The sequence below is a fragment of the Equus asinus genome, chromosome X (genome assembly GCF_041296235.1).
Source record: "Equus asinus isolate D_3611 breed Donkey chromosome X, EquAss-T2T_v2, whole genome shotgun sequence".
Lineage (NCBI taxonomy): Eukaryota > Metazoa > Chordata > Mammalia > Perissodactyla > Equidae > Equus > Equus asinus.
The window spans coordinates 32,490,240-32,562,328 of NC_091820.1; positions in this window are offsets into that span (position 1 = coordinate 32,490,240).

Genomic DNA, 72,089 nt, shown 5'->3' on the forward strand with positions numbered 1-72,089 from the left:
ATGACCAAAATGATAACTACTCTTTCTCCTATGAGGAGGAGTGAATGAGGGCATGATGTCCTGGAAGACTGATATTTCTGTTTTAAGGGCCTAGACAGGACGCTAGGAGAGGGAGAAATGGATTACCTCTTATACCTATGAATGATGTATTTTTATTTCCATTTTACAAATGAGGAAATTGAGGCTCAGAGGGGTGACATCACTTCTTGAAGTTTGCTGAATTTATAAGTAGTAGAGGTAGGATTAGGTTCTAGGTTATTCTGATTCCAAAGCTGCAATATTTCACATTGTACCTTGAGAGAAACTACATGGATTTACTTTAATATTTATATGATTAAGATACAGATTCAGCTGCATGTAAGAGAAAACTCAAAAGAATGGGCTCGAATAAGATAGAAGAAGTTTCTCTCACCGGTAAAGACTCCAAACCAATTCCAAACTGGAATGTGACTTTTCTCTGCAAAGATACCAGGGCCCCAGGCTTCTTTTATCTCTTAGCTCTGCTGTCATTTTGGTATTTTCTTTATCCCCATGGTCCAAAATAATGACATCCAAATTAAAGCTAGTGGGAAGAGGAAAAGAACAGAGCCAACACCTTCATCTTAAGAACATGACCCTGGAGTTACACACATCACTTTTGCTTCATATTGTATTGTCTAGAGCTTAGTCATGTAACCATGTAACTTCAAGGGAGTTTGGGAAACACAATCTTTTTTTTTTCTAAGTTACTATATACCTAGTTAAAATGTCTATTTTTATAAAAGGAGAGAGCAGTTATTGAGACACAAGAGCAGTGTTCTGTCACCTTTTGTAGAATCTGAATTTAGAGAAGCTGTAATTAATCATCCACTCTTTCAATAAACATCCGTTGAATACCTAACAGCTCACCACCTAGAGCGGATCAGGACCCCCAGGTCTACTCCTCTAGTTTCTAATACTTTTCCTTAATAATAATAATAATAATAATCAGTAAGTAACGATGTGTTCTTTAAGTTTGATTGAAGTCTCCCTCTCTCTCACAAGACTATAAACCCCATGAGGATAGAGACTGTCTATTTTGCTCATCATTTTATTTATAATGCCTGGCACATAATAGATGATTAACACATATTAGTTACATGAATAAATAAATGCCTTCCTACTTGAATACATGAATGCTATGTACCAAGACTGGCAGCTGTATGGTAAGGAAGGTAAAACATTAAGTACATGCTGAACAATGATGTCTTCCTATGCTTAGCAATACCTGACACTGGATCTAAGCTTCTGTAAGACTCAATATGATGATCTGAATATGTTTTTAAATGCTCAAAACAGGTTAAGTTTTACTTCCTCTAAATGGGAGCTGCACAAACCATGCACCAATTGAATATACAGCTTGGAGTTGCTGTAACGGCATCTTAAATCAGTACTCAAAAGTACAAACTACCAGAAATATTAAGGACAAGGTAAGAGCCAAGTGCAAAATTGTTTGTAACACTGTGTGGGTAATCTTAAATCTGATCTCACTATGGCTTCATATACTTCTGTTTTCAAAGAATAAGTAAATTTGTTTATGGCTCAGGTTAGTTTGTAATGGTTTAAGTTTTAAAAGAAGGCACATGTAAAGGTTAGGATGTTACCACCAGGAGAGTCCTGATGGCTACTGAGCCTTACCAGATGATGTTTACCTTGGTGAATTTATTTAGTATAAGATCTGACCCCAAGCCTGGTCAGCTCAGAAATATGTTTTTGCTGATTCCACTCAGACATTGACTCTCATTAGTCATGCTCACAAGAGGCTGTTTATACCTATCCATTTATCTATGAAAACTTCTGGGTGTTAGTTTATTAATTTATAATGATATATAAATTGCTAAACAGATCAGAGTACTGTATTCAACAGGAAGTACATTCTCTCATTTCAGTCGGATTTACTTGGAAAACAAAATTATAGTGCCAAAATTGCTTGCTCAGCCTGAAATTAGAACTTGGAGAGCTATTTGAATGAAGTGACTGATTAGTGGCTCCAGCACAGATTGTCTGATACATTCTTCTTTATAAGAGAGGTGAGTCAGTTAAGTCTCTGGGCCAGGGCATTTCCTTGCCTAGACTGTGTTAGACATTGTCTGTATTTGCTTTCTTGAGCTTTACTATGTCATAACCTGAGTTACCCACATCAGAGATGCTTTCTTTATGTACATATGTTCATAGTTTTAGTCAAGGCTTGCTGTGGCTTAGAAGTTACTGGATCTTTGAGGTGACTTTGCATAGCTCTGATGTGACCACTGTGTGTGAATTTCATAACTTTAACTCTCAAAAGACTCTCTTATTTCCTAATCTTATTTTTTTTGTTTAGGAGTGCAGTCTTTGCTATTTCTGTCTCTTTCCCCCCATTTCATGTATGATCTAAATCCCAGAGGCTACTTATTTGTCTTTTGATGCCAACGTGTAATGCTGGGCATGCGATTCTGCAGTTGTCAGGGTGCTGTGAATGCTTATGGCCAGATGAAAGTGTTTCTATCACTCAGAATAAAGGGTAGAATGACAAGAATTCATAGACTAGTTCACAGCATTTTCAAGCATTTGCCTGGTTTGCATTTACAAGGGATAACATTACATCCAATTGGGCAGGCAGGCTTGGTCCAGGTGGGCAAAAGATTTTATCAAGTAGGTAAGATTCTTCCAGCATAGTTTCTAAAGTTCAGGGTGAAGATGGATCTGGGGCAGAAAGAAAGAAAGGAAAGAAGGGAAGGAAGGAGGGAGGGAGAGGGAAAAGGAGGGAAGGAGGGGAAGAAAGAAGGAAATCAATGTATTTTGAGTTTGTATTATGTTCTAGGCACTGCTAAATGGTTTTAATACACTACTCCATTTAATTTCCACATCCATCGTCTGTGGTATTATTATCTCCTTTTTACAGGCAAGGAAATGGAGGCCTAGAGAGATTAAGTAAAATGCACAGTCATACAGTTAGCATTTACATGGTTAGGATTCAATTCCAAGCCTTTATGATCTCAGAATCCACAGACTTCATACTACACTTGGATATATTGTGTGGACTCTGAAGGTAAGGGAGGTGATGCCTGGATGCAAACTCAGAGTACACGACTCAAAGCTCCTTTCAGCCAGTAGCAGAGGCTGATTCATTGTGTGGCCTGACTCTGTATCCCTCGAGGTGAGTTTTTGGTTTAAGGGACTGGGTTATCCAGGATTGCACCAGTAATTTAATATTCTATGATTTAGAAGGAAACTTGGGCTGGGGAGTAGGACAATATGTGCCTTCTCAGAGTCAAATCTTGGTGTGGAGGAGACTTAGAACATTGTAACAAAATTAAACTCTACTCCCAAATCATCAAAATCTATATCTTCCATTACACAATTATCTTCTGATAGTAAAAATGGAAGGGTGTTATCTTTTGGGACCTAACAATTTGTTAGAAAACTACAAGTGTTTCACAGAATGATAAATATTCATGCTATAAGCGATCTTAGGGATGATCTAATCCAATTCCCCTACTTTACTGGGGAAAAAAAATAGTTCCCAAGAAGGTAAAATTTAAGCTAGTGCCAGAGTTGAGTCTAGAATCTAGCTTTCCCAACTCACCCAGAACAATCCTCACTTTCGATCACATTGCAAACCTTATTCATGGATTGAGCAGAAAGAATGTTGTCTAGTGTATAGAACAATGAAATGACTGTTAAACTGCTCTTCATTTGGAAACTCACATTCATACTTTTACAGGTGCAACTAATCCCTCCACACAGAATAACAGTGGAAAAATTAGAACTGTTAAAAAAGATAGAATGGGTTTCTTGTCATGTAGTATGAGTTCTATTATTAGAAATGTTCAAGAAGATATTTGATTACCAGCTGCTGGAAGGGATAAAGGAAATTCAAGAATCTACTTGGTTAGGCATATAAGAACCTATCATGACCTTCCCAATTCTTAATAAAATTTTTAATTTTTATTTTTTAGAGTAGTTTTAGCTTCACAGCAAAATTGAATGGAAAGTATAAGTTTTCCTATTCCCCCTACCTCCATACAACCTCCCCCACCATCAACATCTCACACCAGAGTGATTATTTGTTGGAACTGATGAACCAACACTGACTCATCATTATCACCGAAAGTCCACAGCTTACATTAGAGTTCATTCTTGGTGTTGTACATTCTGTGGGTTTGGACAAATGTATAATGACGTGTATCTACCATTCCACGATTATAGTATCATAGAACAGCTTCACTGCCCTAAAAGTCCTCTGTGCTTCACCTACTCATCCTTACCCCTTCCCAAATTCTTAGGAACTACCCATCATATTACTGTTTCCATAGTTTTATCTTTTCCAGAATGTCATAGAGTTGGAATAATGCAGCCTGTAGCCTTTTCAGATTGGCTTCTCTCGCTTAGTAATATGCATTTAAGTTTCCTCCATGTATTTTCGTAGCTCGATAGCTCATTTCTTTCTAACTTTCTCAATGTTGAGACAAGGATATTTAATAATTATATGATTCCCACAATCCAAATTTTCAGCCTCACTCTTTCCCCCAGCTCTAGTCCTACATATTAAATTGTTTGCAGAACATCTCCTGGAAGTACTAGTACCTCAAACTAAGATGTTCAAAACCAAACTCATAATCTTTTTTTTGTGTTTTTTATTTTTGTAAAGATTGGCACCTGAGCTAACATCTGTTGCCAATCTTCCTTTTTTCTTCTTCTTCTTCTCCTTCTCCTTCTCCCTGAAGCCTCCCAAATGTAGTTGTATACTTTAGCCGTAGGTCCTTCTGGTTGTGCTATGTGGGACACCGCCTCAGCACAGTTTGATGAGTGGTGCCACGTTCGCACCCAGGATCTGAACTGGCAAAACCCTGGGCCTGAGAAGCAGAGCACGTGAACTTAACCACTTAACCACAGGCCGGCCCTCCAAACTCATAATCTTTGTACTTTCACCTTCTTTCCCACCCTCAAGTCAGTATATTTCCCTTTCAACTTACTGATTGTGTTATGGACATAATTCTATCAAAGTTCTCTTTGGCTTTTCTTCTTCCCTTGCCATCTGCATCTAATAAGTCACCACTTTTTGCTGATTCTGTCTTGCAATGTCTCTCTTCCTTTTTCCTTTATTTTCATCATCATTGCCAATACTTCTAGTCCAGCGACTGTGACATGGACAATTACAACAGCACCATTACAAGTTTTCCTGCCTCCTGTTTCCACTTCCTCTAATCCATCCTCCAGTCTGCTCTGAGAATAATCTTCTTAAAATCCCACTACTACATGTGATCTTCAATAACTTCCCCTAGCAAATAAAGTCCAAATAACTTATCTTGGCCTTTGTAATTCTTATTACACAGAAGGCAATGTCCCAAAGATTAGGGCAAGAAGATTAACACAAATTACAACCAATATCATTTACAATTTAAACGCTTATTGCTTCTAATTAGTAACAGATGCTCATTCAGAGAGATTCATTTTGGCTACATGTGTTAACAGTCAAATCTCATATTTGAAGTGATGAACTAGAGGACCTACAGTATCAGCAGCTTTAAGTTTACCTGAGAGCCTTCCTTAGAAAAGTCTTGTCCTTTACTTATTACTTTCTACAACCTAGTTTCAGTTGTATGATGATTTTGGACTACTTTCACAACACATGCACAGGCTCAACACATAGGTAAGCCTCAGTAGTCTGATTATGGCCTTGTAATTTTCAAAAAGACCGTGGTGGGTACTGTGGATTGGCTTGCTTAATATCCATTCTAACTTCCTCTCTGTATAATACAGTGACTAGGAAGTTAATACTAACAATAGTAAAAATAACATTACATTTTCTATATTCCCTTGTAGTTAGGTTCAGTACCTGATTTAGATTTTACAAATCAGATAGATCTCTGTGAGGCTGATTGAGAAATGAGTCATGTCAGGGGAGGGGCATGGTGTGGGGAATTCATTTTACTAGTGCAAACTGTGGTGGAGGTGATATGGTTTTAGAACTTTCAACCATAAAGGCAGCTTCCAAATTTGGTATGCAGTCTCCTGAATTGTCAAGTTCATGCAATAGCAAGGGTAGCTTTCCTAAATTCAGCCAAGATTTCGTGCCTTAGTGGCTTGAATTTGTTCCTAGAAGCAAAGAAGCTTATAACCTACTCTTCCAGCCCTTCCAGTAAGCAAATAAGCATTTAATTTCCCTATGAAATTTCTTTCTGCCTAAACTAGCTAGCGTGGATACTTAGTTATCTTCAACTAAACACTGACCTACATAGAATTTCTGTAATAATATTTTCTTTCTTGCTAAAAATTTATAACAACAGAAAAGTACAAAAAAACCACAACAATCATGAACAGTTTGAAAGTTTTTTGGCTCTTTGAATACCTTCCTTCATTTTGTTAAATTATGTAAGTATCAGATAAATACATTGTCTTTTTAAAATTAGTATATTGCAGATAAAGCTAAAACTCCTCTTGACATCTACCTTCCTTGCTGATTTCCTCCCTTCCTCTGCCAGCCAGAGGTAAACACAATTATGAGTTTTGAGTTTTGGGAGTGTCATTCAAAATATTTTTCAACATCAATCAAATGTTACAGTGTCTATATCAATAGAAAACATATTATTGCTTCATGTGTTTTTATAGAATAGTATTTTCCTGTACATATCATTCTACTACTTGCTCATAATTCTTATTTTCAGCTCTATCTATGTTGATTTAATTCTTTTAACTGCTTTATAGTACTCCATTGGATATAGGTACCACATTTGTTTATCCATGTCCTAATTGATATATGATCTCTGATATTCTTCTATTTCTGTTCTAACTCTCCCTTGTTGAATTCAGTGGCTATATATATTATAATTAGGTAATCAAAATCTTGGGCCCTTTTTGTACCTTAGCAACATTCTTGTGCCTGGCACCCAGCTGGCAATAAAATTGTTCAAGTTAGGACTCTCCCTTTCCACAGATCAAGGAAACACTCAGGGAAGGAAGAAACCACCATCACTTAGTGTGGCCTGATCTTGGACCAATCTAATATTTTATTGTAGTAAAATATACAAAACATAATATTTATTTTAACCATTCATAAGTGTACAATTCAGTGGCATTAAATACATCCACAATGTTGTGTAATCATTACAACTATCTATATCCAAAATATTTTTTGTCATCCCCAACAAAAACCCTATACCCATTGAATAATAACTCCCTCTTCCCCTCTTTCTCCATCCCTGGTAACCTCTATTCTACTTTCTGTCTGTATGGATTTGCCTCTTCTGATTACCTCATATAAGTGGACTCATACAACATTTGTCCTCTAGTGTCTGGATTGTTTAGCATAATGTTTTCAAGGTCCATCCGTGTTGTAGCATATATCAAAATTTCATTTCTTTTCATCCCTGAATTCCATTGTATGTATATGACACATTTTGTTTATCCATTCATCTGTTGATGTACACTTGGGTTGTTTCTATATTTTGGCTATTGTTGATAATGCTGTTATCAACATTGTTGTACAGATATCCATTTGAGTCCCTTCTTTCAATACTTTTGGACGTATACCTAGGAGTGGAATTGCTGACTGATATGGAAGCTCCATTTAACCTTTTGAGAAACTAGCCAAACTATTTTCCACAATGGCTGCAACATTTTACTTTCCCACCAGGAATGCACAAGGGTTCTAATGTTTCTCCCCACACTTGTTATTTTCTGTTTTGTTTCTTTCTGAAATTATTATTATGAACATCCTAGTGGGCAGGAAGTGTTATCTCATTATGGTTTTGATTTGCCTTTCCCTAATGATTAATGATGTTGAACATCTTTTAATATGCTTGTCGAACATTTTAATATCTTCTTTAGAGAAATACCTATTCAAGGCCTTTGCCAATTTTTGAATTGAGTTGTTTGTTTTTTGCTGTTGAGTTATAGGAGTTCTTTATATATTCTCAATATTAATCCCTTATCAGATATGTGATTTGCAAATGTTTTTTCTCATTCAGTAGGTTATTTTTTCCTTCTTAATAGTGTCCTTTGATGCACAAAAGTTCTTAATTTTGATGAAGTTCAATTCATCTATTTTTTATCTTTTTTGTGTGTTTGGTATCATGAGTTAGTCTTTTTAAAAAATATATATTTTTATCATCATCTTCCTCGTGTATGTTTGAAATAGTTTAGTTTGGCTCCAGAGACCTAAGGAAGGATAAAAGCCATACCATATTATTGTATGTTGGAGTGGCACTTTCTGGAGTCAAAAAACACTGGAACTGAAAAAAAAAAAAAAACACTGGAACTAAAAATAGAGATGAAAGCCAATGAAAAGTAAAAGAGAAAGGCCAGAAACTTCAGCTCCAAGAGCTGGGACGGCCTTCAAGAGATCACTGGCTTAGCCTTCAGCCTCTGGCAGAGAAAACATCATTATCCCCATTTATAGATAAAATTACTAATGCCTAGAGAGGGTCATTTCAATTCAATAAACATCCTTTGAGTTTCACCTATTCTTATTTTACTGGGCAATGAGTTAAGTAAAAGCCATATGGCTATTATCCCAGAAGACCAGGAAATTGTTTGAAAACCCCTGACAATTTTCAGGAAAATTTTAGTAATAGACACTAGTATTATTCTAAGACATACGACATTTTAGTGAAATGAGATGTAATCCTCTTCTTGTTGATTCTTTAATTAAGTTTTAGAAGCTATTACCCATGAGTAAACTGGAGGAGATTTGATTTCTTTCATTAAAGACCTCACCTCAACATTCCACCTGAACGTTTTGTTATTATCACTCTAAACTACTCAATCTTAGAGACCTTAAATTGGAAATTCTCTCTCTATGACTGTAGACTCATATCCTTGCATAAAAACTACTCCAAAATTAGTGATGAAAACCAACCACCATTTCTCATATGTCTATGGGTTTTGTAGGTCTGGCATTAGAATAGAGTGGAATGGGAATGTTTTCTCTCTTCTCCAACATGTCTGGGGCCTCAGTGGGGAAGACTTGAATGGAATCAGGTTTCTTTGTTCACATGTCTGGTGCCTGGGCTAGGATAAATTTTTAAACATATTTTGTTGAATTAGAATTGGCATATAATGTTATGTGAGCTTTAGGTGTACAATGTAATGATTTGGTATTTGTATATATTGTGAAATGATCACCACAATGTCTGATTAACATCCATAATAAGTCTATTTAACATCTGTCACCATACATAGTTACAAAATCTTTTCTTGTGATGAGGACTTTTAAGATCTAATCTCTTAGTAACTTTCAAATATGCAACACAGTATTATCAACTATGGTCACCTATACATTACACACTATATATACACCTGTACATTACATCCCCATGAACAATTGTTATATCTTTTTGATAAATTCTTTATCATTATATAATTCCTTCTTTGTCTCTTGTTACAGTTTTTGTCTTAAAGTGTACTTTGCCTGATATAAGGATAGCCACCCCTGCTCTCTTTTGGTTACCAGTTGCATGGAATATCTTTCCCTCCCTTCAATTTCATTCTATGTGTGTCCTTAAATCTAAAGTAAATTTCTTGTATGCAGAATATTGTTGGATTTTGTTTCTGATTCAGCCACTCTATGTCTTTTGATTGGAGAGTTATCTGCCTAGGTTTTTTGTGAACTTAATCCATTTGTGTTTGAAGAAATTATTGATAGATAGGACTTACTATTGCCATATTGTTGTTTTCTGTTTTGCAATTCTTTTCTTTCCTTCCTCTCTTGTTTTCCTTTGTGATTTGATGACTTTTTTTGAGGTATGCTTTGATTCCTTTCTCTTTCTCTTTAGTGCATCCACTAGAGGCTTTTCTTTGTCATTACCATAAGGGCTTCCATAAAACATCATATAGTTATAACATCCTGTTTTAAACTAATAACAAACTTGATCGTGTACAAACACTTTAAACTTTTACTTTTCTACTTCCACATTTTGTGTTACTGTCACAATTTACATCTTTTTATACTGTATATTCATTGACAAATTAGTATAGCTATAGTTATTTTTAATACGTTTGTCTTTTAACTTTTATACTAGAGTTAAAAGTGATTTATGCACCATTATAACCTTAGACAATTCTGATTTTGACCATATATTTACCTCTACTGGCGAGTTTTATATATTTATATGTTTTCAATTAGTGTAATTTCATTTCCGCCAGAAGAACTCTTTTTAGTAAATTTTTGAAATTTCTTTTTTATTTGTTTCCATCTTTATTGAGGTATAATTGACAAATAAGATTGTAATATATTTAAAGTGTGAGACTTGATTTGATATACCTGTGCAATGTGGAAAGATTTTCAAAATGAAGTTAATTAACACATTCATCACCTCACATATTTACCTTTTTTTGCTTGTTTGGTGAGAACGTTTAAGATCTACTCTCTTATCAAATTTCAATTATGCAATATGGCACTATCAACATAATCACCATGCTATACATTAGATCTTCAGACCTTATTTGTCTTATAACTGAAAGTTTATACCCTTTTACCAACTCTCCCCATTCCTCCCTGGCCTGCCACTGGCAACCACCATTGTGCTCTCTGTTTCTATGAGTTTGACTTTTTTTAAAAAAACATTCCACATATAAGTGATAACTTTTAGTGTTTGTCTTTATCTCTATGGCTTATCTTACTTGGCATGATGCCCTCCAGGTTCATCCATGTGACAAATGGCAAGATTTCCTTCTTTCTCATGGCCAAATAATTTTTCATTTCATACATATTGATGTATATATATATATATAGATAGATAGATAGATAGATAGATAGATATTTAGATGTCACATTTTCTTTATCCATTTGTCCATCAATGGCCACTTAGGTTGTTCCATATCTTGGCTATTGTGAATAATCCTGCAATAAATGTGGGCATCCAGATATGTGTTCAAGATGATGAGTTTGTTTCCTTTGGATATGTACCCAGAAGTGGGATTGCTGGATCATATGTTAGTTCTATTTTTAATTTCTTGAGGAATCTCCATATTGTTTTTCATAGTAGCTGCACCAATTTACACTCCCACCAACAGTGCATAAGAGTTCCCCTTTCCCCATATCCTTGTCAACACTTCCTGTCTCTTGTCTTTTGGATAATAAGCATCCTAACATGTCTGAGGTGATATCACATTGTGGTTTTCATTTTCATTTCCCTGATTATTAGTGATGTTGAGCAATTTTCATGTATCTGTTGGCCTTTTGTATGTCTTTGGAAAAATGTTTATTTAGATTCTTTGCCCATTTTTTTATCATGTTATTTGTTTTTTTTTTGCTATTGAGTTGTGTGAATTCCTTGTATATTTTGGATATTAACCTCTTATCCAATATACTGTTTGAAAATATTTTCTTCCCTTTCATATGTTGCCTTTTCATTTTGTTGATGGTTTCCTTTACTGTGCAGATTTTTTCAATTTGATGTAGTGCCCCATGTTTAGTTTTGCTTTTTTCATCTTTGCTTTTGGGCCAAATCCAAAAAAAATCACTGCCAAAATTAATGTCAAATATTTTTTTTTCTTATTTCCCTTCTAGAAGTTTTACGGTTTTGGGTCTTGTGTTCAAGATTTTAACTCATTTTAAGTTGAGTTTTGTTTATGGTTTAAGGTAGGGGTCCAGATTCATTCTTTTGCATGTGGATAACTAGTTTTCCCAACACTGTTTATTGAAGAGATCATCATTTCCCCATACTGTATTCTTGATGCCTTTTTTGAAAATTAATTGACTGTATATTCATGGCTTTATTTCTGGGCTGACTATTCTGTCCTGTAGATCTGTGTGTCTGTTTTACCAATCCCATACTGTTTTGCTTACTATTACTTTGTAATATAGTTTGAAATTAGGAAGTGTGATGCCTCCAGCTTTGTTCTTCTTGCTCAAGATCACTTTAGCTATTTGGAATCTTTTGTGGTTCCAGATGAATTTTAAGATTAGTTTTTTCTATTTCTGTGAAAAATGCCAGTGGAATTTATATAGAGATTACATTGGATCTGTAGATCACTTTGGGTAGTATGGACATTTTAATAGTATTAATTCTTCCAATCCATGTACATGGAATATCTTTCCACTTATTTGTGTCTTCAATTTCTTTCATCAATGTTTCATCAATGTACAGATCTTTCATCTCTTTTGTTAAATTTATTCATATGGTTTTTTTTGGTGCTATGGTAAATGTTATATTTGCATCATTTCTTTTCCCAATATTTCATTGTTAGTGCATAGAAACACAACTAATTTCTGTATGTTGATTTTATATCCTACAAGTATACTGCATTTGTTGATTAGTTCCAACAGTTTTTTGGTTGAGTCATTAGGATTTTCTATCTATTGTATCATATCTCCTTCAAATAAAAACAATTTCACTTCTTCCTTTATTATTTGAATGCCTTTTATTTCTTTTTCTTAGCTAATTACTCTGGATAGGACTTACAAAACTACATTGAATGAAAGTGGCAAAAATGAGCATGCTTGTCTTGTTCCTGATCTTAGGGGAGAAGCTTTTAGCTTTTCACCTTTGAGAGTGATGTCATCTGGGGTTTTTGATACATGGCCTTTATTATATTGAGGTACATTCCATCTATAACTAATTTATTGATTGCTTTTATCATGAAAGGATGTTGAATTTTGTCAAATGATCTTTCTGGATCTATTAACATGATCATATGATTTTTATCCTTCATGTTCTTAATGTGGTATATCACATTTATTAATTTGTGTGTGTTGAACCATCCTTGCATCCCCCAAATAAATTCCATATGATCATGATATAAGATCTTTTTAAGATGCTGTTGAATTAAGTTTGTTAATATTTTGATGAGGATTTTACATTTCTGTTCATCAGGGATGTTGGCCTGTAATTTTGTTCTTGTGGTGTCTTTGTCTAGCTTTTATATGAAAGTAATGCTGGCCTCATCACAGTTGGGTGAGGTCACTGGCTTGATTCTTTTCCTGGGCAGAGTCATAGGCTCTCCATCATGGTTGGGCAGGGCTGCAAGCTGAGCTCCACAGTTTGGTGGGGTAGATGACTGTGCTCCACTATCAGGTAGACCATTGACTGAGGACCTTAGTTAGGCAGAACTGCTCCCCATGCTCTCTGGTCAGATGGGGCTGCCGGTTTGACTTTTTCTGTGGGCAGAGCCACTGGTCAGGCTCTCTGTTTGGGCAAGGTTGCCAATATCCACATAGTGGTCATTGTGAGCCCTGCCCCTTCTTGGTTCCTTATATATCCTAAAAGATCTAGCCCTACTAATTCCTTCATTGTTTGCCATGAAGCTAGAGTTTGGCCCTCCAGGGAGTGCTCTGGAATAAGAAAGAAGCTGGATGTGTACTTTGGGCCCTCTTTCCCACTGGACAAACTAGCCCTAGGTAATCCTTCTCAGTGTGGTGACATGCTGGCCTGGGTAAGGGGTGATGTGGTTAAATTAAAACTGCTCCTTTTACCCTTGTAACGCACCTTTTCTGGTTTTTGTTTTGTCTTGTTTTTGTGGTCCAAGAGGGTGCTTCAGTTTCGTTCAATGTTTTGTGATTTTCACAAAAGCGTCTTGTCTATGGATAATTGCTAATCCATATTTTTGCGAGAGGGACCTCATATTCTGTCATGTTGCTGAAGTTCTCACTCAGATTTTCTATTTCATCATGATTCAGTCTTGGTGTGTTGTACGTTTCTAGGAATTTGTCCATTTCTTTCTGGTTATACCATTTGTTGGCGTATGATTTTCATACTAGTCTCACAGCTTTTTGGTTCTGTGGCATCAATTTTAATGTCTCCTTCTTCATTTCTGATTTTGAATGAGTTTTCTCTCTTTTTTCTTATCCTAGTTAACAGTTTACTAATTTTGATAATCTTTTAAAAAAAACAATTGATTTTAGTTGATTATTCTATTGTTTTCAATTTATTATCTAACTTGTTTATTTCTGCTCTAATCTTTATTTCTTTCTTTTTCTACCTTTGGGTTTAATTTTTTTCTTCTTTTTCTAGTTCCTTGATATGTAGAGTTGGGTTATTTGTGATCTCTCTTCTTTTATAATGTTTATCTCTATAAACTTCCATCTTAGTACGGCTTTCGCTGTGTCTCATAAGCTTTGGTATTCTATGTTTTAATTTTTCTGTTTGAAGACTTCTTTTTAATTTTCCTTTTGATTTCTACCTTTACCCATTGGTTGTTCATAAGTGTGTTTTTAATTTCCGCATATTTGTGAATTTTACAGTTTTCCCTTTGGTGTTGACTTCTATTTTTATTTCATTGTGATAGGAAAAGATACTTGGTATGATTTCCATCATCTTAAATTTGTTAATACTTGTTTTGTTACATAACATGTGATCTATTCTGGAGACTGTTCCCTGTGTTTTTGATAAGAATGTGTATTCTGCTGATGTTGGTTGGGATGTTCTGTATGTATTTGTTAGGTCCATTTGGTCTATAGTTCTGTTCAAATCCAGTGCTTCTTTTTCGATCTTCTGTCTAGATGTTTTATCCATCATTGAAAGAGGGATATTGAAATCTCCTACTATTATTGTTGTGTTACTGTTTATTTCTCCCTTCAGTTTTGTCATTATTTGTCTCATATATTTACATGCTTTGATGATTTCTCCACGTATATTTATAAATGTTATATGTTCCTGGTAATTGATTTTTTACCATTATATAATGTCCTTTTTTTCATTTTGTGAGAGTTTCTGACCCAAAGTCTATTTTGTTTGATATAGATATGGCCACCTCTGCTGTTACTGTTTGCATGGAATATATTTTTCTATTCTTTCACTTTCAATCTATGTGTGTCCCTATATATAAAGGGAGTCTTTTGTAGGCAGCATATAGTTGGATCTTGTTTTTATATCCCTTCAGCCACTTTCTTTCCTTTGATTGTAGCATAATCCATTTACATTTAAAGTAATAATCGATAGGGAATGTTTTAATACTGGCATTTTGCTCATTGTTTTCTGTCTTGTAGCTTGTTTGTCCCTCTTTTCTTCTCTTGTTGTCTTCTATTGTATTTCATTGATGTTTTATACTGACGTGGTTTGATTTGTCTCAATTTTTTAAAAATTTTTATTGAGTTTATGATCGTTTACAACCTTGTGAAATTTCAGTTGTACATTGTTGTTTGTCAGTCGTGTTGTAGGTGCACCACTTCACCCTTTGTGGCCACTCCCCACTGCACCTTTCCCCTGGTAACCACTAATCTGTCCTCTTTGTCTACATGTTTAACTTCCACATGTGAGTGGAGTCATACAGAGATTGTCTTTCTCTATCTGGCTTATTTCACTTAACATAATACCCTCAAGGTCCATCCATGTTGTTAAGAATGGGACGATTTTATTCTATTTTATGCCTGAGTAGTATTCCATTGTATATGTATACATCATATCTTCTTTATCCAATAATCAGTTGAAGGGCACTTAGGGTGCTTCCACACCTTGGATATTGTAAATAATGCTGCAATGAACATAGGGGTGCATGGGACTTTTGGAAGGGCTGACTTGAGGTTCTTTGGATAGATACACAGCAGTGGGATGGCTGGGTCATATGGCATTTCTATTTTTAATTTTTTGAGAAACCTCCATACTGTTTTCCACAGTGGCTGCACCAGTTTGCATTCCCACCAGCATTGTATGAGGGTTCCTTTTTGTCTACAACTGCTCCAACATTTGTTACTTTTTGCTTTGGTTATTTTTGCCATTCTAATGGGTGTGAGGTGATATCTTAGTGTAGTTTTGATTTGCATTTCCCTGATGATCAATGATGATGAACATCTTTTCATGTGCCTATTCGCCATCTGTATATCTTCTTTGGAGGAATGTCTGTTCATGTCTCCCGCCCATTTTTTGATCATATTGTTTGATTATTTGTTGTTGAGTTGTGTGAGTTCTTTATATATTATGGAGATTAACCCTTTGTCGGATGTATGACTTGCAAATACTTTTTCCTAATTGGTGGGTTGTTTTTTTTGTTTCAATCCTGTTTTTCCTTGCCTTGAAGAAGCTCTTTAGTCTGATGAAGTCCCATTTGATTATTCTTTCTATTGTTTCCCCTGTCTGAGAAGACATGGTGTCTGAAAAGATCCTTTTAATACTGATGTCAAAGAGGGTGCTGCCTACATTTTCTTCTAGAAGCCTTATGGTTTCAGGTCTTACCTTTAGCTCTTTGATCCATTTAGAGTTTATTTTGGTGAATGGTGAAAAAGAATGGTCAATTTTCATTCTTTTACATGTGACTTTCCAGTTTTCCTAGCACCATTTGTTGAAAAGACTTTCTTATCTCCATTGTATGCCCACAGCTCCTTTGCCGAAGACTAGCCGTCCATATAATTTTGGATTTTATTTCTGGGCCTTCAATTCTGTTCCATTGATCTATAAACCTGTTTTTGTACCAGTACCATGCTGCTTTCATTACTGCAGCTTTGTAGTATGTTTTGAAGTCAGGGACTGTGATGCCTCCAGCTTTGTTCTTTTTTCTCAGGATTGCTTTAGCAATTCAGGATCTTTTGTTGCCGCATATGAATTTTAGGATACATTGTTCTAATTCTGTAAAGAATGTTATTGGGATTCTGACTGGGATTGCATTGAATCTGTAGATTGCTTTAGGTAGTATGGACATTTTAAGTATGTTTATTCTTGCAATCCATGTGCATGGAATGTCTTTCCATCTCTTTATTTCACGATCAATTTCTTTCAGGAAATTCTTGTAGTTTTTGTTGTATATGTCTTTCACTTCCTTAATTAAATTTACCCCAAGGCATTTTATTCTCTTTGTTGCGATTGTGAATGGTATTGTGTTCTTGAGTTCTTTTTCTCTTAGCTCATTATTAGAGTACAGAAATGCTACTGATTTATGTAAGTTGATTTTATAGCCAGCAACTTTGCTGTAGTTGTTGATTATTTCCAAAAGTTTTCAAATGGATTCTTTGGGGTTTTCTATATATAAGATCATGTTGTCTGCAAACAGCAAGAGTTTCACTTCTTCCCTCCCTATTTGGATTCCTTTCATTCCTTTCTCTTGCCTAATTGCTCTGGCCAAAACCTCCAGTACTATGTTGAATAAGAGTGGTGATAGAGGGCACCCTTGTCTCATGCCTGTTCTCAGGGGGCTGGTGCTCAGTTTTTGCCCATTGAGTATGATTTTGCCTGTGGGTTTGCCATATATGGCCTTTATTATGTTGAGGTAATTTCCTTCTATTCCCATTTTGTTCAGAGTTTTTATTATAAATCGCTGTTGGATCTTGACAAATGCTTTCTCTGCATCTATTGAGATGATCATGTGGTTTTTATTCCTCAATTTGTTGATGTGGTGTATCATGTTGATTGATTTACAGATGTTGAACCATCCCTGTGTCCCTGGTATGAATCCCACTTGATCATGATGCTTGCTCCTTTTGATGTATCGCTGAATTCGGGTTGCCAAAATTTTGTTTAGAATTTTTGCATCTATGTTCATCAGCAATATTGGCCTGTAATTCTCCTTTATTGTGCTGTCCTTGTCAGGGTTTGGAATCAGAGTGCTGTTGGCCTTGTAGAATGTGTTAGGAAGTGTTCCATCCTCCCTAATTTTTTGGAATAGCTTGAAAAGGATAGGTATTAAATCCTCTCTGAAAGTTTAGTAGAATTCCACAGGAAATCCATCTGGTCCTGGAGTGTTATTCTTTGGGATGTTTTTGATTGCTGTGTCAATCTCTTTCCTTGTGCTTGGTCTGTTCAGATTGTCTGCTTCTTCTTGACTTAGCTTGGGGAGATTGTAAGAGTCTAAGAATTCATCCATTTCCTCTAGATTATCCACTTTGTTGGCATATAGCTTTTCATAGCATTCTCTTATAATCTGTTGTATTTCTGTGGAGTCTGTTGTTATTTCTCCTCTTACATTGCTAATTTTGTTTATCTGAGCCTTCTCTATTTTTTTCTTTGTAAGTATGGCTAGGGTTTTCTCAATTTTATTTATCTTCTCAAAGAACCAGCTCTTTGTTTCATTGATCCTTTCTACTGCCTTTTCTCTTTCAATAGCATTTATTTCTGCTCTGATTTTTATTATTTCTCTCCTTCCGCTGACTTTGGGCTTTGTTTGTTCTTCTTTCTCTAATTCACTTAGGTGTAATTTGAGATTACTTATTTCAGATATTTCTTATTTGTTAGGGTGTGCCTGTATTGCAATGAATTTCCCTCTTAATACAGCTTTTGCTCTATCCCATATGAGGTGGTATGGCATTTTATCGTTTTCATTTGTTGCCAGATATTTTTGATTTCTTCTTTAATTTCCTCAGTGATCCATTGCTTGTTCTAAGCATGCTAAGCATACTTCTAATCATATTGTTTAGTCTCCACATCTTTGTACTTTTGTCAGCTTTTTTCTTGTAATTAATTTCTATGGCATTATGGTTGGAGGAGATGCTTGTTATTATTTCAATTTTTTAAAATTTATAGAGGCTTGCCTTGTTTCCCAACATATGATCTATCCTTGAGAATGTTCCATGCTCACTTGAGAAGAATGTGTATTCTGCTGTTTTTGGATGGAGTGTTCTATATATATCGACTATGTCCAACTATTTTAGCTTTTCATTTAATTCCACTGTTTCCTTGTTGATTTTCTTCCTGGATGATCTGTCCAATCATGTGAGCAGGGTGTTGAGATCCCATAGTATTATTGTGTTATTTTTGATATCTTATTTTAGGTTTGTTAATAGTTGCTTTATGAACTTTGATGCTCCTGTGTTGGGTGCATAGATATTTATAAGTGTTATGTCTTCTTGATGGAGTGTCCCTTTGATCATTATATACTGCCCCTCTTTCTCTCTCTTTATCTGCCTTATCTTGAAATCTACTTTGTCTGATATAAGTATTGCGACACCTGCTTTCTTTTGTTTTCCATTAGCTTGGAGTATCATCTTCCACCCCTTCACTCTGTGCCTGTATTTGTCATTGGAGCTGAGGTGTGTTTCCTGAATGCAAGAAATTGTTGGATCTTGTTGTTTAATCCATCTTGCCACTCTGTGTCTTTTTATTGGTGACTTCAATCCGTTTACATTGAGGGTGATTATTGATGTGTGAGGGCTTAATGCTGTCATTCTGTCACTCATTTTCCAGTTTCCCTGCATTTCCTGTGTTTCTCATCCTGTGTGTTTTGGTCTACACATTGACTTCTGCAGTTTCTTATGCTGTGTTTCTTAGTTTTTTCCTTATTTATTTTTTGCGTCTCTGTTCTGCTTTTTAGTTTATTGGTTACCCTGAAGTTTTTATTCAGAATCTCGTGCATAACATTGTCCATTTTCTGATGGCCTCTTATTTCCTTAGTCTAAACTGATTCAGTCCCTTTCCTCCTCCCCTCCTAAGTTATTATTTTCATATCTTATTCCAACTCGTGTTGTGAGTTTGTGATTAAAGTGACAAGATTGTCTTTGTTTTTGGTGTTTTCCTTCCCTTTATCCTAATGCTATAGTTGAATATTTTCTATCCTAGTCTGATTCTATCTATTTGTCTCCTTACTCTGTGTTTTGTGACCCCTTTCTCCATTTTTTCTTTTTTCAGGTATGAGGGCCTTCTTGAAGATTTCTTGTGGGGTGGGGGTCTCATGCATACAAAGCCCCTTAGCTTTCATTTGTCTGGGAAAGATTTAATTTCTCCCTCATACCTGAAGGATATTTTTGCTGGATACAGTATTCTTGGCTGAACGTTTTTATCTTTTGTAGTTTTGAATATGTCATTCCATTGTCTCTTAGCTTGTAAGGTTTCTGCAGAGAAATTCATTGAAAGTCTGATGGGGGTCCTTTGTAGGTTATTTTCTTCTGCCTTACTTCCCTGAGTATTCTTTCCTTGTCATTCATTTTTGCCAGTTTTACTCTATATTCCTTGCAGTAGGTCTTTTTACATTGACAAATCTAGGAGATCTGAAAGCTTCCTCCACACACATTTCTGTCTCATTCCCTAGATTTGGGAAGTTCTCTGCTATTATTTCTTTGAGCATGCTTTCTGCTCCGTTCTTTTTCTCTTCAACTTCTTGGATACCTATCATTCTTATGTTGCATTTCCTCATTGATTCGGCTATTTCTCAGAGATGTTCTTCATTTAGTTTTAGTCTTAGTTCTCTCTCCTCCTCTCTGGAGCCATTTAACATGTCTACCTTTGATTATGCTGATTCACTCCTCTATTCTGTCCACATGAGCATTCAAGGAATCTGTATTTTGTTTTATCTTTTCCATCTCTAGTATTTCTGATTGATTCTTTTTTATAGTTTCAATCTGTTTTGTGAAGTAGCTCCAGAACTTGTTGAGTTGTTTCTCTATATTTTCTTTTATCTCATTCATTTCTTGATGAAAGCTATTCTGAATTCATTGTCATTTAGTTTACTTATTTCTGAGTCTTCAGGACATAATTCTGGGCATTTATTTTTTTCCTCCTGGTCTGGAGCTTTTATGAACTGCCTGATGCTGGAGTCTGGGTCTTCCCCATTGTTATATTATTCGGTTGCAGTTACAGCCTATCACCACTAGATGGGGGTTGAGAGCTACATATTCTGAGCCTTCCACCTTCAGCCGAGATGGTGCAGCACAACGCAGGTTGTGCAGGTGTTTCCTTTTGCACACAGACCCAGTTTCCCCATCAGCTCTCGCTATCTGCTCATCTGGGGGTCTTGGCTTGATAAGGTCACCCCAAATGAAAGCTTTCACCCTGTTAGAGGGTTTCCCTCCAGGCTGCGAGGGTGCTGTGGATTCCTGTGTGATCCCACGGACATTGACATGCTATCCCTCCTCCAATCCTTGCCTCATGGAGCCTCCCGTGGCAGCAATCCCAGTCTTTAGGGGAGGGAGTGAAGTTCTCTCTTACCCCTTTCCAGCTCCTCCAAGGGGGCCCCAGCCTCTCCACCCTTCACTGTTTGGCTGCTGTGGGTCTCTGAGGATTCCTGTGCTATTAGGATATTTTTTGTTGGAATATGGTTGCTCCTTCTTGTTCTATGTTGGGGCAGAGAGAGTCCCAGGCAAGCTCACACTGCCATGACACCAACGTCACTCCTCTGTCTCAATTTTTAATAAATTATTATCTTGAGAACATATTGGCCTATAACATTGTCTTAATTTCAGGAGTACATTATTATATTTCAGTTTCTTTGTAGACTGTATTGTGTTCACCACCAATAGTCTAGTTTTCATTCATCAAGATACACATGTGCCCCTTTATGCACTTTGGCCTACTCTAATTCCTTTTCCTGTGGTAACCATCAAACTGTTCTCCTTATCTGTGGGTTTCTTTGCTTATCTTCCACATTTGAGTGATCATGCAGTATTTGCCTTTCTCTGTCTGACTTATTTTGCCTAAGATAATATCCTCAAGGTCTATCCATGTTGTTGCTAATGGCACGATTTTGTTTTTATGGCTGAGTAGGATCCCATTGTGTATGTATATACCACATATTTTTTGTCCATTAATCAGTCAAAGGGCACTCAGATGGCTTATAAGACTTTGCTATTGTGAATAATGTTGCAGTAAACATAGGAGTGCATTTATCATTATGAATTATTGATTTCATGTTCTTTGGATAAATATCCAGGAGTGGAATAGCTGGATTATATGGTATTTTTATTTTTAATTTTTTTGAGAAATCTCCAATCTGTTTTCCATAGTGGCTACACCAGTTTGCATTCCCAACAACAATATATGAGTGTTCTCTTTTCCCCATATCTTCAATACTTTCTATTTCTTTTCTTGTTGATTATAGCCATTGTGATAGGTGTGAGGTGATATCTCATTGTAATTTTTATTTGCATTTCCCTAATAATTAGTGATGTTGAACATCTTTTCATGTGCCTGTTGGCCATCTGTATATATTTTTGGAAACATGTCTGTTCATATTCTCTGCCATTTTTTTTATTGGGTTGTCCATTTTATTGTTTTTGAGTTGTATGAGTTCTTTATAAATTGTGGAAATTAAGCCTGTCTCAGATATGTGATTTGCAAGTGTTTTCTCACAGTTGGTTGATTGTCCTTTCAGTTTGTTGATGGTTTCCTTTGCCATGCAGAAGCTTTTTAATCTGATGCAGTCCCATTTGTTTATTTTTTCTTTTGTTTCCTTTGTCTGAGTAGACATGGTATTTGAAAAGATACTGCCAAGACTGATGTCAAAGAGTGTAGTGCCCATGTTTTCTTCTAGAAGTTTTATGGTTTCAGGTCTTAAAGTCTTTACTCCATTTTGTGTTAACTTTTGTGTATGGTGTAAGATAATTGTCTACTTTCATTCTTTTGCATGTGGCTGCCCAGTTTTCCCAACACCATTTATTGAAGAGAATTTCCCTACTCCATTGTATGTTCTTGGATCCTTTGTCTAAGATTAGCTGTCTGTAGATGTCTGGTTTATTTCTGGGATTTCAATTCTGTTTCATTGATCTGTGTGTCTGTTTTTGTGCCAGTACCATGCTATTTTCATTATGATAGCTTTGTATTTTGAATTCAAAGAGTGTGATACCTCTAACTATGTTCTTTTTTCCATGGATTGCTTTGGCTACTCATGGTCTTTTGTTGTTCTATACAAATTTTAGAAGTCTTTATTTTATTTCCATGAAGAATGTCATTGGGATTCTGATTGGGATTGCATTGAATCTGAAGAATGCTTTAGATAATACGGACATTTTAACTATGTTAATTCTTCCAATCCATGAGCATGGAATATCTTTCCATTTCTTTATGTCATCTTCTATTTCTTTCAATAATGTCTTATAGTTTTAAATGTATATGTGTTTCACTTCCTTGGTTAAATTTATTCCTAGGTATTTTATTCTTTTTGTTGTGATTGTAAATGGGATTGTATTCTTTACTTCTCTTTCTGATAGTTCATTATTAGTATATAGAAATGCAACTGATTTTTGAATGTTGATTTTGTATCCTGCATCTTTACTGCATTAGTTAATTATTTCTAAAAGCTTTTTTCATGTATTTTTCGGGGCTTTCTATATATATAATCATGTCATCCACAAATAGGCACAATTTTCTTTCTTTCTTTTCAACCTGAATGCCTCGTACTTCTTTTGCTTGCCTAATTGCTGTGTCTAGGACTTCCAGTACTATCTTGAATAAGAGTGGTTAGAGTGGGCATCCTTGTCTTGTTTCTGTTCTCAGAGGAATGGCTTTCAGTTTTTCACCATTGAGGTTGATGTTGGCTGTGGGTTTGAAATATACAGCCTGTATTATGTTGATGTATTTTCCCTCTACACCATTTTATTTAGAATTTTTTTGACCATAAATGTATGTTGGATCTTGTCAAATGCTTTCTCCATGTTTATTGAGATAACAATGTGATTTTTATTCTTTATTTTGTTAACGTGGTATATCACATTTATTGATTTGCCAATGTCGAATCACGCCTGCATCCTTGGAATAAATCCTGGTTGATCATGGTGTATAATCCTTTTAATGTATTGTTGTATTTGATTCACTAATATTTTTTGACGATTTTTGCATCCATGTTTATCAGCAATATTGGCCTGTAGTATTGCTTATTTGTGTTGTCCTTGCCTGGTTTTGGTATCAGGGTAATCTTGGCCTCGTAAAATGAGTTAGTTAGAAAGCATCCCATCTGCTTTGATTTTTGGAAGAGTTTGACAAGGATAGATATTAAATCTTTGAACATTTGTTAGAATTCACCAGAGAAGCCACCTGGTCCCGGACTTTTGTTTTTTGGGAGATTTTCCATTACTGTTTCAATCTCCGTATTTGTGATTGGTCTATTCTGTATTTCTTCTAGATTCAGTTTTAGGAGGTTGTATGAGTCTAAGAATTTATCCATTTCTTGTAGGCTATCCAATTTGTTAGCATATAGCTTTTCATAATATTCTTCTATAATCCTTTGTACTTCTGTGGTATCCATTGTAATTTCTCTTTCATTTCTGATTTTATTGATTTGAGTCCTCATTCTTGTTTTCTTGGTGAGTCTGGCTAAAGGTTTTTCAATTTTGTTTATTTTAATTAACCAGCTCTTAAAGTCATTGATCCTTTGTTTTTTTAGTCCTTATTTCATTATTTCTGCTCTGATTTTTATTATTTCCTTCCTTCTACTGACTTTGGGCTTTGTTTTTTTCTTTTCTCTAGTTCTTTCAGGTAGTCTGTGATGAATTTTTTAATTTAATTACTTTGTTGAGGTCATATTGGTTTATAACATAGTGTAATTACAAGTACACATTATTACATATCAATTTCTGGATAGATTGCATTTTACTCACACCCAATAGTTTATTTTTTATCTGCCACCATACATATGAGCCCCTTTACCCATTTTGCCTTCTCCTCTACCCCTTCGCCCTCTGGTAACCATTAATCTCTTCTTTTATTTACCACAAATGATTGAAACCATGTGGTGTTTGTCTTTCTTTGTCTGGCTTATTTCACTTAACATAATACTCTCAAGGTCCATCAGTGTTGTTGCAAATTGCACAATTTTGTCTTATAAGGTTTTTTATTTGAGATTTTTCTTGTTTGTTGAGGTAGACCTGTATTGCTATAAACTTGCCTCTTAGTACTATCTTTTGCTGCTTCTCATAGGTTCTGGTATGTTATGTTTTAGTTTCATTTGTCTCCAGGTATCTTTAATTTCTTCTTTGATTTCTTTTTTTCTTTTTTTTATTGATGTCATAATAGTTTATAACATTGTGAAATTTCAACAGTATGTTATTATTTGTCAGTCACCATATAAGAGCACCCCTTCACCCCTTGTGCCAACTCCCCAACCACCTTCCCCCTGGTGACCACTAAACTGTTCTCTTTCTCTATGTGTTTATCTTCCACATAAAAGTGAAATCATATGGTGTTTGTCTTTGTCTGGCTTATTTCACTTAACATAATACCTTCAAGTTCCATCCATGTCGATGTGAGTGCTGTGATTTCCATCTTTTTTATGGCTGAGTAGTATTCGATTGTATTATGTACCACATCTTCTTTATCCAATCATCAGTTGATGGGCACTTGGTTTGTTTCCAGGTCTTGGCTATTGTGAATAATGCCACCGTGAACACAGGGGTGCATAAGTCTCTTTGAATTGCAGATTTCAATTTCTTTGGGTAAATACCAGTAGTGGGATAGCAGGATCATATGGTACTTCTATTTTTAATTTTTGGAAAAATCTTCATACTCTTTTCCATAGTGGCTGCACCAGTTTGCGTTCCCACCACAAGTGTATGAAGGTTGAGGGAAAGACTCTTAAACTGTATAAGCCTTTATCTGTTGTAGTATTTGCCCTCTTAGCAGCAGCATGTCGTCCATTTCTTTTTTACTCTCAGTGGCCACAGATATCAACAGTGTGTCAGGTCCTTTTGCACTCTGAGACAAAAACCAGTCTCTCAGGCAGTCTCCAAAAATCAGAACCTTGAATACAGGCTGTCTTCTTTTCTTCTCCCCCCCACCCCCAATTGGCCACAATTTACTCACAGAGGCCACATAGCTGTTTTTACCCCTTGTGTTGTACTTTGTATTCTTTGGAGCTGCAGCACGCTGCTCAGCTCTTTTGTTTTCAGTAGCCCCAAGGCACCAAGAGTGTGCTGGGTTTTGTCAGCATTCTGAGACAGATGAGGCAGAAACTAGCCCCTCTACCTCCACTTCCTCCCAAATTAGAACTTTGAATGTGTTGTCCAGTCTTCTCTTCCTCTCCCTAAGGAAAAACTGGGAGCAAAAAGTTTCCTCCTGACCATGTCACCCCATGCCAAGGGGAGGGACTATGGCAAGAAGATACCATGAATTTTCCTTCCAGCTTCTATATGACTGGTTTTGTGCTTGCCTGGGGTTAGGAGCCTCTTAACTGGTTTATAGATATTTCATAAAGGGAAGTGGTCTGTGTATTGTTGTTAAAGCTTTGTCTCAATGGGAGAAAGGAGGGTCTGGGTCTTCTTATTTTGCTATTTTGTGAGTGGATTATTTTTTGCTTGTATATAAATATCATCTGCTCTAACAATTTTCTCAGAAGAATTTTAATTCTTATTATTCATCTCTGGGCCATTCTGAATAAATGTGTGTTTGCATATCTCTTCTTTTTGTGCATTTAATTTATGTATGTTAGATTTGTGTGTGTGTTTATTGATTCATTTATTTAAAAAATCATTATTGTGCTGTTATTATGTGCCATTTTATATAGGGTGATCATGTAAAGCCTCTCTTTGGAACTAATACTTGAATAGAAATCCAATCTGCTTTAAAATGCATATATATAGAGTTTTCTATACAGAGGAAATATTACAAAGGCTCTGAAGTAGTAGTGTGCTTGCTGCGTTTTAAGAATAGGAAGCCAGTGTGACTGGAAAAGAGTGAGCAAGGAGGACAGTGATAGGATATGAGGTCAGAGAGGTACTGGGAAGCCATATTATATAGGTCTTTGTGGTCCATAGAAATAATTTTGAATTGTAACTTAAGCGTGATGGGAGAGGGAAAGGTCTTGAAAAGAAGAGCAATATGTTCTGACATTTTAAAAGTTTCTTTGGATAATATGAAAACTGTGGAAGAAAGAAGACAAATTAGGAAGCTATTTTATTTGTCTAGGCAATCAGTTCTCTAGGAGCAATGTGAGATCCTGCGCTTCATTGTATTTCATTCACATTTGTTCAAAACCCAAATATTATAAGAAAGGTATGCAATGAAAAGTCTCACTCACATCCTTGTTCTTTTATCTTTCCAGTTCCCAAAATGCTTCCATAGGTAAACATTGTTGTTAGCTTTCTCATGTCTCCTTCTAGAGTTTTTCATGCATATGCAAATAAATGCAAGTGTAGATTCTTATTCCCCCATTTTTGTATTCACGAAAGGCAGTATACCGTATAAACCTTTCTGCATGTTGATGCTGATTTTTTAACTCACTCTTTCTTGAAGATTTTGTATTTCTTGTATATACATGCATATCTGTAGGACAGATTCCCAGAATGAAGTTGCTTGGTCAGAATGTATGCATTTTCAATTTTGGTAGTTATTCCCAAATTTCTTTCCATAACGTTTATGCCAATTTGCACTCTTACCAGCAATGTATGAAAGTACCTATTTCTCCACAGCTCTGTGAATGGATCAGCTCTGAGAAAGAGCTTACCTGAATGAGAAGACAAAAATTATTCTGTCACAATTGCATTTTCAGATTGGGAGAGGGGCTTTATGAGTGGAAAATATTTGCTTGTCAATTGCTAAGATGGACTCCAAATTGGAGGAACGTCAGTAAGAGCTTTCTCAAAATTAAAGGAAACATAGAAGCCTATAGCAATTTCTTTATTTCTTTTTTTTTGGGAGAAGGAAGGATAGTGTAAACATCCTAGCTTTAAGAACTCTGAAGAGTTGTAAGTACCTTACATCTTCTGGTTTTTCTTATTTTTTAAATTTTTCGTTACTATTTTTTAATTTATTTTTTATTGTGATCATAATATTTTGTAACATTGTGAAATTTCAGTTGTACATTATTATTTATCAGACACAATAAAAGTGTGTCCCTTCAGTCCTTCTGCCCACCTCCAACCCCCAATAGGAGCAAGGTCCCTAGTAACCACTAAACTGTTCTCTTTCTCCGTAAGTTTATGTTCCACAAATAAGTGAAATCATATGGTGTTTGTCTTTCTCTGCCTGGCTTATTTCACTTAACACAATACCCTCAAGGTTTATCCATGTGGTTGAGAATGGGACAATTTTGTCTTTTTATGGTTGAATAGTATTTCATTTTGTATATATACCACATCTTCTTTAGCCAATGATCAGTCGATGGACACTTGTATTGTTTCCAGGTCATGGCTATTGTGAATAATGCTGCAATGAACATAGGAGTGCATAAGACTCTTTGTATTGTTGATTTCAAGTTCTTTGGATAAATACCCAGTAGTGGAATGACTGGATCATATGACATTTCTATTTTTAATTTTTTGAGAAATCTCCATACTATTTTCCATGGCTGTGCCAGTTTGCATTCCCACCAACAGCGTATGAGGGTCCCCTTTTCTCCACCAACCTCTCCAATATTTGTTTTTTGTCTTGGTGGTTATTTACATCTCCTGTTTTTGTTACCTGCTGTTGTTTTTAAAATAAATGGGCTCTGGATACTTGAATCGGGCAGCAAAAGAAGGGGCAAATGGAGATACTGTCCCATCAAGAGAAACTCCAAAGTAGTATGGGTGTGGCAACAATGAAAGACAAGGGAGGCAAGCAGAATAACTCTAAGACCTATGTGAAGAAAAGGAATAAATCAGGAGCCAGGGGAGGCTATAGAAGAAACCTAGGGCCTGAGAAATAGAAACATGAAATTATGTGGTATAGTCACTCCCATACCCCAAGAAGCACTGTGCTAGAGTCCTAACCATCCATCTGTTATTCAAGTTATCACAAGTGAGAGATGGATAATCCTCTGTCATTCCTTTTAAGTTCACTCAATAAACTGACTGATAGCTACTAGGTGCCAGGCTCCATGCTAGGTGCAGAGTGGAGCTAATGAGTAGGTGGATTATTAGGCAACTTTCTAAATAAATTGCCTATATGTTAAGGGAAAATGGTATGTTTTGAGGCAGGATGAAGAGGGAACAGGAGCTGCTAATGGGCTTTCTTTTTTCCTGCAGCTGTTGTTATGGCTGTTCCGGGGCTGTCGTGTACTTTGTCTTTTTTTACTGAAATATAATTGACATACAATATTATATTAGTTTCAGGTGTACAACATATGATTCGACATTTATGTATATTACAAAATGATCAACATGGCAAGTCGAGTAACCATCTGCGACCATACAAAGCTATTACAATATTATTGACAATTGTGCCTACACTGTACATTACTTTCTAGTGACTTATTCATTTTATAATGGCAAGTTTGTACCTCTTAATCTGCTTCATGTATTTCTCCCATCCCCCTACTCCCTTCCCCTCTGGCAACCACCAGTTTGTTCTTTGTATTTGTGTTTGTTTCTGTTTTGTTTTGTTTTTAGATTCCACATATAAAGTTATCTATTCTTTGTCCTTCTATGTCTCACTTATTTCATTTAGCATAATACCCTTGAGGTCTATCCATGTTGTTGCAAATGGTAAGGTTTTGTTCTTTTTTATGGCTAAGTAATATTCCATTGGATATCTATGCCACATCTTCTTTATCCATTCATTTATTGATGGGCACTTAGGTTGATTACATATCTTGGCTATTGTAAATAATGCTGAAATGAGCATAGGTGTACATATACCTTTTCAAATTAGTTTTTATTTTCTGTGGATAAATGCCTAAAAATGGATTTGCTGGATTGTATGGTAGTCCTATTTTTAATTTTTGAGGAACCTCCAAACTGTTTTCCATAGTGGCTGCACCAATTTACATTCCAACCAACAGCACACAAGTCTTCCCTTTTCTGCACATTCTCACCAACACTTGCTATTTGTTGTCTTTTTGATAATAGCCATTCTGACAAGTGTGAGGTGACATCTCATTGTAGTTTTGATTTGCATTTCCCTGATGATTAGTGATGTTGAGCACCTTTTCTTGTGCCTGCTGGCCATCTGTATATCTTCTTTGGAGAAATCTCTGTTCAGATCTTTTGGCTTTTTAATTGAATTTTTAGATTTTTTGTCATTGAGATGTATGAGTTCCTTGTATATTTTGGATATTAACCCCTTATCTGATATATACTTTGGAAATGTCTTCTCCCAGTTGTTAGGATGTCTTTTCATTTATTTGATGGTTTAATTTGCTGTGCAGAAGCTTTTTAGTTTGATGTAGTCCCATTTGTTTCTTTTTCCTATTGTTTCTCTTGCCCAGTCAGACATGGTATTTGAAAAAATGTTACTAAGACCAATGTCAAAGAGTGTACTGCCTATGTCTTCTTCTAGAAGTTTAATGGCTTCAGATCTTACATTCAAGTCTTTAATCCATTTTGAGTTGATTTTTGAGCATGGTGTAAGATAATGGTCTACTTTCATTCTTTTATATGTGGCTGTCCAGTTTTCCCAATTCCATTTATTGAAGAGATTCTCCTTTCTCCATTGTATGCTTTTGGCTCCTTTGTCGAAAATTAGTTGTCCGTATATGTGTAGGTTTATTTCTGGGCTCTCGATTATGTTCCATTGATGTGTGTGTCTGTTTCCGTGCCAGTACCATGCTGTTTTGGTTACTACGGCTTTGTAGTATAGCTTGAAATCAGGGAGTGTGATACCTCCAGCTTTGTTCTTTTTTCCCAGGGTTCCTTTGGCTGTTTGCGGTCTTTTGTTGTTCTGTATAAATTTTAGGATTCTTTATTCTATTTCTGTGAAAAATGTTGTTGGAACTTTGATAGGGATTATGTTGAATCTATAGATTGCTTTAGGAGGTATGGACCTTTTAACTATGTTAATTCTTCCAATCAAAGAACATGGAATATCTTTCCATTTCTTTGTGTCTTCTTCAATTTCTTTCAACAATGTTTTGTAGTTTTCAGTGCACAGATCTTTCACCACTTTGGTTAAGTTTATGCCAAGGTATTTTATTCTTTTTTTTTTTGAAATTGTATATGGGATTGTATGCTTAATTTCTCTTTCTGCTGGTTCATTGCTAGTGTATATAAATGCAACTGATTTTTGTATGTTGGTTTTGTATCCCACAACTTGACCATATTCATTTATTATTTGTAAAAGTTTTAGTAGATTCTTTCGGGTTCTGTATATATAAAATCATGTCGTCTGCAAAGAGTGACAGTTTCACTTCTGCCTTTCCTATTTGGATCATTTTTATTTCTTTTTCTTGCCTGATTGCTCTGGCTAGGACTTCCAATACTATGTTAAGCAAAAGTGGTTACAGTGGACATCCTCGTCTGGTTCCTGTTCTTAGAGGGATAGCTTTCAGTTTTTCTCCATTGAGAATGATATTAGGTGTTGGTTTTTCATATATGGTCTTTATTATGTTAAGATATTTTCCTTCTATACCCATTTTATTTAGAGTTTTGATCATAAATGGATGCTGTATCTTGTCAAATGCTTTCTCTGCATCTACTGATATGATCATGTGATTTTTATTCCTCATTTTGTTAATGTGGTGTATCACGTTGATTGATTTGCCTTGAACCATCCTTGCCTCACTGGAATAAATCCCACTTGATCACGGTGTATGATCTTTTTAATGTATTGTTGTATTTGATTTGCTAGCATTTTGTTGAGAATTTTTGCATCAATATTCATCAGTGATATTGGCTTGTAATTTTCTTTTTCTTTGTTGTTCTTGTCTGGTTTTGGTGTCAGGATAATGTTGGCTTCATAGAATGCATTAGGAAGCTTCCCTTCCTCTTCAATTTTTTGGAAGAGCCTGAGAAGGATAGGTATTAAGTGTTTTTGAATGTTTGGTAGAATTCATCAGGGAAGCCATCTGGTCCTGTTCTTTTATTTTTGGGGAGGTTTTTGATTACTGTTTTGACCTCTTCACTGGTGATTGGTCTATTCAAATTCTCTATTTCTTCTTGATTCTGTTTTGGAAGTTTCTGTGATTCTAGGAATTTGTCCATTTCTTCTTGATTATCCAATTTGTTGGCATATAGCTTTTCATAGTATTCTCTTATAATATTTTGTATTTCTGAGGTGTCCGTTGTAATTTTTCCCCTTTCATTTCTGATTTTACTTATTTGAGTCTTCGTTGTCTCTTCTTTTCTTTTTTTGGTGAATCTAGCTAAAGGTTCGTCAATTTTGTTTATCTGTTCAAAGAACCAGCTCTTGGTTTCATTGATTTTTTCCTATTGTTTTCTTATTTCATTTATTTCTGCTCTGATTTGTATTGTTTCCTTCCTTTTGCTGATTTTGGGCTTTGTTTGTTCTTTTTTTTCCAGCTTCTTTAGGTGCACCATTTCATTGTTTATCTGAGATTTTTCTTGTTTGTTGAGGTAGCCCTGAATTGTGATAGACTTGCCTCTTAGAACCACTTTTGAAGTATTCCACAGATTTTGGCATGTCGTATTTTCATTTTCATTTGTCTTCAGGAATTTTTTATTTCTTCTTTGATTTCTTCGTTGACCCAATCGTTGTTCAGTAGCATTTTGTTTAATCTCCACATATTTGTGGCTTTTTTGACTTTTTTCCTGTAGTTGATTTCTAGTTTCATACCTTTGTGGTCTGAAAAGATGCTTGGTATTATTATGATCTTCTTAAATTGATTGAGACTTGTTTTGTGGCCTAATATGTGATCAATCCTCGAGAATGTTTCATGAGCATTTGAAAAGAATGTATACTCTGCAGTTTTTGGATGGAATGTTCTATATATATCTACTAAGTCCACCTGTTCTAATGTGTCATTTAAGGCCAATATTTCCTTATTGATCTTCTGTTTGGATGATCTATCCATTTGTGTAAGTGTAGTGTTAAAGTCCCCTACTATTATTGTGTTACTGTCTATTTCTCCTTTTATGTCTGTTAATAATTGTTTTATATATTTAGGTTCTCCTGTCTTGGGTGCACAATTATTTACAAGTGTTATAGCCTCTTGTTGGATTGTAGGGCTTAATGATTCTTAAGAACATAATGGATTCTGTGGAAAATCACCATCTCATAATTGAATTTTGTGACGTGTATGGAAAAAATCTTTCCACTGGAAGTGCAGAATCACTTGAAAATCATTTGATAGATTGCCAGGGTCCACCAATAGTCGTTGGATCACATTTTGAATAATGTTGTCCTAGGGAAAATGTGGGGGAAAAGATGAGCAACGCATTGTTTAAAACTAATATAGAAATTTTTAACACACACAAATAGAGAGAATAGTATAATTGATCCACGTTATCATCCAATGTAACCAATTATAAACTCAGGCTCAATCTGGTTTCATCTATATTTCATACTCACTCACCTCCCATCGACAGATTATTTTAAGCAAATACAGACATAATTTCATTTCATCCATAACTATTTTGGTATATATATACACACACACAAACACAAAAGGTAAACACTTTTATCCAGCTTATGATACATTTATCACACCTTTAAAAATAAAGAAACATTATCATCAAATAGTCAGGCAGTGTTCCAAGTTCCCTGAGTGTGTCATTAATCTTTTTCACAGTTAATTTATTCAAATTAAGGTACAAATAGAATCCATATATCTTGTTGATAATGGCTCAAGTTTCTACAGATTCCTTATTTCTCATTTTATATTTCTTGCCATTTATCTGTTGAAGAAATTGGATCACATACTGTAGACTATATCACACTCTAAATGTTGTTAGATAAATCAACTTTTCAATAGTAATCTCATGTAAGCATATAGTTATTGCTGGAATCCCAGGGCTTGGTGTTAAAATTTTAATGTAGCTCCAATTAGTGATCTATAAATGAGCAAGTAGTTAGTCCTTGTTAAAAATTCCTGTTAAGTTTAGAAGTGAGACAGATATGTTATCTCCAACTGACTTAGTCTGGGAAAATTCCTCCTAACAAGATAACTTTGTTCTTGGCTTCTCCTGAAAACATATGCTCTTAAAAATGTTGAAAGTTACAGGGAATTCTTAGGTGGCTATGAAAATTTAGAAGGAATCTTGTAATTGGAGGGCTCTGAGAATAAGATGATTCAGACACAATTAATTTATATCAGTGGGTCTGAAACTTGAGTGTATATCAGAATCACCTGGAGGGTTTGTTAAAACTCAGATTGGTGGGACAAACCCCCACATTTTCTGATTTAGTAAGTCTTCTGTGGAACCTGAGAATTTGCATTTCCAACAAGTTCTCAGGTGATGTTGATGCTGATGCTGATGCTATTGATCTTGGAACTATACTTTGAGAACCACTGGCCCAGATGAATTATTTTAGTCTAATTGTCCTAAGATATCACCATACACATATGCCTAACCACCCCTTTCACTCTCCTCCCTCCCCAGTTCCCCTCTGGTAACCACCAATCCAATCTTTGTCCATGTGATTGTTTCTTGTTTTTATCTTCTATTTATGAGTGAACTTTCTTACAGATTTCCTTGAATCAGTAGATTCCTTTAGGAAATATGGACATTTTAACTATGTTAATTCTTCTAATACAAGAGCACGGAATATCTTTCTATTTCTTTGTGTCTTCTTCAATTTCTTTCAACAACGTTTTATAGTTTTCAATGTACAGATCTTCCATCTCTTTGGTTAAGTTTATTTGTATGTATTCCATTTTTTTAATTACAGTTGTTAATGGGATTGTATTCTCAATTTATCTTTCTGCTATTTTGTTGTTAGTGTATAGAAATGCAACTGATTTTGTATCCTGCAAGTTGACCATATTCATTTATTATTTCTCAAATATTGTCGCTGGATTCTTTAGTGTTTTTAATATATAATATCTTGGCATATGCAAATATTGACACTTTCACTTCTTTTCCAATTTAGATTCTTTTTATTTATTTTTGTTGCCTGATTGCTCTGGCTAGGATTTCCAATACTATGTTAAATAAAAGTGGTGCAGTAGAGTACCTTTGTCTGTTTCCTGATCTTTGAAGGATAGTTTTCATTTTTTCCCCATTGAGAATGACATTAGATGTGGGGTTGTCATACACAGCCTTTATTATTTTGAAATACTTTCCTTCTATACCCATTTTATTCAGGGCTTTTATCATAAATTGATGCTGCATCTTGTCAAATGGTTTCTCTGCATCTTTTGAGATGATCATGTGATTTTTATTCTTCATTTTGTTAATGTGGTGTATCATGTTGATTACTTTGCAGATGTTGAACAATCCCTGTATCCCTGGAATGAACCCCACTTGATCATGGTGTATCTCTTTAATATATTGCTGCATTGATTTGTAGTACCTTTTTGAGGGTTTCTGCATTGATTTTCATAAGTGATATTAGCCTATAATTTTCTATTTTCCTGTTGTCCTTGTCTGGTTTTGGTATCAGGGTAAATTTGGCTTCTTAGAAGGAGTTAGAAAGCTTCTCTTCCTCTTCAATTTTTGGGAAGAGTTTGAGAAGGATATGTATTAAGTTTTCTTTGAATGTTTGGTAGAATTCACCAGGGATACCATCTGATCCTGGACTTACATTTTTTGGGATGCTTTTGGTTACTGTTTTGATCAGTTTACTGTTGATTGTTGTGTACAAATTCTATATTTCTTCTTGATTTAGTTTTGGGAAGTTGTGTGAGTCTAACAATTTATCCATTTCTTCTAGCTTATCAAATTTGTTGGATATAGTTTTTCTTTGTATTCTCTTAAAGTCCTTTGTATTTCTGTGGTGTCTGTTGCAATTTTTCCTCTTTCATTTCTAATTTTATTTATGTGAGCCTTCTTTCTTTTTTTCTTACTAAGTCTGGTTAACCATTTGTCAATTGTGTTTCTCTTCTCAAAGGTCTAGCTGTTTGTTTCATTGATCCTTTCCACTATTTTTTAAATCTATCTTTCATTTATTTCTGCTCTAATTTTTATGATTTCCCTCCTTCTGTATACTTTGACCTTTATTTGTTGTTCTTTACCTAGTTCTGCTAAGTGTAGTTTAAGATTACTTCTTTGATATTTTTCTTGTTTGTTGAGCTGGGCTTATATTACTATGAATTTCCCCCTTGCAATCATTTTTAATGAATCCCATATTACTTGGTATGCTGTGTGTGTGTTTTTAAAAAGATTTTACTTTTCCTTTTTCACCCCAAAGCCCCCTGGCACATAGTTGTATATTTTTAGTTTGTGGGTCCTTCTAGTTGTGGTATGTGGGATGCTGCCTCAGCATGGCTTGATGAGCAGTGCCATGTCCATGCCCAGGATCTGAACTGGTGATACCCTGAGCCACCTAAGGGGAGCATGCGAACTTAACTGCTCAGCCATGGGGCCAGCCACACTATGTTGTGTTTTCATTTTCATTTGTCTCCAGTTATTTTTGGATTTCTCCTTTGATTTAATCCTTGATCCAATGGTTGTTTAGTATCATGTAGTTTAGTCTCCACTTATTTTGTGCCTTTCCCAGCTTTTTTCCTGTAGTTGACTTCTAGTTTCATAGCATTGTGGTTGGAAATGATGCTTGATATGATTTCAATCTTCTTAAATTTATGGATGTTTGCCTTGTTTCCCAACATATGGTCTGTCTTTCAGAATGTTCCATGTGCACTTGAAGAGAGTGTGTATTCTGTTGTATTTGGATGGAATCTTCTATATATATCTCTATATATCTTCTCTATATATCTATTAAGTCCATCTGGTCTAGTGTTTCATTTAAGGCCACTGGTTTCTTGTTGACTTTCTGCCTGAATGATCTGTCCATTTATGTAAGTGGGATTTTGAGATCCTGTACAGTTATTTTATTGCTGTCACTCTCTCCCTTTATGTCTGTTAGTAGCTGCTTTATATGCTTTGGTGCTCCCGTTTTCAGTGCATATATATTCATAAGTGTATATCCTCTTGGTGGAGTGTCCTTTTTATCATTATATACTGCCCATCTTTGTCTCCTATTGTCTTTTTCATCTTGAAGTCTCTTTTGTCTGATATAAGTATGGTGACACCTTCTATCTTTTCTTTGCCATTTGCTTGGAGTATCATCTTCCACCCCTTCACTATGAACCTATGTTTGTCTTTAGACCTGAGATATGTTTCTTTGAGGCAGCATATTGTTGGGTCTTGTTTTTTAATCCATTCCACCAGTTTATGTCTTTTGACTGAAGATTTTAGTCAATTTACATTTAAAATAATTATTTATAGGTATGTCATTATTCCCATTTTGTTAATTTTTTTTCTGGCTGTGTTATGTTTCTTCTCTGTTCTTTTGTTCTTCTCTTACTCTCTTTTTGTGGTTTGATGACTTTCTTTAGTGGTGTGGTTACATTCCTTTCCCTTTTATTTTGTGTATCTACTATAGGATTTTGCTCTTTGGTTACCATGAGGCTTACATAAAAACTTATGTGTATGACAGTCTATTTTAAGTCAAGACAACTTAAGTTTGAATTCATTCTAAAGCTCTATATTTTTACTCTCCCCTCTCCCAAATTTTATGTCTTGATGTCACATTTTACATCTTTGTATCTTGTGTGTCCCTGAACTAATTATTATGATTATAGTTATTTTTACTACTTTTCTCTTCTAAACTTCATCTTAGCTTTGTAAATGATTAATTCACTACTTTACTATATACTTACCTTTCCAGTAAGATTTATTGTTTTATATATTTTTTCATCACTAACTAGTACCCTTTCTTTTCAGCTTAAAGAAGATATTTTCAATTTCTTGTAAGTCTGGCTTAGTAATGACAAGCTTCTTTTGCTTTTGCTTCTTGAGAAATTCCTCATCCCTCCTTCAATTCTGAATGTTAACTTTGCTGGGTAGAGTATTCTTGGTTGGACGTTTTTCTTTCAGCATTTTGAATATATCATTCCACTCTCTTCTGGACTGCAAACTGTCTGGTGAAAAACTGCTGATAATATTATGGGCATTCCATTGTATATAACACATTGTTTTTCTCTTGCTGTTTTTAAGATTTTCTCTCTATTTTTGGGTTTTGACATTGCAAGTATAATATCTTGGTGTGTGTCACTTTGGCTAGGTATTATTTGGAATTCTCTAGGCTTCATGGATCTGGATGTTTCTTTCCATTCGTAGATTATCAATGTTTTCAGACATTATTTCTTCAAATAATTTTTCTGCCCCATTCTCTCTTCTCCTTCTGGGTCTCCTATAATGCAAATATTAGTCTGCTTTATGCTGTCCCATAAGTCCCTGAAGCTATCTTCACTTTTTTAGTTATTTTTTCTTTTCACTGCTCTGGTTGAATGAGTTCTTCTGCCTTGTTTTCCAGTTGACTAGTACTGTCTTCTGCATGATCTAGTCTGCTATTGAACATCTTTAGTGTACTTTTCCATTCAGTTATGTATTCTTCAATTCTTTTGCTTCTTTTTGGTATGTTCTTATATTTTCTATGTCTTTGTTGATGTCTTCACTGTGTTCATCCATTCTTCTCCCACATTTGGTGAGCATCTTTTTGTCCATTGCTTTAACCCAAATCAGGTAAATCACTTATCTCCATTTCATTAAGGTTCTTTTTAGAGATTTGGAGAATGTATTTTTCTGTTTCATCATTTTTCTTTGCTCTCTGTGTTGATTTCTATGCATTTGATGAAGTAATACCACTCACAGTCTTGAAGTAGTGGCCTCACACAGCAGATGAACTTTGTAGCTCAACTCTGCCCTAAGTCTGCAATGTCTCTCAAACTTTTGATATTGTCCAAGAAGCCTATTATATTTTTAATGGTTCCCAGTAGTTTAAGATGTGCCAAGACCTTTCAGTGTTCCAAAGCAGAGGATCTCAGTCTGATTGGAAGCCCAACTTCCAGGGAGCAGCTTTTAGAGCATGCAAATATGTACAATCTTGTGGGACTGCAAGTGTAAGACCTTGCCACCAGAGCCAGGAAACCTGGAATTGTCCCCTGGCCAGCAGTCACAAAAACCTGTGCTATGGATAAATGCATAAGTTATTTTTGGGGAGATCCTAGTGAGCTGTAGCAAGGCTTTGAGGGAGTGCAAAGATGGCATCGACCAACCTATGTTCTCTGAAAGCAATTCCACAGGCCCTTAGGTGTGTGCCCAACCTGAATCCTATCTCTCAAACCAAAACTCCAGAACAAGCAAATAGGCCTCTTTAACAGAAACAATGGGGGTGTACTTCATTCTGTTGTCTGTGTAGTGCTCTGGGGGTGGTGGCCTGAGAAGAATTCTCTTTCAAGTTGTTACAATCCTGTAGGATACAGAAACACAAACCTCCCTGTCCACCACACCAAGGCTGTCAAGGGATAGCCTCTTGGCAGCAGCCACAAAAACCAGGGCACCATACATAAAAACTGGGAGCCAGACACATGTAAGAGCTCCCCTCTGGGAGATCCTGGCACTCTGGATCCTGGAAGAAGGGGAGTTCAAGGATAACACCCTCCTTCTGAGGTCTGTGGGAAGAATTACACTCAGCCCTTAGAGGTATGTTTAATTAAAAGGATGCCTCTCAGGCTGCATCTCTGCTGATTAGCTAAAAGTCCTGTTTTTTAAGAGTTTGAGTTCTTGGGGCTGTTACCTTTTGTTGTGACCTGGGACTGGTTGCTTTTTTGTAACTCTTTATTTATTGGTTACAGTCCTGTGGGACTTGTAAGTGTAAGCCCTGCGAGCCACCAGAGTGCGGCCCTGTAGAAGTGTCCCCTGGTGGCAGCTGCAAAAATTGGGGCACCAGACAAGGGTATAATGTCCTTTCTGTGAGATATTGTTAAGCTGGAGTAAAATAGAGGGAGAGCACAAAGATTGTGTCCACTGCCTTCTGTTTCCTGAGAGGACTCCCTTAAGTGACAAACCAGACACCTACTCCTTAGGCTAAAGTTCCTGGATAAGCAAATATGCCTATTTCACAGAAAGAATGGGAGTGTGTTTTAGTCTTCTGTCTGAGAAATCCCCTGGGAGTGGTAGCTTGTCAGGAACTATCTCTATGAGTGTTACATTCACATTGGATCAAGGAACATAAGCTTAACTGGCCTTCAGAGTCAGGTGATCAGGGGACACCTCCTGGATGATAGTTGCTAAAATCAGGACACCAGATGTGTGTAAAAGCTCATGTTCAGGTGATACTGATGCTGTGGTGTGCGGCAGAGAGATAGCAATAACTTGGTGCCTGCTGGTTGTAGCAAGGCAGAGAGGAAGCATCAAGAGGGTACTCAACAGTTGGACAACAGATTAGTGGTTACCAGAGGAGAAGGGGGGGAGGAAGGTGAAAGAGATAAAGGGGTACATATGTTGGGTGACAGACAAAACTAGACTAGTCGTGGTGAACAAGATGCAGTCTGTATGTAAACTAAAATCTAATAATGTACACCTGAAACTTAAACAATTTTATAAGTCAATATGACCTCAATAAAATAATAAAAAATGAAAGTGCCACTGAAAGAAAAAAAAGAGATGGTGCCCATTGGCTAGAGCAAGGCAGAGGGGAAGCATAAATATGGCAACTGTAGAAAAAAAGATGGCACTCACTAGCTACAACAAGGCAGATGGAGAGGGCAAAGATGGCTCCCACCAGTCTTTTTCCATGGAGAGTGTTCCAGCAGGCAATTTGACTCTGTGTTAAATTTGATACTTGCCTCTCAAGCCAATGCTTTAATATACACAAATGATCCCCTTTCACTTAGTCATAGCATGATTGGCTGCCTGTGATCTGGGCCCTGTGGTGGGTGAGTCCAAGCATATAAACCCTTTAAAAGCTATTTCTCAGATCTCTAAATTCTTGTGAGTCTTGTGGATGTGACCTCCACTGTTTTTCAATGCTAAATGTTTTGGAGGCTCATCTCTCAGGTGTTGGCCTCAAAAGTTGAGGTGTCCAATGTGAGGTTCAAACCCTTCACTCCTCAGGGAGAGCTCTGGGTTTTGAGTTCTGTCCCAATTGTGGGTTCTTGCACTGGGGGTGCGTTTTATGGCAAAATTGTGTCCCAGCCTCTCCTACTGCTTGGATGCTTTTTCTTCTCATTTTCCTGATGTGCAGTCATTGCTCATTCAGCTTTATGGTTCTTTACAGAGGAAATTCTTCCATAGGTAGCTGCAGACTCAATGTGTTCATAGGAGAAGCTGAGTTCAGGATCTTTGTATGTAGCCATCTTCATATGAAGCCAAGCTTCCTACATAATCATCTTTTTTCACCACAATGAAATGAAACTAGCAATCAATAACAGAAAGAAAGCTGGAATATTCACAAATATGTGGATATTAAATAAACTCTTTAATCATCAATGGGTCAAAAAGCAATCAAAAGGAAAATTAGAAAATATCTTGAGACAAACAAGAATGAAAACAACATACTAAAACTTATGGGATAAAGCAAAAGTATTCTTAAGAGGAAAGTTTGTAGTGATAAACGCTTACATTAAAAAAAAATACCTCAGATGTCAGCATCATGGCAGAGTGAGCTTGCCCGGGACTCTCTCCCCTCCAAAATACAATAAAAAGGAGTAACCATATTCCAAGAGAAAATATCCTAAAAGCACAGGAATCCTTGGAGAGTCATGGCAGCTACATGACAGAGGGCAGAGAGGCTGGAGCTCCCCTCAGAGGAGCTGGACCAGGGTAAGAGAGAACTTTGCTCCTTCCCCTGAAGGCTGCAGACACTGCTGCAGGAGGCTCCATGAGGGAAAGAGCAATGCAGGTGTTGTGCATCTGTGGGATCACCCAGGACTCCCTAGGGCCCATGCAGCCTAGAGGGAAGCCCTCTAACAGGGCAAAAGCTTTCATGTGGGGAGTCCTCATTGAGCCAAGGCCCCAGGAGACCAGATAGCAAGAGCTGATCAGGAAACGGGGGGCTGCATGCAGGAGAGAGTGCCCCTCCTCCAAACTGTGCCATCTCAGCTGAAGGCGGAGGGCTTAGAATAAGCAGCTCTTGACCCCCATCCAGTGACAATAGGCTGTAACTGCAACCAAATAATATCAAAATGGGAAAGCCCCATTCTTCCAACATCAGGCAGTTAATCAAATCTCCAGAACAGAGAGAAAACAGTAAATACCCAGAATTCAGGAGAATTCTGAAGACTCAGAAATAACTAAAATAAATGAAAATGAATTCAAAATATCCACCATCAAAAAATTCAAAAAGGTAAAAGACAATATAGAGAAACAATTCAACGAGTCCAGGAGCTACTTCACAGAAGAGATTGAAATTATAAAGAAGAATAAATCAGAAACACTAGAGATGAAAGACACAATGGAAGAGATAAAACAAAATACAGATTCCGTGAATGCTCGTGTGGACACCAAAGAGGAGGGAACCAGCATAATCGAAGATAGACATGTTGAATTGCTCCAGACAGGAGGAAAGAGAACTGAGACTAAAAAGAAATGAAGAAAGTCTCCAAGACATATCTGACTCAATGAGGAAATGCAACATAAGAATTATAGGTATTCAAGAAGGTGAAAAGAAGGAGAATGGTGCAGAAAGTGTGCTCAAAGAAATAGCAGAAAACTTCCCAAATCTAGGGAATGAGACAGAAATGTGTGTAGAGGAAGCTTTCAGATCTCCTAGATTTGTCAATGTAAAAAGACCTACTGCGAGGCATATAGAGTAAAACTGGCAAAAATGAATGACAAAGAAAGAATTCTCAGGGAAGCAAGGCAGAAGAAAATAACCTACAAAGGACCCCCCATCAGATTTTCAGCAGATTTTTCTGCAGAAATCTTACAACCTAGGAGCGAATGGAATGACATATTCAAAACTTTAAAAGATAAAAACATTCAGCCAAGAATACTCTATCCAGGAATAATATCCTTCAGTTATGAGGGAGGAATTAAATCTTTCCCAAACAAAAGCTAAGGGACTTCATAGCCACGAGACCCTCCCCCCACAAGAAACACTCAAGAAGGAGCTCATACCTAAAAAAAGAAAAAAAGGGAGAAAGGGGTCACAAAACACAGAGTAAGGAGACAAGTAGATAGAATCAGAATACGACAGCAAATATTCAACTATAGCATTAGGCTAAAGTTAAGGAAAACTAAAAACAAAGACAATCTGGTCACTTTAACCACAAACTCACAACACAAGTTGGAATAAGAAATGAAAATAATAATTTAGGAGGGGAGGAGGAAAGGGACTGAATCAGTTTAGACTAATGAAATAAGAGGCCATCAGAAAATGGACTATGTTATGCACGAGATTCTGAATACAAACTTAAGGGTAGCCACTAAACTAAAAAGCAGAACAGAGACACAAAAAGTAAATAAGGAAAAAACTAAGAAACACAGCATAAGAAACTGCAGAAATCAATGGGTACACTAAAACACACAGGACGAGAAACAAAGGAAATGTAAGAAACCCAGAAAATGAGTGATATAATGACATCATTAAGCCCTCATATATCACTAATCACCCTCAATGTAAATGGATTGAAATCACCAATAAAATGACACAGAGTGGCAAGATGGATTAGAGAACAAGATCCAACAATCTGTTGCCTCCAGGAAACACATCTCAGCTCCAATGACAAATACAGGCACAGAGTGATTGGGTGGAAGATGATACTCTAAGCTAATGGTAAACAAAGGAAAGCAGGTGTCACAATATTTATATCAGACAAAGTAGACTTCAAGATAAGGCAGATAGAGAGAAAGAGGGGCAGTATATAATGATCAAAGGGACACTCCATCAAGAAGGCATAACACTTATAAATATCTATGCATCCAACACAGGAGCACCAAAGTTCATAAAGCAACTATTAACAAACCTAAAATAAGATATCAAAAATAACACAATAATACTAGGGAACCTAAACACCCTGCTCACATGATTGGACAGATCATCCAGGAAGAAAATCAACAAAGAAACGGTGGAATTAAACAAAAAGCTAAAACAGTTGGACTTAATAGACATATATAGAACACTCCATCCAAAAACAGCAGAATAAACATTCTTCTCAAGTGAGCATGGAACATTCTCAAGAATAGACCATATGTTGGGAAACAAGGCAAGCCTCTATAAATTTTAAAAAAAATTGAAATAATAACAAGCATCTTCTGCAATCATAATGCCATAAAGCTAGAAATTAATTACAAGAAAAAATCTGAGAAAGGGACACAGATGTGGAGACTAAAGAATATGCTATTGAACAATCAATGGATCATTGAAGAAATTAAACAAGAAATCAAGAAATATCCAGAGACAAATGAAAATGATAACATGCCATACCAACTCATATGGGATGCAGCAAAAGCTGTATCAAGAGGGAAATTCATCGCAATACAGGCATGCCTTAAAAAACAAGAGAAATCCCAAATAAGAAATCTCAAATTACACCTAACTGAATTTGAGAAAGAAGAACAAAGAACAAAGCCCAAAGTCAGCAGAAGGAGAGAAATAATGAAAATCAGAGCAGAAATAAATGCTATTGAAAGTAAAAAGGCAGTAGAAAGGATCAATGAAACAAAGAGCTGGTTCTTTGAGAAGATAAATAAAATAGACAAAGCCCTAGCCAGACTTACAAAGAAAAAAAGAGAGAAAGCTTAAATAAACAAAATCGGAAATGAAAGAGGAGAAATATCAACAGTCTCCATAGAAATACAATGGATTATTAGGCAATACTACAAAAAACTATATGCAAACCAAATGGATAACCTAGAGGAAATGGATAAATTCTTAGACTCTTACAACCTCCCAAAGCTGTGTCAATAAGAAACAGACCATCTGAACAGATCAATCACAAGGAAAGAGATTGAAACAGCAATCAAAAGCATTCCAAAGAATAAAAACCCAGGACCAGATGGCTTTCCTGGGGAATTCTACTAAACTTTCAGAGAGGATTTAATACCTATGCTTTTCAAGCTATTCCAAAATTTAGGGAGGATGGAACACTTCCTAACACATTCTATGAGGCCAACACCACTCTGATACCAAAGCCTGACAAAGACAGTACAAAAGGAGAACTACAGGCCAATATCACTGAGGAACATAGAAGCAAAAATTCTCAATGAAGTTTTGGCAAACCAAATTCAGGAATACATTAAAATGATCATATATCACGGTGAAGTAGGATTCATACCAGGGACACAGGGATGGTTCAACATTCACAAATCAATCAACATGATACACCACATCAGCAAACTAAGGAATAAAAACTACATGATCATCTCAATAGATGCAGAGAAAGCATTTGACAAGATCCAACAGCCATTTATGATAAAAACTCTGAATGAAATGGGATAGAAGGAAATAACCTCAACATAATAAAGGCCATATGACAAACCCACAGCCAACATCATACTCAATGGGCAACAACTGAGTACCATCCCCCTGAGAACAGGAACAAGACAAGGATGCCCTCTATCACCACTCTTATTCAACATATTACTGGAGGTTTTGGCTAGAGCAAGTGGCAAGAGAGAGGAATAGAAGGAATCCAAATAGGAAGTGAAGAAGTGAAACTCTCGCTGTTTGCAGACGACATGATCTTATATATAGAAAACCCAAAAAAATCCATTGGAAAACTCATAGAAATAATTAACACGTACAGTAAAGTTGCAGGGTACAGAATCAACCTACAAAAATCAGTTGCTTTTCTATACTCTAATAGTGTACTTACAGAAAGAGAACTCAAAAATATAATTCCATTTGCTATCGCAACTAAAAAAAATGTACCTAGGAAGAAATTTAACCAGGCAGGTGAAGGATTTATACAAAGAAAGTATAAGACATTACTGAGAGAAATTCATAATGACTTAAAGAGATGGAAAGAGATTCCTTGCTCATGGATTGGAAGAATAAACGTAGTGAAAACGTCCAAACTACCCAAAGCAATCTATAGATTCAATGCAATCCCTATCAGAATCCCAATGACATTCTTCACTGAAATAGAGCAAAGAATCCTAAAATTCATATGGGGCAATCAAAGATCCCGAATTGCTAAGGCAATCCTGAAGAAAAAGAACAAAGCTGGAGGTATCACAATCCCTGACTTCAAAATGTATTACAAAGCCATAGTGACCAAAATGGCATAGTACTGGTACAAAAACAGGCACAAGATCAATGGAACAGAAATGAGAGCTCAAAAACAAAACTAAAAATCAATGGTCAGCTAATCTTCGACAAAGGTGCTAAGAACATACAATGGAGAAACGATAGTCTCTTCAACAAACAGTGTTGGGAAAACTGGACAGCCACACGCAGAAGAATGAATGCAGACCACTATCTCACACCATACACAAAAATAAACTCAAAATGGACCAAAGACTTGAAGATACAACCTAAAACTATAAAACTCCTGGAAGATAATGTTGGCAGTAAACTCTTTGACATCGAGCTAAAAAGGATCTTTTCAAATATCATGTCCTCTCAGACAAGGGAAACAAAAGAAAAAATAAACAAGTGGGAAATCATCAAAGTAAAGAGCTTCTGCAATGCAAAAGAAACTAGGATCAAAACAAAGAGTAAACCTACCAACTGGGAGAAAATATTTGCAAATCGTATATCTGACAAGGGGTTAATATCCATCTCACACAAATGAACAATATAAAAGCAATCAACCTGATGAAAAAGTGGGCAGAGGAGATGAACAGACATTTTTCCAAAGAAGATATACAGATAGCCAATAAACACATGAAAAGAAGTTCAACATCACTAATCATCAGGCAAATGCAAATCAAAACTACACTAAGATATCACCTTACACCTGTTAAAACGGCTATAATCAATAAGACTAAAAATAACAAATGTTGGAGAGTGTGAGGAGAGAAAGGAACCCTCACACACTGCTGGTGGGAATGCAAACTGGTGCAATCACTATGGAAAACAGTATGGAGATTCCTCAAAAAACTAAAAATAGACCTACCGTATGACTCAGCTCTCCCACTACTGGGTATCTACCCAAACAATTTGAAATCAACAATCCAAAGTAACATATGTGCCCCTATGTTCATTGCAGCAATATTCACAATAGCCAAGACATGGAAGCAACCCAAGTGCCCATTCACCAATGATTGGATAAAGAAGACGTGGTGTGTGTGTGTGTATATATATATATATATATATATATATATATATACACACACACACAATGGAATACTACTCAGCCATAAAAAGGACAAATTCATCTATATGCAATAACTTGGAAGGATCTAGAGGGAATTATGTTAAGCGAAATAAGCCAGATTGATAAAGACAAACACCATATGATTTCATTCATATGTGGAATATAGACAGATATTGGGACAAAGAAAACAGTTCATTGGTACCAGGGGAAGGGGGTGTGGGGGTACTGGGGGTGAAGGGGAGCACTTATGTGGTGACAGTCCAGAAATAATGTACAACTGAAATCTCACATTGATGTAAACTATTATGAACTCAATAAAAAAAAACAACAAAAAAGAAAATATCTCCAATAAGCCATCTAACTTTACACCTCAAGGAACTAGAAAAAAAGGGTAACTCTAAGGTGGCATAAGGAAGAAAAAAATAAATATTAAAGAAGAAATAACTGAGATAGAGAATGGGAAATCAATGGAAAAATCAAGGAAACTAAGAGTTTTTAAAAAATATATTTGACATATGTTGTATTAATTTAAACCATACAATGTGTTACTTTGATACGTTTATATATTGTAATATGATTGCTGCCCTATCAAAGTTTATCATATTACATCCTTATAATAAAATATTGTTGTTTATATCCTTTATACTATGCATTAGCTCACTATGCATTATTTACTACTTTTTGCAAGTTTGTACCCTTAAACAAAATCAATTTTTATCTTCCCATACACCATCCCCTGGTAACCAGCACTTTACTGTTTTTTTTCAAGTTTGACATTTTTATATTCCACATATAAGTGATATCATACAGTACTTGTTTTTCTCTTTCTGGCTTATGTCACTTTTCATAATTGTGTGCAGGGACCATCCATATTGTCACAAACGGCAGGATATTCTCCTTTCTCATGGCTGAATAATGTTCCATTGTGTACATATAACACATCTTTTTATCCATTCATCCATTGATGGGAATTTAGTTTGCTTTCATATTTTGACTATTGTGAATATTGCTGCAATAAACATGTGGGTGTATATATCTCTTCAAAATATTCTTATTTCCTTTGTGTATATACCCAGTAGTGTAATTGCTGGATTATACGTTAGATTCATTGTTAATTTTTTGAGGAACATCCATATTGTTTTCCATAGTGGCTGTACCAATTTACATTCCCACCAACAATGTATAAGTGTTCTCTTTTAACCACATCCTTGCCAGCACCTGTTGTCTCTTGTTTTTTTGATGATAGCCATTTAAACGGTTGTGAGGTGGTTTTGCATTGTGCTTTTGGTTTGCATTTCCCTGATGATTAGTGATGTTGAGTATCTTTTCAAGTGCCTGTTGACCATTTTGATGTCCTCTGAAGAAATGTCTATTTGTTTTGCTCATTTTCAATTGGATTGTTCATTTTTTTATTATTCAGTTTTTTGAGTTCTTTATATATTTTGGATATTAACCTCTTATCTGATATATGCTTTGCAAAATTTTTCTCCCATTCTATTGGTTGTCTTTTTACTTTATTGTTTCTTTTGCTGTGCATAAGCTTTCGAGTTTGATATAGTACCATTTGTTGATCTTTGCTCTTGTTGTTTGTGCTTTTGGCATCATGTCCAAAAAATCAATTCCAAGACCAATATTGAGGAACTTTGTCCCTAAATTTTCTTCTATGAGTTTTACTATATCACGTCTTATGTTTAAGTCTTTAATCGATTTCTAGTTAGTTTTTGTGAATTGTGCGAGATTGAGGTTCTTTGTTCTGCATGTGTTTACCCAGTTTCCCCAGCACCATTGGTGAGCAGACTCCCCTATATCCCCATTGGGTGTTCTTGACTCTGTTGTTGAATATTACATGACTTTATACGCCAGGATTTAATTCTGGGCTTTCAATTCTGTTTCTTTGGTCTATGAGTCTTTTTTTTTTTTTTTCTGCCAGTACCATACTGTTTTCATTACTATGGTTTTGTAGTATATTTTGAAGTCAGGGAGCATGATACCTCCAGCTTTTTTGTCAGGATTGCTTTGGTTATTTGGGGTCTTTTGTGGTTCCACACATATTTTAGGATTGTTTCTTCAGTTTCTGTGAAGAGTGCTTTTGGTATTTTGATGGAGACTGTGTTGAATTTGTAGATGGCTTTGGGTAGTATAGACATCTTAACAATATTAATTCTTTTAATCCATGAACATGGGATGTCTTTCTATTTGTTTCTCTCTCCCTCGATTTCTCCCAGCAAAGTCTTGTAGTTTTCATTGTACAGACCTTTCGTTTCATTTGTTTAATTTATCCTGTGTTTTATTGTCATAGTCTTTTTAATTTCTTTTTCAGATGTTTCATCATTTGTGTTAAGAAATGCAACTGATTTCTTTATGTTGATGATATATCCTGCAATTTGACCGAAATTGTTGATTAGTTCCAACAGTTTTCTCATTGACTTTTTGGGCTTTTCTATATATAAAATCATCTCATAAACAAATAGTGCCAATTTTACTTCTTCTTCTCTGATTTTGATCCCTTTTATTTTTTCTCTTGCCTAATTGCTCTAGCTAGGTCTCCCAGGACTATATTGAATAGGAGTGGTGAGAGTGGGCATCCTTGTCTGTTCCTGATCTTTGAAGAAAAGCTTTGTTATCCATTGACTATAATATTAGCTGTGGGTTTGTCATATCTGGTCTTTATTATGTTGAGGTATTTTCCTTCTATACCCAATCTGTTAAGTGTTTTTATCATGAAAGAATGATCTATTTTGTCAAGTGCTTTTTCTTCATCTATTGAGATGGTCACGTGATTTGTATCTTCCATTTTACTGATGTGATGTATTCTATTTATGGATTTATTGATTTGGTCGTGCTGTATAATCATTCTAATGCGTTCTTGAATTCGGTTTGCTAATATTTTGTTGAGATTTTTGCATCTATATTCATCTGGGATATTGGTCGATAGTTTCCTTTTCTTGTATCCTTATCTAGTTTTGATATCAAGGTAATGCTGGACTCAGAATGAGTGTGGAAGTGCTCCCTCCTTCTTGATACTTTGGGAGAATTTGAGGAGGATTGGTTATAATTCTTCCTTAAATCTTGGTAGAATTCACCTATGAAGCTGTCTTGTCTTGGAGTTTTCTGTGTTGGGAGGTTTTTGGTTACTGATTTAATTTCTTTACTCATTATTAGACAGTTTAGATTTTCTATTTCTTCCTGATTCAGTCTTTATAGGATGTGTGTTACTAGAAATGTATCCATTTTTTCTAGGCTAAGTAATTTCTTGGTATACAAGTGTTCATAGTAGTCTTTCATGATTCTGTGCATTCTTGTAGTATCAGTTTTATTGTCTCCTGTTTTATGTCTAATTTTATTTGAGTCTTCTGTCTGTTTTTTATTCTAGCTAAAAGTTTTTCAATTTTGTTTATCTTTTCAAAGAATAAGCTTTTAGTTTTACTGATCTTTACTATTGTTTTTCTGATCTCTATTTCATTTATGCCTGCTCTGATCTTTATTATTCCTTCTTTCTGCTAACTTTAGGCATAATTTGTTCTTCTTCTTTTATTTTGAGGCAGATTAGCCCTGAGCTAACATCTGCTGCCAATCCTCCTCTTTTGGCTGAGGAAGACTGGCCATGAGCTAACATCCATGCTCATCTTCCTCTACCTTTTATGTGGCATGCCTAGCACAGCATGGCTTTGCCAAGCAGTGCCATGTCTGCACCCAGGATCTGAACTGGTGAACCCTGGGCTGCCAAAGTGGAACATGCACACTTAACTTGGGCATCACTGGGCCAAACCCTTAATTTGTTCTTCTTTTTCCAGTCCTTGAGGTGTGAACTTAGGTTGTTTATTTGAGGTTTTTCTCTTTTCTTAATATATGCATTTATTGCTATAAACTCTTCTGTCAAAAATAGCTTTTGCTGCATCCCACAAGGTCTGGTATGTTGTATTTCCATTTTCAATTGTTTTGAGATAAGTTTTTATTTCACTTTTGATTTCTTCTTCGACCCATTGGCTATTTAGGAGTGTGTTGTTTAGTTTTCATGTATTTGCAGATCTTCTCAATTTCCTCTTGTTCATTTCTAGTTTCATACCATTGTGTTTGGAAAAGATAGTTGATATGATTTCAATCTTCTTAAATTTGCCAAGATTTATTTTGTGGCCTTAATATGTTCCATCCTGAAGAATGTTTCATGTGTACTTAAGAATGTGTATTCTGTTGTTCGAGGGAATGCTTTGTGTGTGTCTGAGTCCATTTGTTCTAAGGTATCACTCAAATCCAATGTTTTCTTGTTGATTTTCTTTCTGAATGTTCTATCTATTGCTGATAGTGGGGTATGGCAGTCTTCTACTATTATTGTATTGTTGTCTCATTTTCCCTTAAGGTCTGTTAGCATTTGTCTAAGGTATTTCAGTGTTTGGGTGATGTGAGTGTATATATTCATTATTGTTATACCTTCTTGATGTATTTATCATTTTATCATTGTAAAATAACCTTCTTTGCCTCTTGTTAACATTTTTGGCTTGTAATTTATTTTGTCTGATATAGGTATGGCTATGCCTGCTTTGTTTGGTTTCTGTTTGCTTGGAATATGGTCTTTAATCCCTTCACTTTGAGCCTACATGTGTCTTTAGAGCTGAAATGAGTCTCCTGTGGACACCGTATAGTCAGGTATTGTCTTTTTATCCATCCAGCCACTCTGTGCCTTTTGATTGGTGAGTTCAATACATTTACATTTAGGTTAATTTTTGATATATACAAACTTACTACTGCCATTTAATCTTTTGCTTTCTGTTTATTTTGTATTTTCATTGTTTCTTTTTTTCTGCTATCTTTTTAAGTTGGTGATTTTTCAGTGGTGATTTGCTCCATCTCCTCCTTTTTATGTTTTGTGTCTCTGCTCTAAATTTTTTGTTTTGTGGCTACCATGAGGTTTGCATAAAACATAGATAAAATAGTCCTTTTTCTATGATAGCAACTTATCTTCATTTGCCTATACAGGTTCTTTATTTTTACTCCTCCCCTTTTATATATTTGATGTCACAACTTATCTCTTTTTATGCTGTGAATTTGTTACCAAGTTGTAGTAGCTATAGTTATTTTTAATGCTCTATTTCTTTAACCTTTAGTCTGTACTTGTGTTTAACACACTATCCTAAAATAGAGTTAACATTTTTTATTTTTGACTATGTAACACCTTAATCACAATTTTGTGTACTTTTGTCTGTTTGTTTTAACTAGAAGAGCTCCTTTCAATATTTCTTGTAAGGCAGTTTTAGTGGTCGTGAACTCCCTTAGCTTTTGTTTTTCTGGGAAAGTTTTTATTTCTTATTCATATCAGAAGGATAATTTTGCTTGATAGACTATTCTGGGCTTGCAGTTTTTGTTTTAATATTTTGCATATACCATTCCAATCTCTCCTGGCCTATAGAGTTTCTGCTGAGAAATATGCTGATAGTCTAATGAGGGTTCATTTATATATTATTTTATTTTTTTCCTGGATACGTTTAAAATTATTTTTATCAGACTGTTGACAGCTTCATTATAATGTGTCTTGAAGTATGTCTTTTTGCATTATGATAATAAGGTGTTCTACTAACCTCATGGACTTGTACCTTAGTTCTTTCCCCAGGTTTGGGAAATTTTCAGCTATTATTTCTTTGAATAAATACTCTACCCCCTTCCCTCTCTCCTTTCCTTCTGGAATACTCACTATTTTTATGCTGCCTCTTCTAATGGGGTCTGGTGACTTTTGTCAGGTTTCTTCACTTTTTAAAGCCTTAGTTCTCTCTCCTCTTCCACCTGAACCACTTGTAAATTCCTATCTTCCAGATAGCTTATTTCTTTTTTTCCATATGATCGGCTGTTTTCCAATGCTCTAATACATTATTCATCAAATTTTTTTAAAGTTAATTCTTATTGAGTTTATGATAGTTTACAACGTTGTGAAACTTCAGTTGTACATTATTGTTTGTCAGTCGTGTTGTAGGTGCACCCCTTCACCCTTTGTGCCCACCCTCTACTCCTCCTTTCCCCTGGTAGCCACTAATCTGTTCTCTTTGTCCCCATGTATAAATTCCTCATATGAGTGGTCATACAGAGATTGTCCTTCTCTATATTCCCTCAAGGTCCATCCATGTTGTTGTGAGTGGGATGATTTTATTCTTTTTTATGGCTGAGCAGTATTCCATCGTATATATATACCTATCTTCTTTATCGAATCATCAGTGGATGGGCACTTAGGTTGTTTCCACGTCTTGGCTATTGTAAATAATGTTGCAATGAACATAGGGGTGCATGGGACTTTTGGAATTGCTGATTTCAAGTTCTTTGGATAGATACCTAGTGGTGGGTTGGCTGGGTCATACAGTATTTCTATTTTTAATCTTTTGAGAAAACCCCATACTGTTTTCCACAGTGGCTGCTCCAGTTTGCATTCCCACCAGCAGTATATGAGGGATCCCTTTTCTCCGCAACCTCTCCAACACTGGTTACTTTTTTGGGGGTTATTTTTACCATTCTAATGGGTGTAAGATGATATCTTAGTGTAATTTTGATTTGCATTTCCCTGATGATCAGTGATGATGAACACCTTTTCATGTGCCTATTGGCCATCCGTATACCTTCTTTGGAGAAATGTCTGTTCATGTCTCCTGCCCATGTTTTGATCGTGTTGTTTGATTTTTTATTGTTGAGTTGTGTGAGTTATTTATTTATTATAGAGATTAACCCTTTGTTGGATATATGACTGCAAATATTTTTTCCCAATTAGTGGGTTGTTTTTTGTTTAAATCCAGTTTTCTCTTGCCTTGAAGAAGCTCTTTAGCCTGATAAAGTCCCATTTATTTATTCTTTCTATTGTTTCCCCTGAGAAGACATAGCGTGTGAAAAGATCCTTTTAATACTGATGTCAAAGAGGGTACTGCCTACATTTTCTTCTAGAAGCCTTATGGTTTCAGGTCTTACCTTTAGCTCTTTGATCCATTTAGTTTATTTTGGTGAATGGTGAAAAAGAATGGTCAATTTTCATTCTTTTACATGTGACTTTCCAGTTTTCCTAGCACCATTTGTTGAAAAGACTTTCTTACCTCCATTGTATGCCCTCAGCTCCTTTGTCAAAGATTAGCTGTCCATAGATGTGTGGTTTTATTTTTGGGCTTTCAATTCTGTTCCATTGATGTGTGCACCTGTTTTTGTACCAGTACCATGCTGTTTTGATTACTGTATCTTGCATTATGTTTTGAAGTCAGGGATTGTGATGCCTCCAGTTTTGTTCTTTTTTCTCAGGATTGCTTTAGCAATTCAGGGTCTTTTGTTGCCGCATATGAATTTTAGAATTCTTTGTTCTATTTCTGTAAAAATGTCATTGGGCTTCTGATTAGGATTGTGTTGAATCTGTAGATTGCTTTAGGTAGTATGGACATTTACACTATGTCTATTCTTCCAATCCAGGTGCATGGAATGTATTCCCGTCTGTTTATGTCATTATCAATTTCTTTCAGGAAAGCCTTATAGTTTTCATTGTATAGGTCTTTCACTTCCTTACTTAAATTCACCCCAAGGTATTTTATTCTTTTTATTGCAATTGTGAATGGTATTGTATTCTAGATCCTCAATTTCTGTTTGGTTCTCTTTCAGAATTCCAGTCTCCTTTGTAAAGTACTCCATCTGTTCATTAATATTATTCCTGACTTCATTGAATTGCCTCACTGAGTTTTTGTATAGCTTGTTGAATTCCTTCATAACAGCTATTTTGAATTCTCTATTCGTTAGATCACAATATTCTGTGTTTCTGAGTTCAGTTGCTGGAGAATTTGTATTTTCTTTTGGTGATACCATATTATCATGATTTCTCATAATGTTGGATGAAATGTGCCTCTGCCACCACATTTGAAGTAGTGACCCTCTTTCTTCTTTTGGCAAGGCTTTGCTTACTTGTGTCCTAACAGTTCAGTAGGTTGGAAAATAGATGCCTTTCTTTTGTTTTCCAGTATGTAGTATTATAGCACAAGTTTTTTGGATTTTTTTACTGGAGTTGACTTGCCACTATATTTGGAAGTGTATGTAAGAAAAAAAGAATGACAGAGTGAGGGATGTGTGTGCTTAGCACTTGGGGTTTTAGATGTACCCCCAGGCCAGTAGGGGAATCCTTGAGTGGGGGGAGTGCCAGAGGTCCTAAGTGGACCTCTTTTGGAACTCCAGGGCCAAATACCAGGAATCACGTTTTTTTTCAGATTTTTTTGTCTGGATTCTTCCCTTTCTTTTCCCTAGCTCCAGTCACAGAGGTCTCTCCTGAAACATCTGGGTGCTGCTGAAGAGAAATGGGACCCCATAGCCAGGCAGACTCCCAATTACCACTTTCACCTTCCCCTTCCTTTGCCAGAGAGTTCACAAGTGCCACTGCCAACAGTGTTGCTTGTGCCACTACCACACGTCCTGCCAGTGCCACAGGGCTGGAGCCACTGCCACTGGTGTTGTTGGTGCCACTGTTGCCACCAGTGTCACTGCAGCCACCAGTATCACCACCAATGCCACTGTGACTGCTGCTCCCAATTCTGCTAGTGCTACTACCACCACTGGTGCTGCTGCCACCCCTCTCTGCCATCACTGTGACTTCCCTGACTCTGCAGCCTCTACAATGTTCAATCCACCCATCTTCAGCTGCACAGATGAATGGCTCTTCTGGCTGTCCTGGAGTGCTGTGCATTGGAGCCCTTGATTGGTTATGGATGTCTGAGTAGTTGTAAATCAAAGGGGAGAGATAAAGGGAATGACTCATGTCACCATGATGCTTACATCACTACACCTAAGATTTCATTTTTTTGAAAAGATAATCATGATCAACCAATCCTTAGCTACACTAACTAAGGGAAAAAGAGAAAATACTCAAATAAATAAAGTCAGAGTTGAGAGAGGAGATATTAAAACAGATGACAGAAGTAAAAAAGATGATAAGGATCTCTTAAAAAATTTACACACCAACAAGTTGGATAATCCAGAAAAAATGGATAAATCCTAGAAACATATCACCTACCAAAACTTAGTCAAGAAGAGAAAGCCTCAACAGACCAATAACAAGTAAGGAGGTTGAGTCAATAATCAAAAACCTGCAAAGAAGAAAAGATCAGAACCAGCTGGCTTCACAGGTGGATTCTACCAAACATTAAAAGAAAAAAGTAACAACAATCCTTCTTAAATCCTTTAAAAATGTAGAAGAAGAAGGACCAAGTCCAAATTCATTTCATGAGGCCAGCATCACCCAATTCCAAAGCCAGACAAAGACACCTCAAAAATAGAAAAACTACAGGCCAATACCCCTGATGAATATAGAAACAAAAATTCTCAACAAAATTCTAGGAATCCAAATTAAACATCAAATTAAATAGGATCATACACTATGACCAAAGTGGGACTTATCCAGGGATGCAAAAATGGTTCAACATACAAAAATCAATAAACATAATACACCTCCTTGACAGAATAAAAAAAAATGTTCATCTCAAAAAAAATTGGCAAAATTCACCATACATTGATGATAAAAATTCTCAACAAATATGCATAGAATTCACTTGCCTGAACACAATAAGGCCATATATGAAAAACCAACAACTAACATCATAATCAATGGAGAAAAACTGAGAGCTTTTCCTCTATGACCCAGCATAAGGCAAGGATCCCCACTCTTGCCACTTCTAACAAAGTACTGGAAGTCTAAGCCAGAGCCATTCAACAGGAAAGACAAATGAAATACATCCAAATCAGAAAGGAAGAAGTAAAATTATCTCTTTTTTACATATGGCATGATTGTATATATGGAAAACCTAAAGACTCCATCAAAAAACTTGGTAGGTCTAGTAAACAAATTCAGTGAAGTAGGAGGATGAAAAATCAACATATGAAAATCAGTCACATTTTTACACACCTACAATGACCTATCCAAAAACGACATTTAGAAAACAATTATATTCACCATAGCAACAAAAAGATTACAACTATTCTGAATAAATTTAAGCAGAGTGCTGAATTATAAAACATTGATGAAAGAAATTATTGAAAACTAAAATTAATGGAAATACATTCCATCTTCATGGATTGGAAGAATTATTGTTGTTAAAATGTTCATACTACCCAAATTGGTTTACAGAGTCCATGCTATTCTTGTCAAAATACAAGTGGAATTCTTTACATAAATAGAAAAAAGAATTCTAAAACTCATATGGAACCACAAAATACCCTGTATATCTAAAATAATTTTGAGCAAGAACTAAGCTGGACACATCACAATTTGTGACTTCAAAATATATTACAATGCTACAATAATCAAACCAGTATGGCACTTATATTAAAACAGATATATAGACCAAAAGAACAGAATAGAGAGCCCAGAAGTAAATTCATACATATAGAGTCAACTCATCTTTGACATGCTGGCAAGGACACACAATGGTGAAAGGATAATCTTTTTCAATAAGTAGAGTTGGGAAAATTGGATATTCACATGCAAAAGAATGAAATTCTATCCTTAACTAATGCCATACACAAAAATCAACTCAAATTTTATTAAGGCTTAATGGTAAGACCTGAAATTGTAAAACTCTTAGAAGAAAACAGAGAAAAACCTTTGGCACATTGGTCTTGGCAAGGTATTTTGGATATAGCACCAAAAGCAAAGGCAATACAAGCAAAAATAGAGAAGTTGGATAGCATCAAACTAAAAAGCTTCTGCACAGCAAAGGAAATGATCGTAGAGTTAAAGGGAAACCTATGGAATGGGATAAAAGATTTGCAAGCCATGTACCTGATACATGTTCCATTACATGTACTTGATGTTCCTTTAACTCAGTTGCAAAAGAATCAATAATCTGATTAAATAATGGACAAAGGATCTGAATACATATTTTTCCAAAGAAGACAGACATATAGTCAACAGGTATATGAAAAGGTACTCAATAGGAAAAAATCCACATAAAATCACAATGAGATATCACTTCACCCTTGTTAGAATGGTGATAATCAAAAAGACAAGTGATAACAAGTATTGGTGAGGATGTGAAGAAAAGTGAACCCTTGTACACTATTAGTGGGAGTGTAAACTGGTACAGACACTATGGAAAACAGTATGGAAGTTCATCAAAAGATTAAAAATGGAACTCTCATATGATCCAGGAATCCCACTTTTTGGTTTATATACAGAGATACTGAAATCAGGATCCTGAAGAGATCTCTGCACTGTTATGTTCATTGCTGCATTATTCACAATGGCCAATATATGGAAACAACCTAAATATATGCCAATGAATGAATGGATAAAGAAAATATGACACATATTGGTTCAAAAATAGCAGGATTTCCACCTCTTTAAAAGATGAATAAAAAAAAGAGATTTAAAGAAAAAAATATATATATATAAATTTCCTTTTTCTTAAAAAATACTCCTTTATTTGGGAAGTCTATCATCTTTAGTGATACAACTTTGAGATTTATCTAAGATGGTAACTAATATATATTACATACCATATATATTATATATAATATATAATACATATATTACATACTATATATATAGTAATTTTAATTTTCTCTTTCTGTGCCCTAGTCAGGGAGGGCCAGTTGAACTGTACTCTTTTAACTTCTGGTGTATCCAAACAAGGAATGTGGACTGCCCTCTACTTATATCAGTTCAAAGGCGGAAAATGTTCACAGTCAGTGCATTCTTTTTGTATGTGATAATAGTGGCTTCCATGGTAAGCATCTCCTGTGGCCTGAGTCCTGGATGTGCTAGAGTCCCATTCAGCTCATCCTAGGGAGTACTGAAGAGCTGAACTAAGTCTCTCAAGTACTTCTCAATGAACAAGCTTAATCTTCCATAACAGTCCCATACTGGCCGATACGACAGTCACTTTGATTCAGTTGTCTTAGGGGGTTGAATTTTATTATTCTGTAGTAGGTAATTTTTATTCATTTACTTTCAAATTATGGTGGGTAATTTTAGTGACACTTTGTCCACCACAATTTTAAGCACCCAGCATGTCTAAGCAGTGAGTACCATCCTTTAGCATTCAGATGCCATAATACAATTGCAAATTGCCATTCCTCAGGCATCCAAATCTTGAATTTGAACAGGCTTATTTTGGCTATACATTAGACCTGCTCACCAGACCTACCGTCTTTGCTAGAACCATTGACTGCTTCTTTTGTTTACCACCACATCCTTCAGATGCCACTGCCTTTGCTGGGCCTTACTGCCAAGTCTACCAGGTATGTCAACTGATGTTATGTAGTCTTTGAGGAGCCAAAACTGCTTGTTGCTCTGTGTTGAAGGAAGTAAAATGTTTCTTTCTACCTTTTGTAGCACATTCTCTTGATGGGACATCAAAGCAATACAGTTTTGCACCCCAGTCTTATATAGATGTTCCAGTCACTAATGCTATCACCCCAAATTTAATGGCATAAACCAATAATCATTTTATTATATCTCATATATCCATTTTTTCATATTTTGTTTATTTTTCCCAGCTTTATTGAGATATAATTGACATGCAACATTGTGGAAGTGTACAATGTGATGACTTGATACAGGTATATATTGAGAAATGATGACCACAATAATGTTAGTTAAAACATCTATCACCTGACATAATTATTGTTTGTTGTGTTGTGAGAACATTTAATAACACTCTCTTAGCAAATATCATGTGTATAGTACAGTATTATAACTATAGTCACCATGCTGTACATTAGATCTCCAGAAATTATTCATTTCCTAGAAGCAAGTTTGTATGCTTTAAAAATATTTCCCCAACACCAAAACAGAAAAACAGATCAATAGATCAGAATTGAAAGCCCAGAAATAAAACCACACATCTATGGACAAGTAGTCTTTGACAGAGGAGCCAAGAACATACAATGGAGAAAGGAAAGTCTCTTCAACAAATGGTGTTTCAAAAACTGAACAGACACGGTAAAAGAATGGAAGTAGACCATTATCTTGCACCATAAACAAAAATTAACTCAAAATGGATTAAAGATTTGAACGTAAGACCTCAAACCATAAAACTCCTAGAAGAAAACATAGGCTGTACACTCTTTGACATTGGTCTTAGCAACATCTTTTTGAATACCATGTCTACTTGGGAAAGGGAAACAAATAAAAAGTTAACAAATGGGACTACATCAGACTAAAGGCTTCTGCAAAGCAAAGGAAACCATGAACAAAATAGAAAGACAACCCACCAACTGGGAGAAAATATTTGCAAACCATTTATCAGACAAGGGGTTGATCTCCAAAATACAAAAAGAACTCATACAACTCAACAAAAATCCCACAAACAACCTGATCAAAAATGGGCAGAGGAAATGAACAGACATTTGTCCAAGGAAGATATACAGATGGCCAACAGACATATGAAAAGGTGCTCAACATCACTAATTATTAGGGAAATGCAAATCAAAAGTGCAATGAGATATCACCTTACACTGGTCAGAGTGGCTATAATTACCAAGACAAAAAACAACAAACGTTGGAGAGGATGTAGAGAAAAGGGAATGCTCATACACTGCTGGTGGGAATGCAAACTGGTGCAGCCACTAGGGAAAACAGTATGAGATTCCTCAAAAAATTAAAAATAGAAATACCACTCAATCCAGCTAACCCACTACTGGGTATTTATCTGAAGAACTTGAAATCAGTGATCCAAAGAGATTTATGCACCCCAATGTTCATTGCAGCACAATTCACAATAGCCAGGATGTGGAAACAACCCAAGTGTCCTTCTACAGATGAATGGATAAAGAAGATGTGAGATTATATATATATATATATATATACAGTGGAATACTACTCAGCCATAAAAAAGAGAAAATTGCCCCATTTGAAACAACGTGGATGGACCTGGAGGGTGTGATGTTAAGTGAAATAAGCCTGACAGAGAAAGAGAAATACTGCATAATTTCACTCATGTGTGGAAGATAACAAATACATGGATAAAGAAAACAGATTAGTGGTTTCCAGAGGGGAAGGGGGTTGAGGGGTGGGTGAAAGGGACAAAGGGTCGTGTATGTATGGTGATGGATAAAAATTAGATTACTGGGGGTGAGCACAATGATGTGTATTCAGGAATTGATAAAAATATACTCTCAAAATTACACAATGTTATAAATCATTATAATCCCAATAAAATTACTTAAAAATAAAAATTAAAAAAAAATTTCCCTAATTGCCTGAGACCCCAGCCCCTTTTAACTGTCATTTCACTCTTTGTTCAGCTTTTCAGAGTCCATATATAGGCAATAATCATACACTATTTGTCTCTGTCTGACTTATTTGACTTAGCCCAATGTCCTCAAGATACATCCACGGTGTTGTAGATGGCAGGATTTCATTCTTTCTTATGGTTGAATAATATTCCTTTGTACATATACATCATTCTTTAAATACATTCATCCATCAATGGACACTTAGCTTGCTTTCATATGTTGGCTATTGTAGATAATGCTGCAATGAAAATGAAGGTGTATATCTTTTTTTGATTTAGTGTTTTTGTTATCTTCAGACAAATATGCAGAAGGGGAATTGCTGGATCATATGGTAGATCTACCTTTAACTTTTTAAGGACTCTTCATACTGCTTTCTACAGTGTCTACATCAACTTACACTCCAATCTAACAATGCAAAAGAGTTCCCTTTTCTACACATTCTAGCCAACACTTATTTCTTGTCTTTTTGAAATACCCCTTGTGATAGGGGTGACGTGATATCTCATTTTCTTTTTTCATTCAGGTAACTGATTTATAACATTGTATAAATTTCAGGTAAACATCATTATATTTAGCCTTCTGTATAGACTACATCATGTTCCCCACCAAGAGTCTAGTTTTTATCAGTGACTGTACAGATGTGGCCCTTTATCCCTTTCACCCTCCCTCTCCCTCTTTGTCTTCTGGTAACCACCAATATGTTCTCTGTATCTATGTGTTTGTTTGTTTGCTTATCTTCCACATAGGAGTGAAATAATATGGTATTTGTCTTTCTCTGTCTGACATTTCGCTTAGTATATTATTCTCAAGGTCCATCAATGTTGTCACAAATGGCAAGATTTCATCTTTTTTATGAATGAGTACAATTCCATTGTGTTTGTGTGATATGTATATATATACCCCATCTTTATCCATTCATCTCTTGATGGGAAATTATGTTGTTTGCAAGTCTTGGCTGTTGTGACTAATGCTGCAATAAACATAAGGGTACACACATCTTTTCTAGTCAGTGTTTTTGTATTCTTTGTATGAATACCCAGAAGTAGAATAGCTGGATCATAAGGCAGTTCTATTTTTAAATTTTTGAGGAATCTCCATACTGTTTTCCATAGTGGTTGTACCAATTTACATTTCCATATCCTCTCCAATACTTGTTATTTCTTGTGTTTTTGATAATAGCCTTCTAATAAGTGTGAGGTGATATCTCCTTGTAGGTTTGATTTCTATTTCCCTGATAATTAGTGATGTTGAGGATGTCTTAATGTGTCTGTCGCCCATCTGCATGTCTTCTTTGTCAAAATGTCTATTTATGTCCTCTGCCCGTGTTTTAATCGAGTTGTTGGTTTTTCTGCTATTGAGTTGTATGAGTTCCTTATATATTTTGAATCTCTATCATATATATGAATTACAAATTTTTCCCTCATTCAGTAGGTTGCTTGTTCATTTTGTTGATGGTTTCTTTAGCTGTGCAGAAGCTTTTTAGGTTGATGTGGTACCATTTGCTTACTTTTGCTTTTTTTGTCTTTGTTTTTGGTATCAGATCTACAAAAATATTGCCCAGATTGATGTCAAGGAACTTACAACCTATGCTTTTTCCTAAGAGTTTTATGGTTTCAGGTCTTGCATTCAGGTTTTTATTCTATTATGATTTGATTTTTTTGTTTATGGTGTAAGATAGTGATCATTTATGGTGTAAGAAAGTGATCCAATTTCATTTTTTTGCATATGACTGTCAAGTTTTCCTAACACCATTTATTGAAGAGACTGTTCTTTCCCCATTGTATGTTATTGGGTCTTGTGTCATAAATTAATTGACTATATATTTGTGGGTTTATTTCTTGGCTTTCTATCCTGTTCCATTGATCCATGTGTCTGTTTTTATGCCAATACCATACTGTTCTGATTACTATCACTTCGTATTATAGTTTGAAACTAGGAAGTGTGATGCCTCCAGATTTTTTCTTTTTTCTCAAGTGCTTTGGCTATTCAGAGTCTTTTGTGGTTCCATAAAAATTTTAGGATTGTTTGTTTTACTTTTTGGAAAATGCCATTGGCATTTTGCTAGAGATTATATCAAATCTGTAGATTACTTTGGGTAGTATGGGCATTTTAAGAATATTAATTCTTCCTATCCATGAGCATGGAACATTTTTCCATTTATTTGTGTCTTCTTCAACTTCTTTCATCAATGTCTTATAGTTTTCAGTGTATAGGTTTTTCACCTTCTTGGTTAAATTTATTCCTAGGTGTTTTATTCTTTTTGATGGAGTTGTAAATGAGATTGTTTTCTTAAGTCTTCTTTCTGATAGTTCATTATTAATATATAGAAATACTACAGATTTTTCTATACTGATTTTGCATCCTGCAACTTTACTCAATTTGTTAACAAATTGTTAACAAATTCTAACAGTTTTTTGATGGAGTTTAGGGTTTTCCATATATAATATCAAGTCCTTTCCAAAGAGGGATAGTTTTTATTTTTCCTCTCTGATTTGGATGCCTTTTATTTCTTTTTCTTGCCTAATTGCTGTGGCCAGAACTTCCAATATCATGTTGAATAAAAGTGGTAAGAGTGGGCATCCTTATCTTATTCCTAATCTCACAGGAAATATTTTCAGCTTTTCACCATTGAGCATGATGTTAGCTGTGGGTTTGTCACATATGGCCTTTATTACTTTGGGGTACATTGTCTCTATACACATTTTCTTGAGATTTTAAAAATTATATATGGATTTTGAATTTTGTCAAATTCTTTTTCTGCATCTATTGAGATGATCATATCCTTCCTTTAATTCTTTCACAGCATCTTTTCATTTCAATCTGAAGAAATCCCTTTAACATTTCCTGTAAAGTCTATTTAGTGGTAAAATGAACACATTTACCTTTTGCTTGTCTGGAAAAGTCTTTATCTCTTCTTCAATTCTGAAAGGTGACTTTGTCATGTAAAGTATTCTTGGTTGGCAGTTTTTTTCTTTCAGCACTTTGGTACATTATGCCACTTCATTTAGGCTTTCAAAGTTTCTGCTGAAAAATCTGCTTATAGTTTTATGGGGATTCCAATACATGTAACAAGTTGTTTTTCTCTTGCTTCTTTTTATTATTCTCTCTTTGTATCTAACTTTTGACACTAATTACAAGTGTCTTTGTGTTAGTATCTTTGGGTTCATCTTACTTTGAACTCTCTGGGCTTCCTGGATTGGGATGTCTATTTTCTTCCTCATGTTAGGGAAGTTTTCAACGATTATCTTTTCAAACAAGGTTTCAGCCTTTTACTATCTCCAAACTTCTGTGGCTCCTATAATTTGCATTTTGTTCTGCTTGATGTTGTAGCAAAATTCCATTAAGCAGTCTTCACTCTATTCCATTATTATTGTTGTTTGCTGCTCTAATTGGGGAGTTTCTCTGCCCTGTCTTTTGAGTTCACTGATCCTTTCTTTTGCTTCATCTAGTCTTCTCTTGAACCCCTCTATTGTATTTTCAGTTTCAGCCCTTAACTTCTATTTGTACTTCTTATATTTTCTAACTCTTCATTAAGTTCTCACTGTGTTCATTCATTCTTCTCCCAAGTTCAATGAGCATCTTTATGCCAATGACTTTGAACTTTTTATTAGGTAAATTACTTTATCTCCATTTCATTAGGGTTTTTTTTTTCAAAGATTAGCACCTGGGCTAACAAAAGTTGCCAATCTTTTTTTTTGTTTTTTTCTGCTTTATCTCCCCAAACCCCCCCATACACAGTTGTATATCTTAGTTGCATGTCCTTCTAGTTGTGGGATGTGGGACGCCGCCTCAACGTGGCCTGACGAGCGGTGCCATGTCCGCACCCAGGATCCGAACCCTGGGCCTCCACAGCGGAGCACGTGAACTTAACCACTCGGCCACTGAGCCAGCCCCAGGGTTTTTATCCAAGGTTTTATCATGCTCTTTCCTTTGGAACATATTACTCTATTTATCTTCCTTGTCTTTCTGTGTTGGTTTCTATTCATTAGATAAAACAGTCACCTATCTCAATCTTGAAGGATTGACATCGTGTAAAACATGCAATTTGTCACTCAACCCTGCTCTAGTTCTTGATCATCTCTCAAACTTTTGTGTTTGTCCAAGCAGACTACTTTATTTTTAATGACCCCCAGTAGTTGAGGGTTGCCAAGAACTGCCAGAGTCCCAAATGGGAGGATTTCAGTTAGCACCTAGATTCAGGCTGATTGGAAGCCATACTCTCAGGCAGTATGCATATATGTAAACTATGCATATGTTCCTCCTCCAGGCGAAGACTGAGAGATGAGCATTTCTGTTTGCTCCTTCTGTGCTGAACCCTGGGGTGACAGCTACTTGAGAAATGTTTCTTTGCTACTATTTTCTTGAACTCATGAACAATAGCCCTGCTGCCCACTAGAGCCAGGCAATCAATGAACATCCCTTGGGACACAGCCACAAAACCCAGGGCACCAGACATAAAAACTGGGGCAACAGCCATGTGTAGAAGCTCCCCACTGAGAGATACTGGTACTTTGCAGCACAGCAGAAGGAGAGTGCAGAGATAGCATTCACCTTCCAAGGCACCTGGAGAGGATTACAGTCAACATTTAAGGCATTTAAAAAATTATTTTATTGAGGTCACACTGGTTTATAACAATCTGTAAATTTCAGGTTTACATTTTTATATTTCAGTTTCTGTGTAGACTTCATCATGTTCAGCACCAATAGTCTAGTTTTAGTTTTCATCTGTCACCACACATATGTGCCCCTTTACCCCTCCCCTCACTCTCTTCCACTCTGGTAACCACCAAGCTGTTCCCCTAATGTGTGTGTTTGTTTATCTTCCACATATGAGTGAAATCATATGGTATATGTGATTCTCCATTTGACGCATTTTGCTTAGCATAACACCCTCAAGGCACATCCATATTGTCACAAATGGCACAATTTTGTCTTTTTTATAGCTGAGTAGTATTCCATTGCATGTATATAGCACATCTTCTTTATCCATTTATCCATCGATGGGCACTTGGGTTGTTTCCAAGTGTTGATTACTGTGAATAATGCTGCAAATTAAATGGGAGTTTTTATATCTTTTTGAATTAGTGTTTTTGTGTTCTTTGGATAAATATCCAGAAATGGAATTGCTGGATCATATGATATTTCCATGTTTAATTTTTTGAGAAATCTCAAAATTGTTTTCCATAATGCCCACAATAGTTTGCATTCCCACCAGCAGTGGATGAGGGTTCTCTTTTCTCCACATCTTCTCCAATACTTGTTATTTCTTGTCTGGTTGATAATAGGCATTCTGACAGGTGTAAGGTGATAGCTCATTGTAGTTTTGATTTGCATTTCCCTAATAATTAGTGATATTGAACATTTCTTCATGTACTTGTTGGCCATCTGTATATCTTTTATGGAAAAATGATTGTTGATATCCTCTGCCCATTTTTTGATCAAGTTGTTCTTTTTTTTGTTTTGGAGTTCTATGAGTTCTTTATATATTTTGGAAATTAACACCTTGTTAGATATATGATTTGCAAATATTTTCTCCCAGTTAGTGGGTTGTCTTCCCCTTTTGTTGATGGTTTCCTTTACCATGTAGAAGCTTTCTAGTCTGATGTAGTCCTATTTGTTTAATTTTTTTTGTTTTAATTGCATGAGGAGACATGGTATTCTAAAAGATACTGTTAAGACTGATGTCAAAGAGCATACCGCATATGTTTTCCTCTAGGAGATTTATTGTTTCAGGTCTTACATTCAAGTTTTTAATCCATTTTGAGTTAATTTTTGTGTATGGTGTAAGATAATGATCTACTTTCATTCTTCTGCATGTGGCTTTCCAGTTTTCCCAAAACCATTGATTGAAGAGAATTTCCCCTCTCGATTGTATGTTTTTGGCTCTTTTATTTAAGGTTATCTGTCCGTAGATGTGCATGTTTATTTATGGGCTTTCAATTCTATTCCATTGATCTGTGTGTCTGTTTTTCTGCCAGTGCCATGCTATTTTGATTAGTATAGCTTTGTAGTATATTTTGAAATCAGGGATTGTGATACATCAAGCTCTGTTCTTTATTCTCAGGATTGCTTTGTGTATTTGGGGTCTTTTGTACTCCCCAATTACATAAGCCAAGGACCAGATGGTTTCTCTGATGAATTCTACCAAACATTCAAAGAAGATTTAATATCTATCCTTCTCAAACTCTTCCAAAAAATTGAAAAGAATGGGGTGCTTTGTAACTCATTTTATGAGGCCAACATTACCCTGATACCAAAGCCAGAGAAGGACAACACCAAAAAGGAAAATCACATGTCAATATTGCTGATGAACATAGATGCAAAATTCCTCAACAAAATATTAGCAAATTGAGTACAATAATACATTAAAAAGATCATACACCACAATCAAGAGTAACTTATTCCAGAGAGGCAGGGATGGTTCAATATCCACAAATTCATCAATGTGATACACTACATTAAAAAGATAAAAAATAAAAATCACATGATCATCTCAACAGACAGGAAGCATTTGACAAGATCCAATATCCATTTATGATACAAACTCTCAATAAAATGGGTATAGAAGGAAAGCACCTCATCATAATAAAGGCCATCTAAAACAAACCCACAGCCAACAACATATTCAATGGTGAAACACTGAAAGGCATTCCTTTGAGAACAAGAACAAGACAAGGTTACCGACGCTTGCCACTCTTATTCAACATAGTATTGGAAGTCCTAGCCAGGGCAATTAGGCAAGAAAAAGAAACAAAAGGCATCCAAATAGGAAAGGGGATAGTGAAACCTCCACTATTTGTAGATTACATGATTCTATACGTAGAAAACCCTGAAGAATGTACCAAAAAACCTGTTAGAATTAATTAATGAAGACAGTAAAGTTGCAGCATACAAAATCAACATGCAAATATCAATTGCATTTCTATACACTAATAACAAACAGTCAGAAAGAAAAGTCAAGGGGGCTGGCCCCGTGGCCAAGTGGTTAAGTTCATGCAGTCTGCTTCAGCAGCCCAGGGTTCGCATCCTGGGCACGGACATGGCACCGCTCATTAGGCCATGTTGAGGTGGCATCCCACATGCCACAACCAGGAGGACGCACAACTAAAAAAATATACAACTATGTACTTGGGGGATTTAGGGAGAAAAAAGCAGGAAAAAACAGATTGGCAACAGTTGTTAGCTCAGGTGCCAATCTTTAAAAAAAAAAGAAAGAAAGAAAAGTCAAGAGTACCATCCCATTCACAATTTCAACAAAAAGAATAAAATACCTAGGAACAAATTTAACTAAGGAGGTGAAAGACCTCTGCACTGAAAGCTATAAGACATTATTGAAAGAAATTGAAGAAGACATAAAGAAATATAAATCTATTCCATACTCATGGATTGGAAGAATAAACAAAGTTAAAATGTCCATATTACTTAAAGGAATCTACATAGTCAATGCAATCTCAATCAGAATCCCCATGACTTTCTTCACAGAAATAGAACAAAGAATCCTGAAATTTATATAGAATTGTCAGCCTTTATAAGTGTGTTTTATTAGAAACCTATATTTATGGAGTTAAGCTAATAGGGCTTCTTCTATGAGAGACTGTCCTCAGTCTATTGCCTCTTTGTTGTGCCCTGGGTATGGTAGCTGGTTAAGAATTCTTTCTGTTTGATACAGTCCTATGGGACCCATGATCATAAACCCCTCTGGGCACCAGAGACAGGCAGTCTGCTGGTGTACTTTGGATAGCAGCTGTAAAAAATTGGAGCATTGGTTTATTATATAAGCTCCTTTCTGGGAGATACTGATGACATGGAGTGAGGCAGAAGGGGAGTGCAAAGATGGCATTGAAGAGCCTCCCTCCTTAGAGGGAACATAAGTAAACCCCTAATTGTGTGCCAAACCATAAGCCTAAGCCTCAGTACAGTGCTCCAGGACAAGGAAATTGGTCTCTTTCACAAAAAGAATGGGGGTGTGTTTCAGTCTGCTGTCTGTGCTGTGGCCTGACAGTGTTAGCTGACCAAGAACTGTCTCTACATTTTTTATGGTCCCATGGGACCCCTGAATGCCAGCCCCACTGGCCACCAGAGCCATGTGATCAAGGGGTGTCTCCTGGGCAGCAACCGCAAAAAAACAGAGCAGCCAAGCTCTCTTCTGTGATATATTGGCATTTTGAAGCAAAGCAGAGTAAGAGCGTTAAGATAGTGCCTGCCCTCTAAGGTCTTTGGAAAGGATTACAGTTAGCCTAGAGATGTGTATTTAATTAGAAGCCTACCCCTTCAGCCATGGCTGTGATTACCTCATAGGCCTCTCACAGAAATAATGGGAGCCTCAGTCTGTTGCTGCTTTGTTGTGTCCTTGGGGTGGTAGCTAGTTAAGAATGCACTCCATTTGTTACAATACTGTGGGACTCATGAGCATAAGCTCCACTGGGCACCAGAGCCTTGTGATCTAGCTGTGTCTCCTGGGGGGCAGCTTCAAAAATGAGGGTGCCAGATGAATGTGCAAGCTCATTTCCAGGAGATATCAGTGACCTGGAATGAGACAGAGGGAGAGCACAAAGTTGGCACCAGTTGGCATCTGTCTTTGGATAGTAATTCAGTAGGCCTACAGATGTGTGCTAAATTAGATGCCTGCCCCTCAGGCTGATACTTTAAAATAAGCAAATAAGCCTCTTTCACAGAACGTCTGGGTACTTTTCAGTCTGCTGCCTCTGTGGTGAGACCTAGGTTGAATGTGTACGTGCGCAGGAACACTTTAAGAACTTTTTCTCAGTTTGCTGTGGGTCTCATGAACACAAGCCTCATTGGCTTTCAAAGCTAGATGATTTTTGGGCTGACCTCTTAGCTGCAGCTCTTTAAAGATGGATTGCCAGACGTCTGTAGCAAAACTTCCCCTCCTCAGGGAGAAGCTAGAGGTTGTGAATTTCCTCCTGATTTGGGACGCCATGCTGGGTGGGGTTTATGGCAAGATTGAGTCTCAGTGTCTTCTACCCACTTCAATGAAGGTTTTTTCTCATTCACTAGATGTATTGGAGTCACTCAGGTAGTATTTTTTTTCCAGAGGGAATTCTTCCTTAGGTAGCTGTAGATTGATTCTGTGTGTCCCTGGGAAGAGGTGAGTTCAGGATCCTTCTACACTGCCACCTTGCACTGTAAGTACTCTCCATGTTTTTTCTAAAAATATGTCTATGACTTTGCTTATTCTGAGTCTGTAATGTTCTGCACTACGTTCCTCCAGCTTTCTTTTTTTTTCATAGCTAACTGCTACTGATCCATTGAGATTTAGTTAAAATCCATGTGTATTTTTTATAGGAAATTATATGGATGTATGCTTATAAATGCCTATCATAAGTATGCTGTTTTTGTCTGTTTTTTTACAATTTTTTTTGGTGAGGAAGATTGGTCCTGAGCTAACATCTGTTGCCAATCTTCCTCTTTTTTATTTCTCTCTAAAGCCCCATCACATAGTTGTATGTCCTAGTTGTAGGTCATTCTGGTTCTTCTATGTGGGATGCCACCATAACATGGTTTGATCAATGGTACATAGGTCCACACCCAGGATCTGAACTGGTGAACACTGGGCTGCTGAAGTGTACCAGGTGAAATTAGCCAATTGGCCATCGGGCTGGCCCCTATAAATACCTATCATAAATCTAGAAGGATATTCAAGGAACTGGTAACTTTGTCTCTGGGAAGGTAAAAAAAGGCCGAGTAAAAAGGGAGGGAGGAAGAATTTAATTTATTCCATTTACTGCCTTTTGAATTTTGTATATATGTTATTTATTTTTTAGAAAAGCTTCAGCAGAAGTCTAGTTTTTCATCTTGGCTATTAGCTCCACATTAGAATCCCTTAGAAGCTTTACAAAATAATCACAGCAGATTCTGCTTTTGAGGATGTAGAATAGATATATGTTTCCTTTTTCTTCCCACAAAGTACTACTAAAATCACTATATAATATATATCATATACATATATATAAAATAAGAAGAATCTGAGTGGTGGAAAGAAGGCAGTAAACCTAGTAGGGAACGTAAGACATGGGGAATGATATTGTATGAATTTCCTGAGTTTTCTCCTTCTTCTTTTTTTTGGTATATGTATATATTGTGAAATGATTACCACATTAAGATTACTTAATATAACCATCACTTAACATAGTTACTTTTTTTTGTGGTGAGCCCTTTTAGGATGTACACTCTTCAAAATTTTCAAATATACAATACAGTATTTTTAAATATAGTAACCATACTGCACATTATCGTCCCAGAATTTATTCATCCTATATCTGGAAATTACTACCCTTTGACTGTTGCCATGAAAAGGGCAGGATCTGTTCACTGTGAGAAAAAAGCCAATCCATCATGAGGCAAGATGGTGGTAGAGAAAGGACTTTTATTAAGCAAAAAGCCAGCTAATCGGAAGCTGGTGGACTCATGTCGTAAAGAACTGTCTTAAACGGAATATAGAGTCTTGAAGTAGTTATATAGGGCTACTGTGCTATAGAGGAGGGGGTCCAGAATGTTGACCATCTGGTGCTGCAGACTGGGGATCGCCAGACTATCTGGCACTGTACATTGGAGGGACACCACACCAGAACTTGCATCTGTTGTTGATGATGTATGCCAGTATAGAATCTCTCTCCTGGGGTCATCAGAGGAGAGAATGAAGAAGGTTGCCCAACTGGTGCCACAGACTAGGGGTTGCTACATTTCTAAGGAACTCAAAATAACAAAGTTACTGTCTTATTGCAGCTGAGAGGTATAAAGCTAAGTAGGAATCATAGTCATAATGCATGCAGTTTTATTTATGATTCAGTTATTTATTATTTAGTCTACATGCAAACCAGAGTATGTCTAGGTGGGTTAATTGCTTTGAGGTTATCCATAGTTACAATTGGCTTCCTTTCTACAAAAATGGCTTCCCTTTTGTAAAGCTCGTGTTGAGCCTGTATCACTTCCCCACTGTCAATTGTCCATCCACAATCTTCTGAGATCAGGGGTGTTGTCTCACATCTGGCTACTTCCTGCTGTACTGCGGCATTGTAGGGGTGTTATGGAATGGAATATCTTGACTTGATCATGAAAGTAACCCTTAGTGCTTTTTTTCAATGGAGGTTTGAGTAGCAGCAACTGTCTCTTTTTTGCCCTTCTAAATCCCGAGCACCCTTGATGTATACAACAGAAAGTTAGTTTCACAATTATATCAATCCCAAAGATGAGTATGAGTATGGTTAAACCTATATTAATAATGCCACCCAGCATAGAATAGATGCATGAGGGTATCCAGGAAAATAGACTGGAAAACCAATCTGTGTCCAGGCTGAAAGGGGAGCTATTATGTTCTATGGTTTGTTGGAGCCATGTAGCCTGTTTCCTGACTTTGCTAATAATAGTTTCTATTTGTGAAGAGGTATTAATGTAAGAACAGCAGGAGGAATTTGCCACTACACAGACTTCCCCTTGCTCTGCTAATATATAACCTAGGGCAATTCTATTGTCCA